The following is a 70,358-nucleotide window of genomic DNA, read 5'->3' on the forward strand; positions in this document are numbered from 1 at the left end:
TCTCGGGAAGGAAAAGGAGCAGGCATCAGAATTCTTCCAACTTCCTCTCTCCTCTCCTACACACTCGAGCGGTATACTGGCGTTCTCATCCAGCACGACACTACCCGTTCATCACCAAAAATGACACAATAAGAAAGATCTAAAACGCTCACAACACCAACCACAAGACTGACCAAAAACGCCAAAAGTTTCATTAGCGCAGAACCCAGACCCTCTCAAAGAGGCACCAGTGGCCATCCCACAAGGGCTCGAACAATCCCCCTCTCCGCCAAAGAAAGATGGCCCGCCCGACAACGAACCGATTGTAGCTAAGAAACGTCGAGAGGCTGCCGAGGCCTGGGGGAAAGCCCACGGCACGTTGACAGGAAACAGGGGGTGAAAGGTTACGGATGGAGTCGATGCTTGGGAGAAGGACACGATCACGCTTACTGCTCGGTCGTGTCTTTCGATAGCCAGTATGACAACCTCCTAGTTGAACCTATCCTCAATTGCCTTACTTCATCCAAGTTCATCACCGCCGGGTCCGGTCCTCATCCACGACATCGAGATAATGCCCCCCGCCAATACGCTCTAGAAAGTTGCGCCCAGAACCACATCCCTTTCGCCCCAAAAAAAACAACAACACATGGTACGATCGATAGCGCCTAGCGACATTGCTGGCTTCATTGGCACAGTCCTCAGCCCCGTCACACCCATTCAAGGTATTGGAAATGGAATACACTCGCAAGAAATACCCGGCACGGGAGGAGCTATGGATGGACAAAGTCTTCACTTCGTGTATACCGTCGGGGGATGTTGGTTTTACGACTAGGTAGAACTAGCTGCAGATCCACCGAATGACAAAACTGGCCGAGTCGATTCAGCACCAATGTTTTTCTTATTCCGCTTCCTTCCTTCTTCAGAATCCGGGGTGTCTCCTCGGTAGCTCTCGAGTGCAAATTTTGATATGCGTTTCTTATCCTGTTGTCGATAGGATGCTATCAAGAATCAAATGTTTTCAGTGGCCAGCAAATAGGACCCCTCCCAGTGTCTCGGCAGGCGTCTTCTCCATTCAGAGTACCTTGCCGAGACCCACTTGTGTTCACCATGTACGCTGATGTCGTGTCGATTTTATAACAAGTCCACCACACGCATAGAGTTCTCCAGGTGTGGATTCCAAGAGGCAGAAAGCCAAATTTCAAGGGCCCAGGATAACGGGCTTCTGCCAGTCGTGTCTGTCGAATTAACATCGATATCGCTTCTCTCCACAAAACGATCTTACGATTTCCTCATGCCCATTCCCAGCGGCATGAGGCAAAGGAGTGCGGCCGTTTGTGTCTCTGTGGTCTGCATTGCTACTTCGCTGGAGCAGTAGCTTCACTACCTCATAGTCGCCGTGGACAGAGACCCTGAACAGAGCGGCTGTCGACTGACTCTTTTTCGCATTCAAATCAACCCGTCTTTCAAGAAGGATTTCCACTGCTTTTCTGTGCCCATCTCGAGCGGCATCCGATGAGGGCGTGTTTCCCTGCACCCCCTTCGAGTCTACGTTGACGCCGCCCCAATCTACCGATCTCTCTCCTACAGCTTCGTGCCCTCCTCTCGCAGCAGCCGAATGCAACGAGGTATCACCGCCGAGGCCCGTCCGGTTCACGTCGACGTTGTTTCGATCCATCGGCAACTCTACCATAGCTTCGTGCCCTCCTTGCAGCGGCCCACAACAATGGCGTAGCCCGGCAGCAGTCCGTCGAGTTCGCGTCGACGTCGTCTCGGTTGACTGGCAACTCTACCGGTGCCTTGTGCCCTTCTTCGGCGGCAACGGACAAAGACGTCCGAGACCATCTGTCCGTCTGGTCCGCCCAGTAATTTTGAGCCGAGGTGGCATTCACAACACTGATGAGATTGTGTTTCGACGCGATGTGTAAAAAAGTGTCATCTCAAAGAAGCGATCTTTATCTACCCAAGCTTTGAGTCGTTCGTATCTCGCAACCCAAGAGTGCAGCATGTCATTTGTGTATTCAGAGTCCAAAGCCGCTAGATCATCCTGAGACATATCCGCATTCTCGACCTCTTTGGCATGCAGAAGCCATGATTCCAGCGAATACCTCAGCAAGGCAAACACCTCATCAAATTTGGGTTCAATCATATTCGAAAGAGAAATAGCGAAGCCTTGAACTTCTTCCATAGCGAGGTATTTGATACACGACCTCGAAAGCCAAAAATGGCCACGGCCGACCACTATGCCCGCAGACGAGTAGTCAAGAGTTCAAAACCCTTTCTGGAGAAAGAGATCCTTAACAGGTCGATGAATAAACTGTACAGTTGATGTGCCATTGCTTTTTAGAACCCCGGCGAAGCCTTTAGAGAGATCGCAAACTCTCCGTTCCATGTCATCGTCTGTTTCCACATAGAGCCCCGAACTCTGGCACTGGCGGATAGATGTGTGAGAGGTGTCCGCACTCACTGCCAAAGCGAAGCTTAGCTCCGTCATCCCGCCCAGCCATCTCATTCCCGCCGTTTATACCATAACACGTCCTGCTTCCTATCGACCCCCGGATCCAAACGATCCGTCCAGCCTAACTAATACAAACCAATATGTCCCGCCGAAACACCCCACCCAATACTCAAGCACAGACAAAAGCACCTAGACTCCAGCCGAATTACAAGCAGCCGAAAACGCCAAACACGCGAGTGCAGGCTCCCGTTCCAGTCCCGCCGCAGACGGGGGACTATGGCCAAGCAGCATCGCCCAATCCCCGCACGAACAGACACCCGAGCCAAAATCCCGACATCCCCACTACCGGCGCCACTGACCAAGACAAGCCGACCGACACCGGAACCTCGCTAGCGGTACGATCCTCGAGACCTTGGCCGTCGCCCCGCCACTGCCGTCGGTCCACGACAAAGCATCTCCGCCGAGACAACGAACGCGGCTCTGGATCCCGAAGCGATCAAACACCGATCGATCAAACCCGCACCTCACAAGCCAGCGGCGCCGACAATGGAAAGCGACGACGGTGAACCGGAGTGCGGAAAAGACGAGTCGAGCGAGCCAAGTAGTACCGCCGCTCGGCCAAGGCGGCCAAAACGCAAGCCGGGGGAACTCGTGCGTCGGATGCGGCAAGTCGAACATCCGAAGCAGCGGAGATGGTCCGGTGTGTTCCTCCGGTGTGAGGATGGGACGAGAGCGCGTGTACAATGGAGCGTTCCCGTGACGGAAGCTTGCTTACCGCCCGTGACTTGCAAGGGGTGGTGAAAGTCCGGGACGTCAGGCCGGCGGCGTCGGGGCGAGAAAACAGAGAGTGACGATCAGAGCGACGGAGAGAGAGCCGGGTCGGTGGTCTATCTCAGCGTAGAAAAGGATCAAAGACGACGAAGTTTGCGGGGTAAACTCGTACCTGAGATGCTACACCTGGATACAGTCCGCCGTTCCAGCGGTCGCAGGCGCGATAAAACCCAATCTTACTTTACCTCGATGTTGGCACGACCAAACAGATTAGTGTACGGAACCCCTGAGCCAGTAAGAAAAAACAAATCTTTTCTCCTCGAGCAGGAAAAACGGACCTACCTGGTTCCTACGCCTCTGCTCGAAAGACCTGGCCTGAAAGAGTTACCACGACATTCACCTCCTGTTCCACAAGGTTGGGGTTTTTAACCAACGGCCGAAAGCGACATGCACTTCTGCTGCTGCGTGCGTATCGAGGAGATATCTCAGTGTTCCGCGGGCAGGGTCCGGATTAGACGACCGCTGTTGATAGGGACGAGACATGATGATAAATGACAGGCTTAGCAGAGGATCCGGAGGATCTTGCAGTATCTCCTACCTGCTCTAAATATAGCTCTATTCCAATTGCTTCCTACCTGTCATCACATGCTGAGTCATCTCGCTCATTGCTTCATTTCCCAAAGACCTTCTCGTAGCCAGTCAGCGTGAATCGGTATCGCACATCATTGACCTTGACTCTCTCCACAGCCTCCTTGCATCCCTTTTCACTTATATCCAGCGTCTCGATCATAGGCTTAATGTTCTTCTCGCTGGCCAGCTTCAACATGGCCAACATCTCCGGCCTGTTACCAATATGGCTTCCGCCCATCTTGGCGCCATTTGGCGCGAAATCCTGCGCCATCATCTGTGGCAATGGCTTGTCTGGTAAACCGACATTGTGGAATTCGCCGTTGACGTTTAGAGTAGACATGTACTCTTGAATGTTGAACTCGTGAGTCATGTCGGCGCTGTTGAGGATGAAGTCGAAGGTGAAGGCCAGGGGTTTGGCCCAGTCCTTGTCCTTTGTACAGATGAATTCCTTGGCACCGAGCTTCAAGGCGTCATCCTTCTTGTTGGGGCTGTGCGAGAGGGCGTAGACCTCGGCACCGAGAGCAGATGCCCACAGTAGTCCGAAGTGACCAAGTCCACCACTAGAAACCATGTCAATTGCCGGGACAAGGCTGGCATGACTGAACATGAGTACTCACATTCCAAGGATGGCAACCTTCTTTCCTGGTCCGACCTTGGCGCGTACCAGCGGGCTCCACACAGTTAGACCCGCACACATCATGGGTCCGGCATCCTTTGACTCAATGTTGTCAGGGATTGGGAAGGTAAAGTATTCGTGTGCTCTGATGTGGCTGGAGTATCCGCCTTGTGCAATAGTTCCATCCTCGTAAGGTGCACCGTAGGTATCTGATTGCACATTAGCACGCAGGTGCGGGGCCCGTCAACACCTGTGGGGGCTGCATACCAACCATGTGAGGACAGTAGTTCTCGTTGTCCGCCTTGCAAAGTTTGCACTCCAAACAGGCACGGATCTGAGCGCCAACACCAACACGGTCTCCAACCTTGATGGTGGTCACTTTGTCGCCGACTTTGATCGCTTTACCGATGACTTCATGACCAACGCAAATTGGGAGCGGGCATTCGCCCCAACCGCCAGTGATGGTATGGACATCGGAGCCGCAGACACCGCAGCACTCAATCTTGATGTCGATGTCGCGGTCTTCGAACTTCTTCGGTTTGAACTGGAAGTACAGTCAGGCAGGTGTTAGAGTGAGGCAAGCGATTCAATGGCCGCTCACCTCTTTCTTCTCAAAATCAGTCCATTTGCTTTGATCCTTGATCATGTAACCCTCAAACATTTCTGGGTAAGGCATGTTGAAGGAGGAGGACGAGAATTGAGATTTGAATTGATTGAGAGTATCGATTGTATAGAACGAGGGATAGTGTAATTTGCAGGAGGTGAATGGGCGTTTGAAAGAGGTGGAAATGTTGTGAATGAATTAAATGATGGGATGTAGGGTAGGCGGAAGTATGAATGCCAAAGTTACCTCATCACCGGCGGATGGAAATGTTCGCGTCGCAATGAAGTCATCGTGGTCATGTCCCAGAGCCCCCGCTAAAGCCCCGCTCGTTCCTGACCCGGGCCATTTATTTTTCCGGGATCCTCAATTTAGCATGGCTCAAAGGAGTTAAGCGCATTTTGAAAGGATTGTCAAGGTACTTTTAAAATAAAGTATGTGGGGAAAGCCTGATCTTTTGCTGCAGCACTCTTTTGGCTCGTGCAGCCTGCAGCTGTCAGGCTCGCACTTGATCTTTTCCAACCCTTTTCAATTTTCAAAAATGCCCCACTGGCGCGCCATTAAGAAGCTGCCGTCAGATTAAACCACCAGCGGTGATCATCGGCTTTGCTACTTTGGTCTTCTTGCGTCTTTCGATCATCTCAAAACTGAAGCACTGTGCTCAGTAATGCGTGGTGGGCGAGGTGGTCCGCACTGAATCCGGTGAATTAGCATACCCCGCTTGTAAGGTTCGCACACACGGGATCGCGATGCTACTCCACGACAGAAGAAGATTCAGTGCCGAAATTGCTTTTGGTTGGAGAGGAAGTTGTACATAGTAGATAATAACGCAATGAATCCTTCTTCTTTTCGCACTGGATCAACGCTGCCTTGTATGAGGCCCAGTTCTATCGCACCGTCCGACAAAACATCCGTCTAGCCTCCGCCAAGATGATGAAAGCACTTCGATTTCATGGTCAAAGAGACATTCGACTCGATGATGTTCCCATTCCACAATGCGGAAGAGGCCAGGTGAAGGTGTGTCGGCACGGCTCCGGGACTGTGCTTGAGCAAGCCGACTGAGCAAAATCTCTAGGTCAAACCAGCCTATGTCGGCATCTGTGGGACAGGTATGATGGATGCAGGCCCACGACCATGGGGGAAACAGCGCTGACGAAGCTGGTCCAGATCTGCACGAGTACCTTGGAGGCGCCAACATCATGCCCACCGTCCCTCATCCCATTACCAATGAGAAGGTACCCCTGACACTCGGTCATGAGTTCAGCGGAGTAGTGGAGGAGGTTGGCGAAGGCGTGTATGATATCAAGGTCGGAGCAAAAGTCACCATCCAGCCCATCATATATGATGGAACGTGTGGTGCGTGCCGGGACGGGTATATCAACTGTTGTGACAATAACGGGTTCGTCGGTCTTAGTGGTGAGTTTGTTGATCCTCTTGTCTCGAACCCCGAGCTACTCACATATCGTAGGTTGGGGCGGTGGGCTTTCCGAGCACGTGGTCGTCCCTCGAAAAGCCGTATATGAAATTCCTGAAAACGTTTCTATGGAGGTCGCAGGTGAGTAATTCCTTGGCTTGCAAGTGGTTGACTGATGCTCGAGCTCAGCACTCGTGGAGCCATTGGCTGTAGCATGGCATGCCGTCAACATAAGCCCGTTCAAGAAGGGAGATTCGGTTTTGATCTTGGGTGGTGGTCCCATCGGACTCGCAGTGATTCAAACGTTGAAGGCCAGAGGAGCCGAGAAGATCATTGTGTCCGAGATGGCGCCGCGACGAATGGAGTTCGCGAAAAAGTTCGGGGCTCACTATGTGCTGGATCCTTCAAAAGACGACGTGGTTGCTCGCGTGAAGGAGATCTGTGACGGGCGAGGTGTCAACGTGGCTTTCGATGCAGCAGGCGTGCAAGCTGGGCTTGACCAGGCCATCCAGGCCATTCGTGCTAGAGGCACCCTCGTCAACATTGCAATCTGGGAGAAGACCGCAACCATCACGCCCAATTGGTTGTGTTTTCGAGAGAGGAAATACATGGGTGTTGCGACGTATCAGGAGGGAGACTTTCAAGACGTCTTGGATGCAATCTCCTCCGGTGAGTCAAGAAAGCAAGACACCGATCAAATGCAGTGTCTAATCTGGACCCCCTTAGGGAGGCTTCAACCAGCATCTATGATCACCCGGAAGATTCAGATGGACGAGGTTGAGGAAAAAGGGTTCAAGGCGCTTGTCAATGACAAAGACAATCATGTCAAAATCCTCGTCGAGGTTAGCCCTTGATGCCGAACGGCTGGGTCTCAGGAATGCGGCCAGAAGGAAGTCCGTTGCGGTGTTTTTACCATGCGAGATATACTCGTGTTGCTGAATAGCCAATAAACTGTCCTATGCCACACCTAGCAAGAAGTCCTCACAAATCGTGCTACCCATTACTTGAATGTTGTCCTTTTTGTCTGGTGAACAGGCCGTAGACTTGCTTTGGCAGTAGCCTTAGACTGCCTTCAGTGCTCTGAGTTTCAGATTTTAGGATAGCTCTGCCTGTGCCTCAAATGGCGCTGGTCTTGCCGAGTGCCGAATACCGTGTCTTATCAGTGATGATTCCTCTTGAGACCTTGAGATTTCTGGCATGGTGGGTCGTAAACATACGCCGTAATGAGCCATTTACCGTGAGTGGACGCGCTGTGTGAACGCAGAACAGCTGACAGCGGTGGATTGATAGAACCATATCATCACATACTAGGATGCATCGAAGCCATTCTTGTATGTGGTGTGTCCATCAACGCTTCTTGCGTTTTGGAATGCCGGCGCTTTCCATGTAACTCCTGAGCACAGTCTCTAGGCCCTCGTTCCGGCGAGATAGAAGCATCACGTCGTCCGTGGATATAGTAGACCGCCCAGCATGTCTTGTACATAGTATCAGCCTGTATCATTCTTTAAAAAGGTTGGAGAATCGCGTACTTGGCAAAGCTTTTCAAATCCATGCCGATATTCTCTGTCGTTGGGAAAGTACGTCAGCATGTGCACGAATTCTTGCTGTCAAAGGTAACTGTAGCTTACCAATCTGTGCCCAGACCATCTCCGTCAAGGCCCCAATGAATTGTGGTGTAGCATTGACACCAAGCTTGAGCGTTTCTTCGTCAACTATCTTGCCGATTGAGAACCAAAGAGCAGACTTGAGGCGCTGTATACAGACGTTAGCAAGTCTCAAATAACAAAGCTGTAGGGGAGAACATACCTGTTCCAACGCCTGCTCCTCGTTGTCCGCCATGGATTGGGATTCTTGTACTCAAAGCCGAGGTTTGGAAGGGGAAACAAGGGACTTCACTTTTGTAAACATCCGCCAAGCCTTCTCACAGGCGAAGCGAGCAAGCACCAGATTGATGGGCAAGAGCGTCATGCTCAGGAATTTGGACCTCAACTATGCTTTGGTAGTGCACTTGCATCGCTAGATACACTACGACTCCAAGACTACAGGGACTACGAGCAGCACATAGTACACTACCGCTATACTCATTGGTACGTGTACAAGCTTTTGAAGCTTGGCTGCCACATGCTGATGACGTTCGTTGCCTCCAGTAGCTACCATGGTAGCCTCCGTTGGGTCTCTCAACATTCCAGCATGGGTCCATGACCTCCAACGTTACGCCATCCAGACATTTTCTGGACTTCTCACGTCCAATAGCCTTCGACTCCTCACCATCATCGGAGGCTATCTTCTTCTAAGACCCCGTCTCTTTCGCCTTATCAGCAGACACCAGGCGTCCCAGCTTCAACGAGATCCCCAAAGTGCACCCGTACCCAATATCTCGAATACCGTCGGCAGTCAAGGATCCGCAAATGAGGATAAGGGCGAAGAAACTGGTTGGGGATGTCGTGCGCGCCGAAGACAGCGAAACGCCATTACGAAAAGCGTCGAAGCCCAAGAGTGGAATAGAAATCATGAGGGTGCATGCAGGGCGAAGACCTCAACAGATCCGTGAAACGAGGATACGCGGCGATCGTTGATGTTGGGTAGGTTCAGAGATGGAGCAGTCATCGCCTGGGCGGCCACTCTGAGTCAGTGAATCCAGCACAAGACCCTGATGCACAAGATGGAATCAACGCATTGCCAGTCATTTTGACCTTTGCTGTCATAGTGAAACAATCCGCCTCTTCATCAATGCATTGCCATATTTTTTTGGTGGTGTACTGTCACAGGAGCGTCGAATGCATGAAAAGATGTTTCCTAGCGCCAGGCACCGCCCCAATCAACACAATTTTATCCGCAACTTTATGCACAGCATCCCCACCACAACCACTATAAAGACTCCCTAAGGAGGATTCTAGCCATTCATTGCAAAGGGATCGCCGGGCAGTAACTCCTTCAACAGTGAACGTCCCCACCTGCTGCCACCGCCTTTTCTCAAGCTTCGTTCTCTGCGTATTATTGTGCGGCTGTGGAGACTGGAGAAGTGGGGAGGCAGAAGGGTTACACTCATTGATTCATTCAAGCCGGAAGGCAATGTTTTGCAGTTCAATGCGTTGGTCTACTCGTATTACCTAAAGCAGGTCTCACATACCTAGCCTTGCCAATTACGACTCTCTCTTCCCACTCTTGTTTTCGTGAAATACTCACTCTGTCTTCCGAGCAGCCCAATGTTAGCAATCAGCGAGAAGTGAGCCTCGGCACCATTTGCGAACAACAGTCTCTTCCTCTCTGCCAATTCTAGCTGGCAGTACATTTCTTCGGGCAGAACACAGTTTCGTATTTGCTTACGGACAGCAGCATGGCCTCTGCCCATAGCAATTACCATCGATCAACGTCGTACGAGACGTGGGACAACGAGTATGGACAACTTCAACTCCCTAGGTGTTATGCTCCTCTCGCTAATACCAACTTTTAGTCGCGGTGAGGACCCTTCGCCGCTGAGGCCCCAGGCATACCCTCAGGCACGCAGTCGCAGCGCTCGACCTCCACCTCCGAGAACACCCTCCAGAGTTCGTCCTCATCGTCCGAGATCACCTTCCAGGCTCCGCAAGCCATACACATCCAACTGTGCCAGACAAAGATGGCCACCGTCCCCAAGGGTAGAGGATGAATCTGCATCGTTGAAAAAGGAGTTATCAAAAGAAGGCAAGCCAATACCAGTCGGCGTTGAGGATGACGGAGTCCAAATGCGGGGAACCCCGGACCAACAACCAATAGTCAAGGATGCCGATGATGATACAGAGAGCTTGGCTTCCACCTCTTCCTCAGAGGGTTCTGGCCCTGCAACACCACTAAGCACGGTCAATGACAGTCAGGATAGTCACTGCATCCGGAAATCAGAGGATGTTGATCAGATCCCACTGACCTATGGCGGGCCAAGGAACCCTTCAACGACATCCCAAAGACATGCACCCGTGCCTCAGCAGAACGAGAGAGGAAGGAGGGATGTTCCCAAACTGGACACAGACTTCGCACGGGACAAGTCAAGAGGCGATGCTCCACCCCCTTTGGAGCGTGCGAGGTCACCTTATGCATCTGGACCGCGACCGTCAAGGCCACAGGAAGACCGCTTTTCCGCTGAACACATGCTCTCTCCCGAAATCATGAGTCCTAGAGTAAAGTACGCGGAGAACCAAAGATCTCATTCATATTACGATCCAAGGATTGCAAAGGATGACAGTTCTAGAGACTTAGACCAAATCAAACATGACCCTAAGAAATCCGGCCGCCCTGCATTGGCTTCATCAGGCAGGCATGCATCAGCCTATGATACTGGAAGCGTGACATATGAAAGCACCAGGGAAAGGTACAAAGATAGAGAGAGAGACCACAGGAACGATAGCTATCATCATCCTACACGCCCGCCATTGGCTCCGTTGGGCAGACATGCATCAGCGGCACCAGCATATCCAGGAGCGCCTTTCTCTTCCAGGACGGTACCGCTGCAGCCTGGGTATCGTCATGGATCCTCTGACGAATCCGACGCCAGCCGCGGCTCTGGCAGACACCATGAAGGACCTAACACGCTTTCGGCACAGGACTCGCCCAAGTCTTCGACTCCACACTTCAACGATTGCCCTCAACAGCGACATAGCTCTAGGCAGCCTACACCAACCCCGCCTGAATCAGCCGCAGAACACAAAGGACCTGCCACTAATCGCGCATCGCTTCTGAGTGGGGACTTCCTTCTGGGCATAAACGCCCGGCTCGAGCACGACATAGCTGGTGCACGAAAAGCTTCGCCTCGGCCTTCTCCACACCCTTCCCCAATGGCTTCACCCAGAGGTTCCCCCACAACGTCGCCTTACTCCTCTCCTCCTAGAACGCCACCAAATGAGGTCCACCATCGCCGAACGCACACCGTTACTGGCCTGAAAAACGAGATACAAAGATCAAGGCCGCCCTCGCCCTTGTCGAACAATTCAACGCCAAGGACTCCTAGGACTCCAGGTACAGGAGTCCATCCGGTTGAAGCAGATATGACTGAAAGGCCCCGACGCACTACCCCAAGATCACGGATGACGACGCCTTTACCTTCTCCGACCAATATGGTGGAGCCAGAACCCATCCTTGGGCCCGGGATAAGCATTCGATCACCATCCCCAGCGGTGCGTGCTGATTACCGCTCCAATGGAATCCATGAAGCGCGGTATGCAGCGAGTAGGCACACATCTATTGCACCCACAGCACCGGCTCCAGCTCCAGCTCCAGCTCCAGCCCCAGCTCCAGCTCCAGCCCCAGACCCAGCCTTGGCTCCGTCTTCGACGTTGAGACCCGGATTTTCAGGACGTCAGCGATCGGCCTCGTACACCGACGTTCGCCCGCAATTAACAGTAAGCACGCCATCATACTTGCAGCCAGCTGAGTCAACACGTTCTCCCGGAACACGATCGAGACCTTCGTCTCCAAGCATTTCGTCGCCCAGCGATAGGTACAAGCCAGCGAAGTTCGAACAATCGTCTCTCGGCGCGAGATCGAACACGCATGTCCCAAGCTCCCAACCTGATCAGATTCCCCAACGTCCGCAACGATCGAGAGCGAACTCTTATGTACCAGAGGCTTATGCTGCAGCGGCAAGTTCGAGGCCATCAGTTCTAGCTTCGGCTTCTAGTGCGTCCAATAGCAGATCAAGGCCGTCGGCACCATTTCCTTCAACCGTTGTAGCACAGCCACAACAGCCAGTCATACTACCTCTGTGCCCAAGGCCGCAGCCTGTTGCTGGCTACAAGGACTGGTACACTCTCCACGGATGCCCTCGCTTTGCGATCTGCCCGGACTGTCTTCATAATGTCTTTGGTGCTCGGTACAGTCATCATCTGATGCCGCGAGCTCCAGAACCACATGGCGAAAAGACAATCTGTGACCTCAACGACCCCTGGATCCGCCTAGCGACTCAAATGACCATGAATGAAAACCGTCCAAATCTAGAGCTCCTTACGGCCCTGGCTAAAACGACCGCAAAGCAGCGGCCGTGCATGGAAGGCAGACCAATTGCTCGCCACCATTGGTACCGGCTCGAAGACGATCAAACCAGTAAACATATTCCGGACTTCAACGTCTGCCAGCACTGCGTCTACAGCCTTGAGAGTATCTTCCCGGTCCTCGAAGAAGTCTTCTACGTATCTAGGGGCCACCACGGTGAAGCCAAAGAACGAGTCTGCTCTCTGCGATCTGACGGCCACAACTTTGTTCAATACATCGATGTACTCGACCAAGTAGCCGCTGAAGCCCGCAGATCCCACAAAGAGCCCAACACCGCTCCACTCGCACGACTGGTCAAAAAGCTCACACAGGAGCCCGAATCTCCCAAAACGCGAACGCCACCTAAATCCTCAAGTAACCAAATCGTTCCCAAATGTCCCCGCGATCAAATGCTCCGCAATCTCCCCTGGCACATCCACCCGCACATCCCGGAATTCACAATCTGCCCCTCTTGCTACACTGACGTCGTCCTCCCCGCCGTGACCGACGGCTCCTCCATTGCCCGCGCCATCGACCAGTCGCCACACAAAGTCGATCAAGGAGCCAGCTGCCACCTCTATTCATCCCGCATGCGAACTGTTTTCAATGAAGCGTGCGAGGATGACGATTTCGAGCATTTGCGACATACGGCGCATAAGCGGCATTTGTTGCAGCAAGATTTGCTGGATGTGTTTGAGGAGGGGAGGAGGCATCCGGATGATGAGGAGGTAAAGGAGAGGGGGAAGGCGTTGTACGAGGAGTGGACGCGGAAGGAATGATTGATGATGACTGGGAAGAGACGATGATGATATGATGAACATCATGAAGACGAAGACAATCTTACGAACTGTGATGATTATGACTAAAATAATGACAAAAAGTTTCTGCTTTCCCATCTCCCTGTCTCCGAAATCCGTTCGCCCATCATCTGCTTGAAAAAGCTCTCCGGTGCCAATGTAGAGTACTCGCCAGTTGGCTTACAATCTTCGTAACATCGGATCATATCCTTGTAGTGAAGTCGATATTTATTGGATTGGAAACGCAATAGACGAGTAAGAGCAGTGTCGGCTCCGCTACTCTACCACGCGACTGAGTAAGTATCAATCCCGTCCAGCCATCGCCAGCACCACCTACCTCTCTTTCCTTCCCTTCCACTTCAACCGGCTTCAAATCTTTCAAACAGTCAGAGCAATTGGTCTTTCCTTCACGGGTTCCTGTGATGGATATCAAGATTTTATTTACATTTACATGTACATTCTTTCTTCTTTTTCTATGAGACGCCAACGCTATTGTTATATGCCTTTTCCCTCGATCAAGAAGAGCAGACAGATAGAGACACGGACGCCGAGGACTATCGTTGCAGCGTACGCATCATATGTACATAGAAGCGTTCACCCCCGCTTCTCCATCTTCTTCCTCGCCCCCTCAACCAGCCTGACAGCCTCGTCCGCTACGTCCTCACCAACCCTCCACGCCCTCAACACAACGCCCTTCTCGTCAAAAATCTCCTTCGCCCTCGCCCACCTCCTCATCCACATTTCCTCTTTCTTGCTCAACACCTGCTCATTCCCATTCGCGTCATCCGAGCTCCCACCGCCACCGCCACTACTACCATCATTACTGTACCCGCTCCAGCCACCGCTGAGGCGGTTAGTGGCGTAGTGGGCTGCGGCTGCAGGATAGCTGGTTAAGTTTCTGCGGGGAGGGACTGGAGGGGGCGGGCGGGAGCTAGACTGTGGTTTTGCTGGGTCGGAGGTGGGTGGTTGTTGGGCGTAGGGGGAGGTGCTGTAGAGGGAGGGGAGGGCGTTGTAGGCGGAGGTGACTTTGTTGCGAACGGCGGAGCGGTAGGATTGGCGTTCGAGAGAAGAGGCTCTGCTGCCTGGAGGGGAGACATTTTGCGTCTGGGAAAGAGGTGAGGGCTCGTTTGGTTGACTGGGATTTTCTTGGGGGTTGGAATATTGGCGGGGTTTTGGGTTTGGTGGTGGTGGTGCTGGTTTTCGGGGTACGGACTGTGGAGGTGGAGTGGAGGATGATGGCTGTTCTGCGCCTGACGTTGAGCGTAGTGCTTTTGGCTTTGAGGGACGGGACGGTGGAAGCGATTTATTGGAGGTTGTTGACAGCTTCCTCTCTGCTTCTGATACTGCGGGGTCGGTCATTGAGTGATGAATTCCTGGGGTCGGTTCGTCGTCAAAATCAATCAGTGTACCCATGATAGGTCCGCCGCTGTTTTCTGATGAGTGGGTGTTTGTTGAATGACTTGCCTGTCTCGGTGGCAGCGCAGGCGGCTTCTCGCCCGACTGTTTTTTGAGTGGAATGCCGCTATCGTCTTTGCTTCTACCTCGCAAAGGTGATTGAGATCCACGTGATCTCATTGACTTCATCGAGGAATCGAAAAAGGCCGGAGGCTTGCTAGTGGTGACATCCCGAATGAAGACGCCCAGTACCCTGCCTGGGTTTGCTAGCACAATATCTGTATATAGCTCAAGATCTGCCTCTCCGCTGTCTCCTGCAAGAATGAAGCGCCTTTCCGGGAAGTCTGACAGGATCCTCTCTAGGGTGCCTTTCTTGCGCTCGGCAACAGGCTCAAAGATGCCTTGAAGCATACCAGTATATTGCTTCAAATGGAAGGAGCCTTTCGGCAATCCAGCCTGAGCGAAGTAGCTCACCAAGACAGGATAGAGCTGCCACGGGGAGTTCGACACGTAGTGGAATTTCACATCAAGGTCGGCCAGTGTGGAATACCATTCCTTAACTCCATCGATCGTAAGATCTTTGAGATCTCGGATGAAAGCGTTTCGAAAGATCTCCCTAGCTCCATTGCCAATTCCAGAGTGTTTGATGGTATCATCGATATCGCTTATCATGCTAATACCAGTAGGCTCTGAAATGTGGACTTCTTCGGTGGCTGACAGCTTGTCCGAGGCGAGGACTCGCACGTTGGTAGGAACAAAGTCCAAAGCAGCGCGCAGCGAAAAGTGTCCAGCCTCATTAGTCGTAATCGTATGAGACCTTGAATTCGAGTCGTTGTAGAAGAAGACGGTAAGGGTTGTGCTGACCAAGGGGGTACTCAGAAAGGGCTTTAGTCTGACCATCATGTGTGCGTTGGCAGCGTTAAGCTCGGCAGAGGTCATCTCTGACGGGTGACTCCAGGATGTTCGATTGGAAAAGGTCTTGGTTCCAGAATCGTACTGTTCGCCACGTAGAGAGCTGTTGGAGATAGGACGAGCCATTTCACTGGCTCGGGTATTTCGCTGTTCTGGTGAAGCTGGCCGGCTATGATCGGGCGAGCTAGATTTACTGGACTCTTTGGTATCGTCCTCATCACGACCTGGTGCTTCACTATATCCACCACGCCACGCGATATCTGCCTCCCCTTGGCCTTTCCGGGTTATCGATTCAGCTTCCTTCTCCGCCATTTCCTCCTCTTGCCTAGCTTTCCGAGCCTCCACCCTAGCATGATGGGAAGAGTTTGGACTCGACGCTCTGCTGCTTGAAGGAGCAGGTATTCCACTGAGCTGCCGTGCAATACCCACCAAAAGCCTGTTCTTTCTAGTCATCTGCCCTCGGTGAGGAGCGTAGACCCATCCTCTGACATCCACATCTACCACAGCATTTTGGTCTTCGTATTTCTCCCACTGCCTCTGCCAATACTCTGCGTCTCCGGTTCCCTTGTTGCTGCGGATATCCTGAGTAGCCCCAGGAACATCACGCTGTTGACCTTTGCGTACAGAGTGCCGTACCGTGTAGCTTGGGAAGAGCAGCATCTCCTCGTCTCCATTCCGAGAAACCGTAGCGTCTGGAAAGGCTCCAGGTATAGAGTTGCGGTCCTCGTCTGCACTCCCATCTCTTTGCGATCCCAATCCGTAGGATTGCTGATAGGATTGTCGAAGCTCGTTGGCAGCCTTGAGGTATCCTGCGAGCTTCCGCCGTCTGGCGCCCCTCTCGGGTGCCGATGTATATCCGCTTTCCATCGTAGAGTGACCTGAGCTGGTTATTGCGGGGATCGGTGAGGACCGCGCATCTTTCGTCCCAAATATACCAGAAATCCTTCTCCGGCCTCCAAGCCTCCAGAGGATACCCTTGCCTGCTGCCTTTCTCTGCCGACGACTCGCCTGACGTTTAAGGATGAACCGGTATATGCGTGACTGAGCCCGTAATTTGTAGGAAGGAAGAGTCTCGTATCTGAAAGCTTCAAGCCGCGCTCGTGCTCGCTGCCTGGTATTGGGAAAGAGAAATCTAAAGAGCGAGAATTTGTTGTTTGAGCGAGTCAAAGCCCGTGGCCGAGACACCGGAGGAGCCAGCTTAGTATTGGGCTTGCGGCGATTTGAAAGTAGTTCAATGGCTAGCTAGGTGGACATCATGGAGTGGAATGAAGCTCTGATCTCATATACCTAATTGAAGAGCCATATCAGCTTTGTCTTTCTGCCGACCACGCAATATGCCTAGAGGACATGGCTGCTACATTCACCGCCTGTAGACTAGTCTTTCCTAATGAAAGGAATGTCTCAGCTCGAACAACGTGCCGTCATAAGATAAATAATAGCATGAGACCAGTCATTGGTAGTGGCGGAGAACATCCATTTTGAGTCCCGCCGAGGCAACCAAGACTGAGACCTACGGACCTTCCAAATACTCTATGAATGTGAACCATTGGCAGCTTCGAGGTCCATTGCACGAACTGAAGGTACAATTTGCTAAGCAGCCACGCTTCAATGAGACACAGCAAAGTTACCGGCAAACGGCGTCTTTGAATAGCCTCAACATGGGCAGCCTTTGTCCCTCTTCGGGACACCTGCTTTCTGTCTCGGACAACTCCTCTTCATCTACATGCTCGCTGAAGTACATCTGCACCGCATGAAGGCAAGACCGCGAAAATCCTGCCACCTTCTTCCTCTCAAGGCTATTCGTTCACGTCTCTCTGGGCACACGAAAGGCTCGCAAATGTCTACCTCAGACAGCACGTTAGATTTCATCATTATTAGGCAGAATGTTCCTCTGATAATATTCGTATTCTCTTTGCCTCGAAGCCTTTCACCTTTATCGTCTTGAGGACCCCTCGTACGTCAATACCGCCTTGGTAGCAGACTGCTCCGGAACCCTCGATCGAACGATCAACGGCCACCTTTGCCTCGCCCTCTTCGACGATATAGATGAGGCTACCTTCGTCCGCTTCATTCGCTAGACCTACACTAAAGATTATCCTGCTCCCCATACACCTGGGCTGAAACAGGAGAGGGAAAGGACACGCTGGAAGGGTCAAAGACCGAGGAAGCACAGAAGGAGGCTTCGACACCAGATGACCCACTTGCTAGCTGGGGCCGTGATGTCAAGAAGAACAAGAAAAAAGAGCATCTCGACGTTGAATGTAAGCATCAAGTATTCATTCATCAGCCAATTCGATTGTTAGAGGACATATACGCAAAATCTACGCACTCCATCTGCTTTCTCGTTCTCTCAATGCTCTACGCCGCTGGTTTACTCAACACTCCACACATCCTCCGCCACCATCATCCCATATTCCTTCAATTACCCCAGCACATAGGAGACTCGCATTTCTCCCCTGGCGAACGTATGCAGGGACGCTACCAGCTGCTCCTTTGATAGGTCTGCAGCAAGATCATAATAAAGACGATGGTCTTCTGGTATGATGACAAGAGAAGGCGGCGTCGTGTTGACAGTCGCTTACCCTACCGTAGCAGCGAGCTCCGTCGTCTTTGGTAGCCGTATTGGGCTTAACGCTTCTTGGTAGCGATAGCTGTGGCAGCGATGGCTGTGGCGCGGTATTTGCCGAGCAGCGAGGAGTACTCAAAAGCGTAGGAGGTTGACAGTCCAGAAGATTTTTTTAGGGTTGACCGGACGACTGACGAGGCTTCTTTAAGTTCTTCTTTGGTCTCATCTTTGTTTCATCGTCGTTGAAGAGGAGCTCGCAGGGTTGCCGACTTTGTATATCTCAGTGTCGTGTTGGATTTTGAGCATTCTTGTTCTATTCGCTCAGCGCTCTGGCAGAGCTGTCCGGATATTGACGTACTGGCTGGCTTCTCGTTGTTTCGTCGTTGACGAGATTGGAGAAGCGTTGGGCGCTTCAATGTCTCACTCGACTTTGAGTTCCTTGTCCACTTTCGGTGTGTTCTGTTTCTCTTTAGCTGAGGTGTTCAGTCCGATTTCTTGGTTCTTGCAGAGAGAAAGGTTCGTGACTCCGAGGTGGATTGGAGGATATACAAAATCTCGGGTCCAGAGGTAATAACATTCATCTGTCAACCAACACCAGTGCACTCATTGTACTGTACGAGAACTAACATCTAGGTATCCGAAATACGATTCACGCCCCATCGGAGAACCCGGTCTTCGTGCCAAAGATTTCATTGCTAGTCTACTGCTCTATACAGGAGTTGTCTGTCTCTGAACCGAAGATTGCATGTGCAACACGTGGTTATGGGTGAAATGTTCAGATGGAAAGGCTCGAGGAGACCGCTTTTACTCCAGCCGTATTAGCTATTTGCCTGAGGACTGTCTAGGACGTTTCGAAGGTCCGATACCAGACCGACACATTAAACCCATCTCATTCAATTCTACCCATATCCTATCCCATAAATTCGTCTACTCTCTATACCCTACTGCCTCCCTACCCATAAATCTACCAACAACTACCTCACAGACCGCACCACAATCTCAACCACAGAGGCCTGTTTATTAACACAGGCGAACGGTTATTTGGTTCGTACCGTGGTAGCATAGCAGCAGTTGCCACCAAACATCATAGGAATCGGTGCTTGAGTGTTGAATGATTCATTTTCTATCAAATACTACTGCGAAAATATCTGCTTGCCAAGAATCCCTTACTAATTCAATGCTACTCCCATGACAACCCGATCCCAGTCTCTCGCCTGCTCCGACGACCAGCCAGCCGAGACTTTCTCGGATCTAGGAGGCCTGCTGGCTTCCCCTTCTTTCGTCCCGGATGAAGAGCTCTCTGCCTTGACGGCCTTGGAATCTTCAGTACCCTGCTTGGGTCGTGGTTCTGCTCCGTTCTGTCGGTCCGAGATACTCTTGCTGGAACAAAGGTCCTGGCTGGATCGTTTTTCTTCTTCTTCTTCTTCCTTCGGCACTGATGAAGAGCTCTCTGCTTTCGCGTTCTCGGTCGTTGCTGTATCACGCTCGTTTTCCTGCTGTGATCTCACGTATGGTACCGCCATCTTAGGCTTAAGCACGCGGCCTGCTCTCGTCATTTCGAGAGATAATTGACGGTCAGGTCGTGGTGATGATGAGGACAATGATGATGAGGTGTAAGTAACAGCAATGCAAAACATAAGCACAGGAACCGAAGTACCGAAGGGTTCATACCATTAAAGACCCAAAATATCTAGTTTCCTTCACGAGAAGTAGCCTCTTGCTCTCTAGCCTGAAATCTTCGTGAATTCGGAATGTTCGAACGCAGGACCAGTCTCGTCTCCGCACGTCTCGAGCTGCGAGGTCAGTAATTCGGCATTTATCGTGACGAAGATCATAGCTGGAGGTATACAGGCAAAGCCACCAATCCCTGAGTCGGACAGCGATTCATCACAGACTCCCCTCCCGAGGTGCCTGCTCACTTGCCCTCGGGCGGGCAGCTAGAGAGCTGGACCGAGTCAAAGCAATCGCAGACAACCCTTACCTGACGATAATGGCCCGATCTTCTCATGGCAACTCGAATACCAAATTCACAACGATTTCACCTCATTTCATACCAATATCCACCCTCCACTTCCCAATCCACCACCCACTCCCCTCAACCCCAACCCCCCTCACCACCGCAAACCTTCCCTCCCTCTCTCCCTCGCCCCCCAAAGACGCGTAACCCCTTCACCGCCACACAGTAGCCTCCTCAACCAGCTCATCGCTCCCCTCTCTTCGGCGCCGCGAGCCTGAGCCAGAACCAGACGTCCGCATACAACCGTGAACGGGTCCGCTGCTGCGTTAAAGCGGGCAAGTTGGGTATCGAGGGCGTCGCTTTCGGTTTTCACACAGAGGCGGGAAGTTGAGGAAGGCTTGGGGGGTTCACGAGGGTGAAAAGGGGAAGGATGGCGAGCGGATTGATGGGGTTGATCGGGGTGGCGACGGATGAGGGTGGCGGATTCCGGTATCGTTCGAGGTATTGCCGAAGCAGGAGGAAGGTCTACGTGAGGAAAGTGATGGCGAGTAGAGAAGTATTTACACCAGGAAGACAAGGACTGAAGCAGCCCCGCGTCGGAGGAAGTTGAAGATCGATCCCGCCAATACGGTATCGGCCTCGGTCGGAATGCTTTTTTGGCAGGTACAAAGAAGAAATCTGTACGAGTATCATCAACGCAACTCCCCCTCGCGGAAGCTGAAAGGCCAGAACAGCCCGCATGAAGAGATATAGAAGCGTTGGATGAGTAGAGCGCCTTATCAGATCACGACATACCCTCCAATCCACGGTGATGCTTCCATGCGTACTGGCGCGTTGGTAACAGGCGCATCCTGCTGGGACCATACCGCGTGGACCATGACGCTCGTTCGGTCCTTTAAACTACATAGCAGGAACGGATGCGCGCTGGTGTTGTAGAGAGTCTGGTTGCTGGATGCAGATATGGGGATGTAGGGCGAGGTGGAGCGGATGAATGGAAGAGTGGAAGATTGGGAGATGAGATTGCGCAAGTAGGAGAGGCGGGCGGGAAGGTGGATATTTGGTGTGTGGGTAGCAGGTACGAATGGCAGGAATGTGATACGGATAAAGGGGAAATGACTTGCTTTCTGGGCTTTGAGGGCCTTTTTAACATGTTGTAAATGTCTAGTGCTCGAGACGCTGAGGAAGGGGTAGAAGGTTGACAGGAGACTCTGCGGCTTCTTATCAATCAAGGTGATCGTCATTACAATGACTATCAGTACCCAGTAACAAACATTAGATCTTATAGAAGAGCGTATTCGTTATACTGAGCCCGTTTGTGTTCTACATTTCGTCACTGCTGTCACGCCTCAACGACTCATTAGCATTATCGCGCCATAAAGTCCCTTTCCCGTCACTGATTCGCGTCGAACGGCTTATAAAACTGCAACGCGGCCGCCTGCCCTGAAACAGCGACGTCCACACTACTCCCAAACGCCTGCTTCGCACTAACGCTATGCTTAGTCACGGCACTATAGAGCGCGAACCCCCCCGTCGTCTGCCCGATCAACGCCAGCGTAGCCGTCGTCGAAGTGTCGATATAGGGACTCACGCTTCCAGTCTGCGCCATCGGTATCGCAAACGTCGCCGTTAGCGATGTCGGAGGGGAGCTTGTGAGGTAAGCGACGGTCGTGTTGAGGGAGTACGTCGAGACGGTGTTGATGGAGGGACTTGCGGCGAAAGTTGGAAGCGTGGGAGAGACGGATGAGAGCGCGGTGACGGCGAACATGGTGTCTTGGAACGTGAAATTTTGGCCGGAGGCGGCGAGGCCGGAGAGACCGACGCTGGCTGGGAAAGAGAGGGTGAAGGGGTAGGAGTGGGTTGGGCCCCAGATGCCGGTTCCGGTGTCCGAGGAGGAGACCGAGGCTGTGACGGATGTTGTGGTTGTTTTCCCGGCACGGTTGATGAGGGTAATACTTTGTATTGGTCAGCACAGAGGGCTGATAGAAATGGGATAATGTGAAGAATTACGGTAAGGTACTCGGGGCAGCGGCGGCTCCAGAGATTTGGATGTACTGTTCAAATCAACATGAGGAAATCATAAATTTGGGCAGGAAAGGTGCGAACCCTAAAGTATCCAGTAAGGGTCATGGTGCCTTTCCAATTAACGCTGAGCGCGATACCGTATGGCCTCAGATTAGTAGTCGCCGTTGGATCCACCGCTGTCGTCAGACTGACTTCCTGCGGTACGGTCTCAATCATCCTCTGAAGAATGGCTGAACATTGGCCTGCAAAGTAACTAGCAGACGCTGAAAGTCTGGTCATGGTGTCGTTTGAATCCGAGTTATAAAGGCGGAAATCCGAATTCACTGTCTTATTGGCAGTCGTGACCAAAGGGCCGCCCTTATCGCCTGTGCCATGAACATAATCATTTACGGTATCAATGTCGAAGCCGGACACAGTTTCGTCGAATGCAATTCGACCATCTGTGTTAGTGGACGAGACTGCGCTGGCTGGCACGGCCTGAGGAAAGCTGCTGTGATGCACTCCGCCCATAGAATGCCCGCAGGCCGTGAGTGTAATGGTATCATCAGTATTAAAACCAGCATTCGAGAAATCATCCAATGTGTCCTGGAGATCAGTCTCGGGCTCAGGAACACCAGACGGTCCAGCAGCAGTGGCATCGATACGGCCACCTTTCATTTCGATGTGAGGGCCTCCACAAGCTCCAACCGCCATTACGGTCCCTAAGGCTATGAGATCGGACACTGTTGAACGATCAATATCTATTGCAAGCTAAAAGTAGGAAGGTGCTCAGGGCTGGGGCAGGACTTACTCGATACTTTGTCGTTAGTGAAGTAGCTGAAAAATGTAAGGGCATCGTTGAAGGCTGGGCCAACATTCTCGGCACGTGTGGTCTCGAAGCCAATGGAAGCATCGATGCCGCCTGTTTCGCTGTAGATGTTTGCTGTCACGAAATCATCTGCAACGCCTTAGTTCCTTTCATCTGGACCAAAGCACACGCATCAAATCTTGTGATATAAAAACAAATTTTCAATATTTGAGTCCAGAGCGATAATTGCTGTGGGAAGGGAGCGAGTCAAGGGATTCGCAATCGAATTTGTAAAATTCAAATATTATATGAGAACATGGTTACTTACGAAAAGCAATACGGATCCACTCGGCTGCAGTGTTTCTGCCAAGGCTGTTGTTGGAAGCACCAGTAGAAGGGTCATAGTAATTCGAGCAAGGTGTAATGGCAGACAACATGCCAGCGGGGGCAGCATCGAAGTAAAGATGTTCGATTTCCTTGATGATGAGAGCCTCCGTGTTGGCAACATATTGGGCCGTGACACTCCTGAGGGCCACAAAAGAAATGCAGATCGAGAGGAGGGTCTGCATGGCCATGGCCTTGGCAATGGCATTCAGCCTCATGGTGCTCGAAAAACTTTAATGATTGTGACACCGCAGAGATGAGGAGATGAGTATCTGTGGATGAAAAAACTCTCAAGATGGGGGAATGAGGGAATATCAGTCCCAAGAGAATTCGAGACCGCTGCCGACTCCGCTTGCGAGACCTGATTTGGTATTGCTTAAAAACGTCCTGCATGATATCCGCTTTTATTGAAAGACCTCTTATTTCTAATCGGTAGTCGCGATCCGAACGGTGAACCAAACAAGATGCTATTCTCCGCTGATCTTGCCATAAACGAGATAAGCCGTGGGGTGATTCTGAAGCTGATTTGAGGGGAGTACGGCAAGCCGCATGTAAGCTTATATGGGATGCATATGCAAGTCAGCAGCCATGGTTCTGGGATCAAGTGGTGAACAAGAACGTTTTAGCATCTTTAATGCATGTTGTTGCAAGCTGTACGAATGAAAAAGCCGCCTTGCCGAAGGACCGGATTTTAGCGTAAGCTGGAGGACCGAGGAAGGCCTGGTGGGCATGACCTGCAGGACAAGCCGCTATTTTTAGGCATGCCAATCGCGAGCGACTCCGAAAGATTTACCTTAGCCAAGGAATCCCCTCTGATCCGAGCCAGCTTACGTACTCTATTCTAGGGCCGCTTTCAGCGTCTCCTTCCTCTTTTCGATCACCGCCGATTTCTGCATATTTATTGGCTCAATCGAAGCACCACTGTTGCTCGTCCGCTGTTCTCGGACCCAGGCAGCCATACCCGCCCACAACCATCATACCGATCAGGGCCTGGAACAGCATCATGCCATTTGGCAAGTAGTCTTCGGCAGCAGCGGTCACATCCTGACTCGCATTTAGGACCGCGACTCGTTGTATCTCTTGCTTGAGACCTTCCAGAGTCAGACTGTGCTGGGGCCAGTCAACGTCATTGACTTGATTTTGTTCGCCATCAGACTTTGCTCCTAATCCTTTCGCGGATGAATTCCGGGAAATCTGACGAGCAGACTGGTAGGCTGCTTCGAGCAAGTTTCGCGTAGTTTTTCGTTCGACTCCAATTCTGACATGTAGCTTAATTTGGACATATTTGATGTCTTCTTCGTCAGATAGCAGCTGGACCAGAAGTCCATGTGTAACCTGTCGCTCATTCTTTGCTTCGGCTACGAGTTGAGGGTTATTGAAGGCCGACTCCACGTGCGTGATCCAAAGGTTGCTCTCCTCCTGAATGATCGCATTGAGCGATTTGGTGGAGAGGAAAGGATCGTGTTCCGCGGGAAGGCTACGAGTAATGTGGTACCATGTCCCATCAACGCCACGCGAGTAAACCGAACCTTGCTCAATCGTATTCCAATCGTTAGGTGGTATGCCCGGTGGGCAATGCGCCATCGAAAAGCTGTAGCCGGTAAAGCGAACTAAGAGGCCACGATTGGTAGGTACGCCCCAGCTTGCGTTCTCTGTTACTAAATTCGTACGCTTGAGAGTCCGTGATATCGCGGGTATCCACCAAAACGTCTCCAAGCGGGCTCGTATGCAGTAGAAGGAACGTGCGAGAGGATTCAAAAGATTCGACACGAGCACAGCGAATAGATGTAGTAGCGTAGAGAACATGACAGCCTGAGTCCCAAACATGGGACCACCAGTGGTAGATGTATCTTCGTTCCTGGTTATTGTCCGAGGATATAAGGCGTGGTTTCGAGGGCCATTGTACAACAGTGTCGATGGGGCCCATCTAAAGCCAGGTTCACTCAACCTGGGGCCCACGCGGAGGAGAACGTTCTTGGGTATACCTCGGAATGCGGTAGGCATTAACAACCACATGCGATGGGTTCGAGAATGGTCACAGCCAAAGTTCTCGCAATTCGCTAATGGACATGGGCCATTGAGTACATAGGCTACATCCAGGTCTAGAAGCTGTGCGATAAGTAGCGGCTCATCTGAAGGAACACTGACAGATCGGTGTTGGAGACCAGTCTCAACGGCCCCAAGATCCCATCGATTGCCGTCAACTTCATTAGGGATCCTCGCGAATTTCAATATTTGGGTGATAATGTTACTGGCAAGTCCTTTTCTGCCAACGCTTGATCCGAGGATCTGGTACATCTTATGTACGAGATAGTTTATGTTGATTGCTTCGTCTTTGAACAAGAACGAGAGTCGAAAACTCTTTGCTGGGAGTGCGCCTTCTTGTAAAGTCCAAAGTCGACGAGTCCACCCTGAGTTGAGGATCCTTATACAAGCCTCGTCGGCTTCCACTGAGTTGAAATCGTACATGCGCAATGATGCGTCGAGAACAAGGACGCGGGTTGCCTCTAGATAGGTCTTTTTCATCTGTGCTAAAGCTATGTTCTTCGCCTCTCCCGGTTCTACTGGGCAGCAAAGAGTGTCACACCAAAGCAAGATTTCCTCGACTGCCTGAGGGTACAATTTTGCATAGTATTTGTTGATGGTTTCATGCAAGAAACCTAATTGGCAGCGAGGTAGTGCGTTCTCGTAGGGATTTCCCAATCCATCTGCCCAGACATGGGATAAGGCAATGTAGCGAGTCGTTGACTGTGATGGCACTAATTCGACTGAAAGTTCGTTCAATATATGGCTTTCCTGGATGCGCAATAGAGGCAAAGATCCGCTTTCCAAGATTTCAGTTAAGCGCTTAGTGTCGATCGAGATATACTCGCAATTACAGCCAGTGAGATGTTTCGTCTGATATGTGGCCAGCTCATTCTGGTAGGCTAAGCATTGATCATTGCTGCACCTTCGATGAAACCCATCCGATGCTGGCTGGCCGAGGAACGTAAGAAAGTGCATAGTTTGTAGATACCAATGATTCTCGACATTTACTCTCACCTGACTTGGGCACCACCCAGATGATAGCATCGGAATCTTCCAATAGGCGTATTCCAGATCCATAAGTCGAGCAAACGCGCTCGGACATTTATTGGCCGTCACGTTGTAAGCTTCATTTGTAGCAAGCGTGAACAATTCTCCCAGCGAAGCAAGTGAAAACTTGATCCGCGGATCAAAGTCTGGACCGGCCCCATGGATCGTAGCAAAAGCCAGGCGCAGGCATTCTGCAATGTGCTCGTAGGTGTGACGAGGGTTGACGAAGCCGGCGTGGATGTCAGAAATCCAGTTATCAAGTGCTTCAACAAGTCCTAAGGTCGAGACAGTGGGGTTTTGGCCATCATCGGTTTCGATGGTAGATACGAGGTCCTCAGGCCGGTAGCGGTCGCCCAATATCTCGTTAATCAGTCCAAAAAACAGCCATCTCTGGAGGAAGTCCTCTTGCTCTTGCTTCGGTGTTGGATATACCCGTTCATGCTGCCTGTACGGGGAGCCACCAGGAACGTTCCCATCTGACGGCAATGCATGAGTGACGCCTTCTCTAATGGGATATGTCAGAAATGATCCACCATCGTAACCTTTTAGGCAGACGTAAGGTACAATTGTCCTCTCATTGGTAACGGCGTTTTTGGGGGTGGGAAGATGATCCATTGGCAGACAACGAACTTGTCAGGTCAAAGGATATTTGCACCTCGTGCGTGCTAGGAACTCTGGTCTGGAGGCGGGGTTTTGTGGCTTCAAGTTGGGCGTAATTTTGGAAACACTAGTGTAATGATTAGAGTACTACGGCTAGTACTAATGTAATATACGTTTCTTATCCTGACTCCTGAACGTATGCAGGCGATCAGCCTGATGAATTCTGTCTAAGAAAACGGTGCTCTTCGTTCGAACAAGCGAATCGCATCTTGCATCCTCTTTTGATCTTATTGAGCGTGTAGAGCCTCTCTAATGCCTCTTTCCTTGCTGCTCATGCAGGCACATTCCACGCAAGCTCGAAGTCAGTGATACTTGAAATTCGGGCTTGCTCCGACAGTCCCTCCGACGGTGTACATGTATAAGGAAAGAAGTGTAAATCTATCAGCGCCCCCTTAAGACACATCAGGCAGTGATTCATCTTGAAAAGGGATCCCATACGTGTACACACCTTTTCGATACATTTACACCACCGCAAAAAAAATCCCCGTCGTTGCCTTCAGAACCATCTCAAAATACAGCCACTTTGATCTGCAATGAAGACAAATACTTAGCAACTCATACTCTTGAAGTTTTCGGATCTGCTGCCGGTAGGATTAATCCAAAAAAGTGCAACTCTATCATGCATGAAAACAATATGCCTCAAGCCTCAACAAGTATCTAGAGATTGGTGTCCTTGAGAAATAATTTGCCAAAAAAAGAAGTGATATACGACAGATGAGATATAAACACAAGACTATTCTCCGGAGGAAGAAAGAGGTTCTTGAGCTCATTAAACCGGTATTTGATAGCCATCTCCTACCTCTTCCTCAAGGTGCTCATATTCCTCACCTACTCATTACTCCGGCACTACACCGATCTTAGGGGGTGTACATGTATCGAAAAAGGATACATGTATGAGCTACCTTCGGAAAAAGAAGAGCCGAGGTGTTTTTGATGTAGCATGTAGCAAAGAGGTCTTGAAACCGGCGGATCTATCAGTTTTCTCACTCCACAATTTCGTTCATCAGGTCCTGAGAGCAAGCGTTCCATCTATTTATGCATCATGGTACTGTAATCAGCTCCATAGCCTCGGCGCTGCGGTCGACGGCGAAGCCATTTGCATTGCAATGCTACACCCTAGTTTGTCTGCTGATCTGAACAGATGATGCCGCAAATATCTGTCGTGGTTCCTGCATCACCTAATCACCCTTTTGCATCTTTCGTCTCATGTTAGCTTCAACGCAGTATTATCCAATTCGATGCAATGCGTACTTCCCTACTCCTGCCAGTCTTTCCTTCACTTCAAATTGCTCTGCCCAACTAAAGCCTTGTTACGACGCTGATGGCAACCTTACACCCCTAATTCCTTGTGATCCCTTTGCCAACGTCAGCGCATGCTACTTTCTGGGAGTCATATGCGTGACGAACCTTCACTGTCATGGAGAAGCATTGGGGGATACATTTGAAAGTGTAGGAGGCTGTACCGATAAAACCGGAAATGATCCCGCTTATCCACTTCCTTTCCTTCCTGGTACTGTTTCCTCCTGCTATCTTTTGTCTTTGATGAAGACCGAACCCTCATTGCTTGTGGTATGGTAACACAGACCATTGTGTACGGAACTGGTTCTCTTATGCGGCCAACACTACCGGCTGCGGCGATGGGACATATTGTATAAACCCCGGCAACGAGAGATGCTTTTCCAATCATCATGGAGTCAAAGAGATCACCTATCATAATACTGCGACAACACCGACGGTAGCAGAGGCATGGCCCACAGACTACGCAGACGCGGGCTATTCGGAACCAACTAGGACAAGCCACCCTTCGACAAGCACGTTACTCGCTTCCAAAGGCACATCGAGCTCTTCCACGCTTACCACTATACCCTCACAATCTCAATCACTAGATCTACCTTCGCAGTCCAAACTGCCTACCCCGAAAGGTGCACCAACGCCAACACCGAACGCAACAACGGCTAGCAGTTCCAGCGAAAAAGCTATCATTGGGATCGCTGGCGCTATAGAAGCTTCGGGCGCTGTCGGCTCACTCTATGTATTCCGACGATCAAAAAGTAAGCGGGTAGAGCAACGAAGGCCAAAGCTCGCACCCGGGGTGGTCAGGGTTGAGAGAACGGAGTTGATGGGGCGTGATACGCGGATGGAACTGGAGGCTACGCGGGGTTGGCCTTTGGAGGAGGCGCGTTTTGGTGGGCTGCATGAGCTGACGTGACAAGATAAAAAGGGGGTGAGAATGAAGACAGTCAGTCAGGGTTAAGAGGCGTTAATCATTGATCTCATGAATCTGCAATCTATGATTGACTTCTCTTGCAGACAAAGTAGGATTGCGTGGCAAACACCGCCTACCCAGTGAACTCCATTGCCTCAAACCCGCCTAAGGTTGGAAGAAGACATTGTTCAGAATCAAATCCAAAGAGGGAAAGCGGTCCACAATTTTACCCCCTTTTCAGCCAAAGATCCACACAGCGCGACGGTTCCCATTCTTCGGTATACTGACGTACGCCCTTCCCGCCGTGCCTCTATCTTGCCTTCGAGATCGGCTCGGTGCATCTGTTGAGAAGGTGTTAGATTGTCCTTGACGACTAGCAAAATCGCGCTGCGGGCTATCCTCACTTTGTACCGTATCCTCCAGAATCGATCCCACATCCGGGTCGGGGCGTCGACCCCTTCCGATCTGATTCTCCGGCGCGCGATTTGTATCCTCGAATCGGTGCCTGATCTGCGTCTCCCGCGTCTCTTGTGCCCTGATATCGCTTTCGTGGCTGCACCGCTCCTCGTGCAATTGCCACTTCAACTCTCTGGCTTCTTGTCTGCAGATATCTAGTTCGCTTTCCAACTCTTTCTGCCTTTTGATCGAACCGTCGAGTAACTGGTCGAGGTTTGCTACTTGACTTCTCAACAGGCAGAGCTCGGCTTCTGCTCTCCGTTGCGCGTCTACTGCTTCGTGGCGCTCAGCTTGTAGGCGCCGTCTCTTGCCCTTCTCGACTTCAACCTCGGACTCAAGCCTTTTGATTCTGCTTTCCTTTTGTACAACCTCTCTTTGCAAGTATCTGATTTGCTCGTTGTTGTCCACTTCGGGAGCGTCCCCGTCGGAGGCCGGAGGAGTGAGTGAGGCTTGTTGCTGGTACTGGGGTGGGGGATCGTCTTGGGCTTCGAGCTCAGTCGCATCCTTTTGGCTTCTATAAAACCTCGATCCTCTGTCTTGGTAATACTGCGGCCTACCGACCGACAGAGTGGCGTTCCACGATGTCAAGCTAGGCAGACCTGCAACTTGGGCTCTCACTGCTTGGTTTGCTGCAGTCCTTCGCGCTTCTAGTTCCTCATTCTCCGCCTCCTGTCGCTTCCTGTTGAGATCTTCCCACTGCTTGCCAGCTGAGTATTTCCTCATATTTTCGGTTGAGTTCAACAAGCTCGGAATGGAAGGCTGAAATTTGGGTTTGCTGTATCACCTGCTCTCTTTACCATCAGTCCAATTCAGCCAGACACCTATAGCGACTAAGCCTACCTTGGCTCCTTCTCAAACCCCAAAAGACGAGTTCGAAGCATGGAAGCAATCCTCGTGTGCCCTTGCGCCAGAACTCGGAATCGAAGTCAAACCCCGCCAATATTATAAGGACTGCTAAATTATGCAGGGCATGTGGGGGTGCAGGGGTGCAGACCATGTGTGCGTCGCTGATTCGGTGGGCCCGTACCGCCCATGCAGGGCTTGCAGAATCAATGCAGCACTCCCAATGCGTGTCATTGGCTCGATCCTGGCAAACCTTTCTCCAAAACTTGCGTTCGAACGAGGATAAAAGTGAACTAGCGAATTAATTGGCATATAAGATACTACCATATAGCCGAAGCGTCCATCTGATCATCGTTTGGAACCGTATTTTATATGTAAAGGGGCCTTATAAGGGCCCCTTCTGCAACCACATATTTTGGAAATAACCCCTACATATTTCCACTAAATAACGCCACCACTTGGCTAATGAAAACAAGGCTTGAAAATAACGCTATGAATATTTCCAAAACAAGTAGAATATGTGTACGGTTCCGTTCTGTAACCCTGTTTCTGAGGCTGAGTCAGAATCGTCGCAAAAATTGTCTTCTCCGTAAAAAACCATTGAATTCCTACCATTCCACATCACCATGGCCGAGATACCTGCTGCTACTGCTGCACAGGCTTTGGCTATCATTGATACTCCTATTACTCCTATTATTACCTCAAACATACTTGATATTCTTAAGAAAAAGAGAATAATATATGTATATCGGTCATATAGATGTCCACTATTCTTGGCGTTCTTAGCCTTATTTTGACTGAAAACAACCCTCGAGGGTTGTTTTCAGATATTTTCAAGCCTGTTTTCGCTTACTAAGCGAAAATATGTCGAGGGTATTTTCAAGCCTGTTTTCGCTTAATAAGCGAAAATATGTGGAAATATGGTTACAGAACCACCAGGTGTGGACAGAAGTCTGAACACCGAGGTTTACCCGGCTACCTGGAGAAAGCTGAGAATCTAATATACATATTCCTTCATTACATCACCAGGGAGTCCATAGCCTCAAAGAATTTAGCCTTGCGACGCGTAGTAGCTTCATGAATGGCCAGGGGGAGGATTACGCGGAGGCGTGTGAGGTGTATTCATTGTGTGGTGTGGACCATTACGAAGAATATCTAATTGTTTTGGTGTGGTGGTGGTGGGAAGCCTCCAGTAGCCGGGTAGACCTCGGTGTTCAGACTTCTGTCGACACCTGGTGAACGATACCCTGTATATATTTGACGCTAAGCTGATAATTAGTGGAAATATCTAGGGGTTATTTTCAAAGTATGTGGTTGCAGAAGGGGCCCTAACACTGTGGTATCGTATGGCCTAAGGCGCTAGTCAATGGCCTTATTAAGCTCGCTGTCGCCAATCAGAGAGCTCGGAGAGACGCTCTTTTTAGACGGGAAAATAATACCTGATTTGGGGGCGTAGTGTACCGCAAATGGCCTGTACCTACTCCGACCACTCATTATTCTACTTGCCTTGCTACTGTGAGGGTACTTCTGATTTTACCCTGGGGGCCTAGTACAATAAAGTACTATTACTCAGCAGGCTACTAGGACCCCTATCTTACAGTCTAATTATGGCCTACGTCTGAAAACCGTTATTTTGAACGGTATTTTATATGCAAAGGGGCCTTATAATGATGTGGTTTTTTATATGCCAATTAATTCGGTAGGTAGTCAAAAGCTAATCACCAACTATTTTACGGAGTAATGACTGCGCGCACATATTATGATATTCATCATGATTGACCTCCATGATGTGTCTTGCGTATCGCGGCCCTCTCGGGCGCCACAATTCACGAGCTCATTTCTCAAGAGGAAGCAGCTCCGGCTCTGCAACCAGGGTAATGCCATCAAGTCTCTGATCAATCTAGGTTACTGTGAAAATCTTCTTTATCGGATGGTGCCCCGTCCGATGAGTGACAGTAACCTTCACGAGCCCTTTGGCTCTCTCTGTTCGTTTTTTTGTCCATTTTCGCCACTTGCCTTTGATGTCGCTTCAAGCTGTCTTGTCCCGTCCTTTGCAAGCACGGGCGATAGGTCTTCAGATATGGGTCTGTCGAATTTGAAGTTCTTTGAGAACTTCTTGAGTCCGTTCAATTCGATAGTTTTGTCATCGCAAGCGCGAAACAATTCCGTCTCCTCTTCAAGTTCTTCCTGAAGTTTGTCCTCTTCAACTTTGGCGGAGTGTCGTTCCTTCTTCTTTCGGTGGTCGACACCCTTGCCAGGATCCTTGACACTCTTTTCTCTGAAGGGAAGCCTTTCAGGTTTCTCCATACCTCATGCGCAGACGGTGACTTGACTACTATCGTATTCGGTTATTCGTCTTTGCGCCACCTGGACTATTAGAGAAGCGCGCTTAAAGACGCATCTCGCAATGCGGACATTACGTATTGCCTACGAGGATCGACGAAAATGACTCCGACCTCCTTCTCGTACATTTCAAGAAATGCCAGCAAGTGTGAATCGCGGCAACTGGAAGGCTTTAATTACTGACCGAGAGGGTGGACATAATTCCGACCACCGGAACTTGCTTGGACGAAGTGGGTCTTTTCTTTCCGTAAGCGATATGACGTTGAATTGAACAGAAACAGAAACAGCACCGAAGATATAAGAAAGAGAAACTAGATCTAAAGACGCTATGCCTCTGCTAGTCGTCCAGTGTTCCAAGCCTGAGTCAGTGTTTGTCTTCGCCAATTTGATACATAGTTTTTCCAGTTGAGCAGGAAGAATCCAACCTCCTTTTCTAAATCAGAATCTGTGCACAAATACAAAAACACGCATCAAACAAAAGAAGGAATGAACCCCAATAATTTTGCTCTAATTCCTAACGGGCTCGACTCGAAAATCCTAACTAAGTAAACTCAACTAACCTTCACAGATAATCATACCTGACTTCTCAGGCATGGTCAAAACACTGCTACTTCTTCCGTTTTCCACCCCGCCAGACCAAGGAATAATAGCGAGCAAGTACGCCACACTAGAGAAGGCTCAAGTCCAGCGCAAAGCCACGTCTCCTCCAGCGGAAGTGATGACTCGTCTGATGAATCTTCAGAGGTTACCTCAAGGCTCCCCTGGAAACCAGCGAACAATGACACAGCGATACTTACTGGAAAGGGGCATCATGACAGTCATGGAAACAAAGACGAGCAATCTGACTCCGAGGAGGCGAACGATTTCGGCAAACGGCGAAGAGCATGCGTGAGCTCCAGTGAATGCGGGATGGGCGCAGCCTCTACAAAGCCCAGAACCTTACCCAGGATAACACCACAGGATCCATCAGTGAAATGTCAATCGTGTTTAAAAGGGCGCAGAGCCTGTGATCAAACCAAACCAAAATGCACTGCATGTATCAAAAGGGGAAGTGCTTGTGTTCCTCGGGATGACCAGCCACCAGTTATAACGTACTGTCATTGCTGCATTCGAGATCGGCTGGTATGTGATCAGGGGCGGCCGAGGTGTGAGAGCTGTCAGGCCCGGAAGCATGCCTGCGAATACCAAGAGAAGGGATAGTTGCGCCGTGTCCAAGATCCCACTGACAAATATCATGCTTGTTTCAAAAGCGTTTACTGGTCCGATGGCAAAAGTCCACGCGAGAGCTGCATCAAGTCCAGAGTCAAATGGTGCTGCTCTCAGGGCTCTTAGCCAAAGTCCATGAAGCGTATTCCATTGGAAGATAGATGCTGACCCTGTAGCAGAAGATATTCCATGTGCAACGGTGAAGAGAAATGCAATGGATGCATCAACCGCAAACGCTTGTACTACAAGGACCAGCCCATGCAAGGCGGGAAAAAATGCATGAACTGCAGCTTTCAACGACTCATAGGTGGCGGAGCAGCGCCTTGCGGAAATTGCATGCTGGAGATTGTGACCAAATGCAAACATCAGGGCGACTATGGGCTCACAGAGCGCCACTATCATACCCCGTCAAAGCCCAAAGATGTGTTTGACGACTGCCTGGGTCGCGTGCGATACGGGCGTCGTCACGGTGTCAGCATTCCTTGCGACAGGCAACTACCCTGCAGAAATTGTCTCAGTAGCACAAGAGAGAAGAGTTGTCGCGGCCAGGCTGAAGAAGCCCTCAGGATATATAATGCCAAACCCACTTATTGTTCGACGAGACGGGAAGCCAAAAACGCAAGGACCCAGGATGGAAACTCAGTCGAGGAGACGCTTAAACCATCGCCATATTGTACCACACTCGCGTGTGAGATAAGATCATGCCCTGCCACGTTTTTTGATCTCATTTGAAGCAGAACAGTAGAGATCAGCTTTCCTTGAAGAGGTCGATACTCTAATAAAGGACCACACATGACCAGTCGCTAGCAAGCCAAAGGATTAGAGTGTGTTGACAGTCCGTTGGATATGCGAGAGGAAATGCGGACCAGATGGTACCGTCTCCAGATACAAAGCGTGGTGTGTCGTTTGAGAAATTGCTCAGTCGTGAAACCCTTATCCTACAAGTATTTCTTCGCTCTTGCATCTCATTATGGATGGTTTGTGCAACTTGAAGCTTTTAATTGGACATAACCACAAGGCTGAGTATGGCTTACAAATCTGTGAGCTTAGCAGCTACGACAAGCTCCTCCGTGAGTATTGTGTTATCCACAAGCTTCCAGTACCAGCTCTCCTCTCGCCCTCAGGCTAATCCACAGCGATTTCCTCGCTTCATCCTACCGCAAAATCATAAGGACGGCTCAATACTTGCATCTTTTATCACAATGGCCACTGCGAAGTTCGCTGTGGCCCTCCACGCTGGGACAAGCGATACCTGGAACAACGACGCAGTGCATCAGCAAGAGGTCGAAAAGATACTCAAGACTATCGCTGAGACAGCTGGGGCAAAGCTTTCCTCCGGTGCAAAAGCTATTGATGTTGTCCAAGCGGTCGTGACGTCTCTCGAAGATTGCCCTTTATTCAATGCCGGCAAAGGAGCCGTACTTAATAAGGATAGTGAACATGAGGTGCCTTCAGATTCTTCAGGTTCTTGCTGCCCTTCAAGTCATAGCAGTCGCTGATACTATCGCCCTACTAGCTGGAGGCCGCAATCGCGGATGGGACCTCGGGAGCCTACGGCGCCGTAGCGGCTACACGAAACATCAGGAATCCTATTGAGGCTGCTCGTGCAGTAATGGAACAAGGACGACATTCCTTTCTTGTAGGCCCTGCAGCAGATGAATTTGCTCGCAAGTCGGGAGTCACTATGGCATCGAATGACTACTTCACCACCGCTACGAAGAAGGCTCGCTGGGAAGCCCGAGCCCGCAAAACACTCGGCCCTCCTGAGGATCTTGAGACAGTCGGGGCCGTTGCACTTGATCTCCATGGGAACCTCGCAGCTGCTAGCTCTACTGGAGGACTGACTTGTAAGATGAAAGGAAGGGTCGGAGACACGGCTATCATCGGAGCAGGTCTGTCTGTGGACCAGAATGTAGCTGTTATTTGGTGAGTCCCCGGAACTTCTAGTCAATGTTCGTGGACTAAGCTTGCTGACATCTGTCTACAGCAGCGGTGCTGGAGAAGACATTCTGCGTCACTCTGTTGCTGGCAAGGTTGCCGCCTTGCCAGGCACCGAATCACTCAGTGAGACTATGGCCCAAGTCATCCTCAAGAAAGCTGAGAAAGCGCCTTCCGCATGCGCCATCCTTGCTCTCAATTCTATGGGTCATATTGTCGTCGAATCAAGTGGGCGCGTCTTTCCGACCGCGTCTTGTACCGCATCTTCTTTGAAGTCATCGATCCTGCCAACCACCCTCCATGTCCTTTCGCAACATGTTATTCATCAAGATGCCCTTATAATTGCTGGATTGACTCGCTATCCAATAACTCCTTCCCATGCTGTTGTCATTTGCCGTGGAGTTGGCGAACTAATGTCACTATCTCTACCCACATTCTTGAAGGTCATGCATACTGTGCGTCAGGTCTCTGCAACACTGAATTCTGGTTTGTCTACTCACCGCTGTGGCATGACTTGTGACGGTAGCGGTGCTCTCTCTCTAATCCCTCTACATGGCATTAGCAAAGACTGGACTGCAATCGTCCACAACCAAGAGGAATATAATGCCTTATATCCCGGCTACCTTACATCAAAGAATGGGCCAAAGATGGCAGACGCTTTTCTTGAGGAAATGCGCTTTCGTATTGCCGCTACCACGGGCATTGCAGAGCCTTTCAACAATTATTTCGATGGTGAAGCATCAAACCAGAACATCTTTGCCCGAATCATCCGGGGAGAGGTACGTCAATGGCGTATCTGGGAAAATGAAGCCTATGTTGCCTTCCTGACGCCATATGGCAATACCCCCGGATTCACAGTACTTGTTCCACGCAAGCATCTCGGCAGCGATATCTTTGGACTCGAAGATGAGGATTATAAAAACATTGTTAAAGTTGCTTACAAGGTCGCTCAGTACCTGAAGGAAGCCTTTGGCGTCAAGCGCTGCGGTATTTTCTTCGAAGGCTACGAGATTAACTATGCCCACGTAAAATTGATCCCAGTGCATGATCAATTCACATCCCAGGGGCACCTTTTCAACCCCATAGCTGCGCCTACATCTTTTGAAAACATTTACCAAGGATTCCTCACGACGCAGTTTGGCCCGCCTGCGTCTGACCTCAAATCGATCGGCGTCCACGCGAAGCAATTGCGTGAGCTTCACGTCCAACGAAATCGAATTGTGGCACCCAAAACATGGCAGCAACCTAGTACGCACTCCATGGAAGCTCTGCAGAGTCCTTGGTACACCGCTGTGTTCGCCCTCCAAGACACTCTTTTCCATGCGACAATAAATTTCTTCCAGAGTCAATTAGGATACAAGTACACCTTAGTCCCTGTAACCACAGATTCCATCAGCTCACCCATGGGTCTCGGATCGGACTCCCAGCCCGTGCATGTAGCCCTCTCTGGTCAGGACACTTTCCTTGCTGATTCCATGCAGTTCACTCTCGAATACGTTCTTCGGATTGAGGATGGGCTCAAAGGGGCCTACTATGTTGGTTGTTCATTTCGTGGTGAAGATACTGACCACATGCATCTGAATCAGTTCTATCACGCTGAGTGCGAGATGCTTGGAACCTTGAACGACGGTATCGAGGTGGCAGAACGCTACATCATCGCGGTCACTCGCGCTATCTTAGCGAAAAACGTCGACATTATCCGCGCCGTCGCCGGTAACACTTCTCATATCGATGATCTTCTCTCCCTAGCCACCAACAACGGTGGCCATCTTCCGCGCATCAGTCTTGCTGATGCCTTGTCGCTCCAAGAAATGGTCAATACCGCTCACGCGTGGGAATATGCTGTCCCGACCGATCACAGCAAAGGCCGCGCTCTTACACGCACGGGCGAGCGAATCTTGATTAAGCACTTCGGCGGCGCTGTCTGGCTTACCGAAATGGACCACCTCAGCGTACCTTTCTACCAGGCCTTTGTCCCCCACACTAACAATGCGAAAGCGCTTTGTGCGGATCTTTTGTTGGGGCCGGGTGAGATATTAGGACTTGGTCAACGTCATGCAGAAGCTACTGAAGTGAGGGAGGCTCTCACAATGCATCAAGTGCGCCAGGATAAATACGAGTGGTACTTGGATATTCGGGATGAGCAGAAGAGCGGCAAATACTTGCAAACAGCAGGGTGGGGGATGGGAATGGAGCGGTTTTTGGCTTGGATCATGAAGCATGATGATTTCCGCGACATGGCTATTATTCCATGCATGAAGCGTATGAAGTTTGCTCCTTGAGATTGCGGAGGTAGCTGCCTGACTTTGACAACTGGAGGTATCAAGTAGACGACGATGATGATAGTAATGATGATAGCAATGATCATAATACAGATAATGATGATGATGATGATGATGATGATGGCAGTGATAGTATGATTGTTGTTATGACGACGAGGATAGAGCAGAGGGAATGGACTTCCATCTCTGTGTCGCACCTACAACATAGCTTGCGTCACTCAATCTCTCAATTTTCATAGGGCTGAAAGTGTTACAATGCCTCCATCTTCCAAACAGTGAGAACAGCGAGTCGATCTGGCCATGATGGCTCTTCCAATAATATACATCAACAGCTGGCCTGGCGCAGGCAAATACACCGTTGCGAGAGAACTCGAAAAACAGATGGAGGGAAAAGTTCGCGTTGTGAGCCTTGTTTCGTTCTTTGTCACCCATTCCAGGTTTCTAGTCATTCACCAGAGGGATCTTATATCATAATGCTCAATATGCCCTCGTCTGCTGCTTGGGAGATTTTGCTTTCGTAGATAGAGATCCTCTTCTCTGGACGTCTCAATATGCACGCCCCAAATTTCTCACAGCCTACCACAGGTTCGCAACCACCTCCACATCGACCTTGCTGGGGCGATCCTTCCACGGACGAGTGCCGACTACCTTGAGCTGCGTCATCAACTGCGCTCCGCCCTCTTCAACACTCTCGCCACATCTCCGGATTCTTTCGACCATTTGTGTGTACTTACCCAACATTCTCCCTTATATAAAAGCTTGTCCCCCTCTTTAGCCGAATGATAAAACCTAACTCACCCTAGTTATGTCTTCACCGATTTCCAGACCGCCAACGAAGAAGGCATATCGGTAGCCTCAGAGTACGAGGCCGCGGCTAAGAAACGAGGCTGCGCTTTTATCCCTGTCATACTTACATGTCAAGTCGCGGAGAACGAACGAAGGTTGCGATCACTAGAGCGTCTAGGAGCGTTAGAGGGTGGCAACGGCATGCTGGTAGATACTGATGTGCTGAAACTGTTCCGGGAGCGTGGGGACGTTTACAGGTTCCAATGTTCCAAGCAGCTGGTCTTGGATGTTACGGAAATTACACCCGTGCAGGCGGCTGAGAAGATCATGCAGCATGTAAGAGCGGTATGTGGGGGAAGAGGGGAGGAGCGGAGGAAGGGGGGGGGTGGAGGAACAGGCAGTGTGATGAGGGGGGTGAACATGGACGTGAAAATTTCTGATGAGGTCATTTAGATGCTCGAAGAATAATCATTATCTCCCTTGCTGGTCTATTCCTTCTCTGGCCTTTTCTCCAACCACTTGTTGCATAGATTCTCACCTTACATTTGTACACTTTCGTGGGTATCATATAGGATGAGTTTGCTCTTCATATAGGGAACCTGGTTGAGGTAGTTTGCCCTTGTATGCATGACTTTTGCTCCACTGTTACGGCCAAATGGTTTATCTGATTAAAAAACACGCTATACTGTCGTGAGAACCATTACCTAGCTATATTCTACAGCCTAAAAATAGATAAAAACCAGTACTCGGCAAGCTTTTCAGTACTGAGAAGGACACGCCCCAGCATATATTTTTAAGTATAGCCTATTAATTTCATTGCATTAGTAGGATCAATTGCTAATGTCAGCGTGTCTAGTTCCTTCTATGTTCTATGCATGCGTCCCTTCTACATCCTTCCATACATATTCTATTATTGTTCCTTTCATGTAGCTAGCCATAGATAGCAGTGCTTTATTCTCCATCAGCTATATAATGGCTAATAACCCCACCACTAAATCTATACGCTTTCTATTATTACCACTACTGTGCTACGCTAAGAGGTTATAAGCCCTCGATTAATGCTAATAATATATTAACATTTTAATTATATTAAATTTTAAAAAAATTATATATATACGTTCTTCTAGTTATAATAGATAAATTAGAATAATAAGACGATAAAAGCTAATAGTCTATTATATCTATATTAGAGAAGTTATAGAAATTATACGATTTATAAATCTAGAAGATAAATTAGATAAAGTCTAAATAATTACGACTTAAGAAGATCTTTAAATTCGCTATACTCTTATTAATAGTTAATATTTCTATACTTAAGAAAGTATTTAATTAAGATCGCTAATATTAAATAATATATAATTACTATTAGATAGCTAAAATATACTTAATTCTCGCTAAAATACTAATTTAATTATAAGAGAATAAAGAGTATAATAAATAAGAGTTCGCTAACTTATAAATTAAAGATAATATACGTATATCTCTTAAGTTAGATAATTATACTTATATCGTAGATATTTATAATATATATAATATAATTAAAGCACTCGAAGGTATATATAAATCTAAAGAATATATCTTTTATAAAGTATTATAAAGAATTATTAGTCGTATAAGCTTAGCTAATTATATTAGACTCGAAGAGTCTTAGAGTTATATAGTAATGTGAAATTAGAAAGATAGATATATTCGTATATCAATCTAATAGTAAAACTAATTCTTAAGAAAGTAAAGGAAATTCGAAGGAGATCGCTTACTTAAGCTTATTCGCTAAGACTTTATTAAGATATCGCTAAGTGTATATTAGATGTATATAAATTAAGTAATTTAGAGTTCTCTTATTTAAGACTCTTAAGCCTCTTTTTTAATAATTATCTTTTTTCTTTAAAGATTTATTCTTAAATCTAAGTATAAAAAGAATATTTTCTTATTATTAGAAGATTTATTAAAACTCTTTAAATTTTATAAAAAAAGAAGAGAAAGAGTTTTTTATAATAGTATAGCGGAAATATAATATATTATAAATATATAATAAAAGTATATAACGTTAATAGATAATATTAGATATATTTTTATAGATTAGATATAGTTATAATAATATATAGAGTAACTATTAATATTATAATTTGAGTGCGTAACGCGTATAATTAATATACGATTATAATAATATTTACTTTTTCTTTAAAAAGTTTTTTATTTTATTAATACTTCTTTATTATTCTTAATAATTTACGCTCTCTATAATAAATATATAATAAATATATATTTAATTAATAGATTTTATAGACGTTATAACTATCGTTATAAATTTTCTAAAGACTCTATAATTATATATATATTTCTTATATATTAATAATCGCAATTTATAATACTCGCTCTTCATAGCGTTAGATTCCTTTTAATATTAAATAAGAATATCTATTATCGCTATACATAATAAGTCTTTAAGTATACTCCTCGCTTATATAATATTATATTTAATAATAGTAATAATATAATTATTAAGTATTATTATTACGCTCGCCTTTAAGGCGATTATATTATAATAAGTTTTCGTATAAATAACGCGTAATAGATATATCTATAGCGTCTACTAATTTGCTTAAAAGATCTCGACGAATAAACATACTATTATCGGCGTTAATGCTGTGATTCGCGTTCGCTTATAATATACTTATATCATTTATCATCTTTTTATTTCTAGCGCCCTCGATTTTATATTTACTACGCGATTTAAAATTATTTATAAATACTTTAATATAATCTTAATAACTATTTAATATATTAAAAATTAATTAAAAATAAAAAAGAAGTTAAATATAAAAGCGGCTTCGCTTAATAAAGCGAAGACTCTTCGAAAAATCCTCGATATTTTTATAGATATTTACGACGTAATACGCTTTACTATATATATCTATACTTTTTATATTTATTTTTTATTCTTTATATTTATATTAACTATACTTTAAATTAACTTTCTATTAATAAATATATTTTTCGCGCTTTTTAAATTAAGCTTAAACTTTAAAAGTAATAATAATAGAAATAAGATAAATAATAGTAAAGATAAAGAGAAAGAGAAGAATAAAGAGAAAGAAGAAGAGGAGAAAGATAAGGAGAATAATAAGATAAATAATAAAATGGGGTTCGCTTATAAGAGCGGTTTAAGGGGTAATTTTAGTAATAACGACGCTAATAATAATAGCTTTAATAAAAATTTTAAGAGGTTTAACTAGCCCGCCATTTTATCTATATATATCTTATACTACGATATCTATTATTTCTAATAATATAGTCTTTTCTTTATTATCTTCGAATATTAATACTTTTTATTAGCTCTTTTAATATTATTTTTTATTATAATATTCGAAATTCGACTTCTTATAGCTAAGTTCTTTATTTATAAATTTTTTTTTGAAATCGTTGATCTTTAAGCCCTTTTTCGATATTTGTGTCTTATACTTTTTATATCTATAAGTTCTACTTATTAAACTCGTTAATTAAATCTTATATATTTTCTATAGCTTCTTTACTAAGTTATTTATTATACTCTTTAAAATAATCTTTTTATCGAATAAGATATTTTATCTTACTCTTTCTTATATACTTTTTATATATAAATTCTATTAAATACTCTTTATTATCTTTTATTAATTTAGAAATAGAATATTTAAAGATATCTAGATTTTCTAGCCTTTATTTATATAGTTCTAATAATAATATATAAAAAATAGAATAAATTCGATAGATAAGTAATAGTTATAGCCGATACGCTTATATTTTAATATATTTCTAAGTATAAAATAAACTAATTAGCTTATTAGAAAGCTTTTTACTTAATCTCTTTTACTTTAAATTCTTTATAAAAAGTATAATAAGATTATCGTAATTAAATCTTTACGATTTATAATTCTTATTATAAGACTTTAACTACGTTTTTTATATACTTTACTAGCGTCTTATAAGCTCTTATTAAATTATATTAATTTTTTTAATACATTTTTTCGCTATAGATATTTCTCTCTCGATAATACTACCCTTAGCGGCTAATTTAAGTTTAAATTAATATCTATATATAGCGAAGAATAGATTATAATTAATTATTTTATACTCGCTTTAATAATACATAAATTTCACGATTAATAGAAGCTCTATCTAATTGTCTTATCGCTTTAAATAATATATTCTTAAATAATATTTTAGAGTCTAATTTTATCGCTTCGTCTATTTATTAATTTATAAATAAAAGATAATATTTAATCTACATTTTATATATAATTAATAATAGATTTTTAATTAAAACGTATTTATAAAAATAAATTCTCGATTTATAACGATATCTTCTAATACTTTATATTAGAGAATAATTTTCTTTATAAATAACTCTTTTAGTTATATAGCGTTAATTGTCTTATTAATAAATATATATCTTAATATTTTAATATATCGATTAATTATTATAAGAATTAAGTTATAAATATAATCTTTATATTTACTAGAAAAAAGATTTATAATAAAGTCTATTATAATTTTCTTTTATAATTTCGTTAGTAAAGGGAGCGTATCTAGTTTATTATAGAAATAATAGCATTTTATCTTTATACGCTAATAGATATTATATATATTAATATACTTTTTAATATCTACGCGAATACTATTTTAGTAATATTTTTTACTTATTAGCTTAAATATCTTATTAATATTAAAATATCTAGCTATAAAATCATTATAATAGCGTTTTAATAGCTCTTCTTAAATTAAGCTTTCTTCGAAAATATATAATTTATTATTATATTTTAATAGTCTCTAGCTATCTCAAATTTAATTATTAGCGCTTCGCGTTCGCTTATTTAATATCTTATTAACTTTATACTATTTAATAAGAGCGTTCTCTTATTAAAATACCTTTATAAATTTATAAATAGACTTATTACTTATATTATATATTATTTCGCTAATTATTAATACTTCGATAATTAGATATAAAACGAGTTATTTATAATTAGTAGTTTTAGTAATAGAATTAAGTCGCTTATTAGCTACGTTATAAGTATATTAAATAAGTATCTCGCTTAAACTCCCTCTTATTAAAGGTTAAGATTCTTTAAATCTCGAAGAATATATTATATTTAAGTGAGTTTCTTATATTGCGATAGTTATTAAATTTTTAAATATTGCTTTTTTTGTAGATACTTCTTTTCGAGAATTAGTATTTAAGAAACTCTTATTTATACTTAGATTATTTAATATAATAGAGTATTTACTATTAGGATTATATTTTCTATATATATAATCTATATTATCTTTATAAGCTATCTTAATAGTAGTTAGAATAGAATTTAAAAGACTTTTAATTCTAGCTAGTTTTTATTATAACGTAGAGAGAAGCCTATTAATTAATTCGTTTTTGTTTTTATAATTAAAGCGTCTTAAAGACGTATTAATAAGATTTATTTTATTTAATCTATACGAAATTAAGAAATTATATAAAGAGAGTTTTATTATTTAGCAGGCTTATTTACTATTTAATATTAGTTACATCTGCAAATCTAAAAAATTAATTTCTATACGATTTCCGCCGAGTCCGCACGATTAGCACGATTTAGCCTATTTAGTAGACTTTATCTATATTTAAATTCTTTTCGCCAATTCTATTAGTTTAGCAACTTCAAAAATTTTTAATAACTTTAAAATTTTTACGTAATGCACTCTAATACACTCTAAGTACTATTCTATATATATATAATATTAATATATATCATTATTAATATACGTATTATTATACGCTATACTAGAGTATTATCTACGCGATTAATTTTATTAAATCGTTTAATTCCGTAGTTAAATTTAAATTAACGTTAATACTTATCGCTATAAAACCTTATCGTCACAACGTCGATTATTAGAACTTTTCTTTTTTTATATATATTATTACTAAACTAATAGAACTAATAAAAAAGATTAGAATAGTTATTAAATCGGCGGAATTTAGGCGAATTCTAATTAGATTTACTAATTCGACGGATTTTATAATTTCCGCGACATACGCGCGATTAGCAATTTTAAATTTTATAGAAACTTTTTAGATTTGCAGATATAGTCTATAAAGTATTTTAAATTATTATAATTAATAAGAATCTTAATAGAGTAGAAATTTCTCTTTAGATAGTAATATTAGTACTTAAATATTATAATAATCGCGAGGAGTTTTTAATTATATATTTTATAATTATACTTCGCGTTAATTATCTTTTTTAAATAAAAAGCGATTAGATATTATTATCTATTTATATATAGCTAAATTAATATATCTACTATAGCGAATAATAAGATATTAATTTTAATTTGAATTAGAAGTTAAAAGTCGAAATATTTAAGAAGAGATACGATTATAAAGGCGCCCTTTAGCTTTTTAAATATATACTCTATAACGTCGAGCTATAGAAATAATTCTAACTTAATATCTTTTTCGCTTCTCTTAAAAAGCTTTATTAAAGAATCTGTAATTTAAGAATAGTAATAAATAAATCTTTAATAGAAATTTATAAATTCTAAAAAGACTTATACGTTATAATAGTCTTTTAATTTTAATTACTCTTAGATTATAGTTATCTTATATTTATTTATAATAATATTAATAATAGATATTATAAAGTCGAGAAATTCCACTTCGATAATAAAAAACTCGTATTTTTTTAGATTTATATAAAGACTATATTATCTAAATCGATTAAGCACTTACTTTATATAATCTAAATACTTCTTCTTCATTTTAAAGTATATAAAAATATTATTTAAATATATTATATAAAATTAATTAACTAGCTTAATTAAAGTTTTATTAATATAAGCTTAAAAGGTTATTAAGACGTTAATTAAGTTAAATAATATTATTAGATACTTAAAGTACCTATAATATATACAAAACGCTATTTTTCACTTATCGTCCTTACGAATTCGTATACGATAATAAGTATTCTTTAAATTAAATTTAATATATCGCTTAGAATTATTTAGGCGATTAAGCGTCTCGCTAATTAAGAATAATAAATATCGATTTTTAATAATTATCTTATTTAGTTTATAATAGTTAATATATAGACGTAAATCTCTATTCTTTTTTAAAATAAATAAAATTAAAGCTTCTATTAAACTCGTAAAGTATCTTATTTAACTTTTCGCTAGAGCTTCGTCGAGGTAAGTTCTTAATATTACTAACTTTATATTAAATAAGTTATATAGCGAGTTAAATAATAACTTCGCTATAGTTTCGATAATATAATTACGATTCTTATATAATAGTAGTTAACTTACTTCTTTCGATAAGAATATATCTTTATATTCTTTTAACTTATTAGAAAGTTTAGAAATAATCTCTACGCTATCGATATAAATACTATATATTTTAATCTTATTAGTTTTATATTCTCTATCTATAATTATTATTTCGACTATAACTAATATATAGATAATCTTATATTCTTTTAAAATATCCGCGAATTATTATAATATTAAGATCTTAAGTAACTACTTTTTAACTTTAAAACGCTAGATTTAATCTTTTATATCTATCTTAATCCGCTTATTAGTTAAAATTAAAAGATTTAAAATTATCAAGGAATCTTTCTTATCGATAGTATAGAAAATATATTTATAGCGCTTAATACGCTTTTAACTATCTTATAAGCGATAGATTATCGAGTAGATATTATAATAATAAGTTAATTTTCTATTTATCTATATAGATTTTAATAAAAATTATTAATCTTAATTAGATTTTATTTAATTATAAAACGTTAACTTATTATATTTATCTTAACGCTATTATCGAAATGAATTTCGATAGAAGTTTATAACTTATCTTAATTATTTAAAAATACTTTATCTTCGTAAATTAACGATAAGACGAATATTACTTCTATTTTTAGTCTTATCGTTATAAAGTCTTCGATGAGAGTTTCTTTTTTTCCGCTAAGTCGACTGCGTAAAGCTTATAATTATCGATTAAATCGACTAATATATTATTAAGATTTTTTATTTTTTATTTTTTATTTTTTTAATTTAATGTAAGTAGTAGCGTAATATCCTTTTTCTCTATAATTATAGCATTTCACACTATTTAGATAAAACTTATTATTTTTAAATTTATTTTTAGACTTATAATCTTAAGATCGTTTATCTCTTAAATCGAAATCGTTTTATCTTCGCGATAATTGCGGTCTCTTAAATTAAGAATTTTAATTTTCTCGCTATTAGCTCTCTTATAAATTAGAAATACTACTTACTTCGTATTCTTAAAAAGATTCTTACTTTTTATTATTATTCTCTAAGCGTATTATAAACGTTAAAAGCTTATCTCGCTTAATTAGTATAATTTAAATATTAACTAACTAATAACGAAGGTTTATATAGAGCTTTATAAATAAGTAGTATATTTGTTAATTCTTAATATAGAGATTTATTTAGGCTTTTAATAATCGAAGATAATTATCGAATTAACGTATAATTTGATTTTAATTTTAATTAATATTCGTATACGCTTAGATAATATCAAGCTCGCGATTTATTAGATTTTCAATTTAATTTAATAGAAAGTTAATAAACTTCTATTATATATAATTATAATTTGAAAATCTATTCTTCTTATTAGTCTATAGTTCTTTTTAATTATTATTAAAAGATTAATAAGCTTAAAGAATCTTATTCTTTTTAATAAGAAAGTTTTTCGAGATTAGGCGAAACGCCTCGTTTATCTTTTATACTAAAGCTTAATACTCTTAAATACTCTTTTTATAATAGATTAATAATTTCTTTAATCGAATTATTTTTTAAGATCGCTAAATAATATTATTATATTTAAAATTAAAATTATTTATAATTCTCTTCGTTTCTAAAGTCGCTAATAATCTTAATCTATTATCGCCGCTATTACGATTATAATTCGTAGATATTTTATCTTATTTAAGCGAAATAATCTCCGCTTTTAGAGATTAAAGGCGATATTCTTATATAAATATATCTCGACGACGAGTAATATACTCTACTCTATTATTTAGAGTATAAGTAAATTCATTAATCTATTCGTTAATATCTCGCTTATTATTAAAAATACTTTCTTAACTATTAATAGTAATATCGTTATTATTACTACTACTCGATTTCTTTATTAGATTATTATCTACGATTAATAAAAAGATCTCTTTATTAAAGTCTATAATATACTCTAATATATCTAATTATACTATAATAATATTTTAATTTAATATTATATCGATCGATAACGATCTATTTTATAAATATTAAGATTATACTTTAGTAATAATTACTATATTAATTTTAAATCGCTATCTCTTAGAAGAATAAAAGAATTAGAATTATTAGACTCGAAGAGTTTTAGAGTTATATAATAATGTGAAATTAAAAAGATAGATATATTTATATATCGATTTAATAGTAAAACTAATTCTTAAGAAAGTAAAGAAAATTCGAGAAAGATCGCTTACTTAAGCTTATTCGCTAAGACTTCGCTAAGACTTCGCTAAGCGTATATTAGGCGTATATAAGCTAAGTAATCTAGAATTCTCTCACTTAGAATTTTTAAGCCTCTTTTCTAATAAATTATAAAGAAGTTATTAAATATATTAAGATAATTAAAAAGATTAAAATAAAACTCGCTAAATTAAGCTATTAATATATATAAAAGATTATAATATTCTTTCTTTATAGACTTTTCTTCTCTTATGAATTATTTATAGAAATCGTCTTAAATAGTTGAGATAAAGATATTAATAAAAGGCTATTGAAATTAGATTTCGATTATATTATTAAATAATTTTTTAATAAAGAATATTATAAGAAATTAACTAGTATTAATAACTTTAATAGTAAGATTATATTTATAAATAATAAGAATAAAAGAAATAATAGTAAGAATCGTAATAATAATAATAATTATAAAATTATTTTTAAGCTTAAGTGTAACGACTATAGTCTTTATTATAATAGAACTTACTAACTATTTAATTTTAATTAGACCTTTATTAAGTAGATTAAAAAGAATAAGAATTATATTAAGAAATTTAAGAAGAAAAAGAAGACTAGTAAGTCTATCTTTATTAAATCTATTAAAAAATTAAAAATAGTAAGAGCGATCTATACGAAGGCTATTACGATATTATATAACGACGGCTAATATTTCGATAATGCAGCTTTATTTCACATAATATATTCCGAAGTCTATTTTGTTAAGAAATTAATATTTCTCGAAAATCTTATCTTAGTTGAGACTGCTAACGAAAGAATATTAAAGGCTACTATCGTGAATAATATCTTATTAAAGATCTTTATTAAGAATAATAATAGCGAGAATAAAGAATATATGCTTACACTTATAAACGTCTACTATATCGAAAGTCTATTTATAAATCTATTATCTCTAGATATATTTTAATATAACGACCTTACTTATATTAAAAAGAAGAATCGTTTAAGAGTCTATAATAATAATAATAATATCGTCTTTAAGAGAGAATTAATAAATATACTTTATAAGCTAAGATTTATATTATTTAAAGTTATAATAATTAAAGAGATCGCTATAATCGCGATTATTAAGAAAGCTAACTATTAAAAGATAATAGCTATTAAATAATATTAAGTATTAAATTATTTAAATTTCGATAATATTATTAAATTATCGACTATAATAAAGAGAATAAAAATTATAGATAATATTAAAAGATAATTTTATAAGTTATATATCTACGAAAAATAGAAGAAGACCTTAGATTATAAATTAATAATTAAGATAGAAAATGCTTTTAATAGTATTTATATAGATCTCTTTAATAATGAATTAATATTATCTCGCTTTAAAGAAGGCTACTATTATTACTCTATAAAGATTAATTAAAAAACTCGATTTCGATAGATAGACTTCTTGAAAATTAAGGATTAGATACTTAAGTTACTATAGAACTTTATTATCATAATTAAAATATAGTTCTATATTACTTTTAAGTGTATTCGTTTTAATAACGATAGTAAGTATAATAACGAAGAAACCCGAGATTGGCTAGTCTTTTAAGATATACGATAAGAGTTAATTATATCCAATTCACTTAAATAAAATAATATTAATAAGCGTATTAATGATATTCTTATTTAGAAGATATATATTTAGTTAATAGCTATAGATCTATTATTAAGTCTATAAGCTAAGATAATTAGAATAGCTATTCTAAATATAAATTACTTACTTACGGCCCTATTAAGAAAGATAGCTATAATATCATATAAGGTTCTTACTGAAAAGAAGCTAAATATAGCTTATCTAAGGCTATTTGGAATGACGGTTTACGCCTATAACTATAAGTATAAATAAATAAAAAATAGTTAAATAAGAGTTTAAATGTATCTTATTTAACTATAAGGAATTTAATTAATATCGATTATAAGATTAAAATAAATCTCGTTTAATATAATAACGTAATATCTTATAAAGACCTCTTTAGACTTTTATCTCGTCTTTTAATAATATTAAAAACGAGCTAGATAAGATATTAGAGGATAAGAATATTATAAATACTATTATTATCGCTAAAAGAATTTTATTATTTTTAAAAGCTTCTTCTTTATTAGTTATAAATAGTAAGATAATAGTAAATATATCTAGAGAAGACTCTAGGGTTACAGTCTAAAATCCGTCTATAGGTCTAGGAAATCCCGAGGCTGGCTATATTTCGGATTCATCTGAACTAAGTGATTAGGAGAGTGTTACTTCCAATATATTAAACCCACCTATATCTAATCTACCAAGACGCTTATAGCGAATTAAGAATAAATTAAAGAATTATTATATTATTTAAGACGATAAATAGATTAACTTCGATACTCTAAAGAAGGGATTTACTAAGTTAATATAAGCTATATCGCTTATATCTAATATTAAGTCTTATACTTATAAAGAAGTAATTAATAAATCTAAAGTATTTTAATAAATAATCGCTATATAGAAGTAATAGAACTTATTATAGAAGATAAAGATATAAAAGCTAATATTAAGATTAATATATCGTATTATTCTTAAGAAAAGATAGATTTATAAGAAGAAGCTAAGGGTAGATAATGAAATTCTACGCTATAAAGCTAGATATGTTATTAAGAGTTTTCTTTAATAAGAAGATATCGACTATAATGAAATCTTTTTAGATATTATTAAGTTAATTATATAAAAGATTCTCTTAGCTTTAGCTATATATTACGATTAGAAAATAGATCTAGTTAATATTATAATAATATTTCTATATATAAAACTTAAGTATAAGATCTATATAAAATAGTTAGAAGACTTTATCGAATTAGATTAAGATCGAGTTTATTTATTATTTAGGATACTATATAGATTAAAACAGTCTAATCATAAATAATATAAGACGCTAGTAGAGTTTTTATTTAAAATTAGATTTATATACTTATAATTCGATTTATATCTATTTCTCTATTAATTAGATAAAAAAATTATCTTTCTAATTATCTATATTAATAATATTAAAATCGTTAGTAATCGATTATTAGTTAATTGAATTAAGAGACTTCTATATGAATAATTTAATATCGTAAATCTCGGCCTATGTGTATACTATCTAGATATAAAGATCGAAAGAAATCGTTTAATAAGAATACTTAAAATAAATTAACTTATATTTATTAATAAGATCCTCGTAATTCATAATATAGAGGAGTGTTATATTTCGCTTATTCTAATGAAATTAAATGTAAATAATTATTTTATTCTTATATTTAATATATATATAGCTAATCTAGAAGATATTATCGTATTTAAGAGTGACTTAGAGAAAATTAATTATTTAGTTACTTAGATATAGTCGAATATAGCGTTTACTATTAGCAAACTAATTATATTCTCTTTTAATTTAAACTATTAATATTAATAAGCATATAAAAAGATATTACGATATTTAGCTAGAATTAGAATACGTGAAATAGTCTTTAAGATTATAAAAATAGTAATTTTATAACTATTCGAATATTTAGATATTAATTAGATTGATAAGATATCTATAATATAATTAATAGTTAGAATAATTATAATACTAAATAATAGATTAATTAATTAGAGATTTACTAAGTAGAAGACTATAGTATAATTTATATATAAAATCGAATATATAATTACTTCTAATACTACTTAGAATATAATATAAATATACTATATTCTATTAGAGCTTAAATAATAATTAAATAAATTATCTATAATATAGTATAATAATAAGAGAGTTATAGATCTAATAAAGAACTCTATAGATTATAAAAGATTATATTATATTAATATTAGTTATTATTTTATACGCGAATTAATAGTTAATTAGACGCTAAGATATAAATATATATCTATAAAGAATATAAAGGTCGACGACCTTATTAAAGTATTAATTACTACGAAATTTAGTAACTTTATAAATATAATAAGATTAGTAGATAAAGACCTAAACTAATAAATTAGAATAATATATGATTTTGGCGTTAGAATAGAGGTATTTAGATGTTACTAGATAGGGGGAGTATTAGCGTATCTAATTCCTTCTATATTCTATGTATACGTCCCTTCTATATCCTTTTATATATATTTTATTATTGTTCCTTTCATATAGCTAGCTATAGATAGTAATACTTTGTTCTCCATCAGCTACATAATGGCTGATGGCCCCACCACTGAATCTACACGCTTTCTATCATCACCACTGCTGTGCTACGCTGAGAGCTAATAATAAGCTTCTTCGTAAGTACTATGAAGAAGTAACACAAACGCAACATACACATACAAGGGAACTCGACTGGACTCTCCTCTTGGAACGGACGTGATCAGACCGAACAAGTACAGTCGCAAGGCTGAGACAATTCGCCACAGTGGGACAGGGGGTTAGTAAGTCACATGATGTGCCCCTGTTCCAGGGTCTTGTTGGTACCTCTGCAATGAGTAGGAGAGAGGTTTCCAGTACGAGCTATATAGCCACCTGTTTTGCACTTGTGAATGCCTCTTCATTCGATTTCGTTTCTTTCAGAGCCATTATATGCTCTTTTTTTATTCCACCCACCCACATCTATATATAACTGGCTATCATTTTACTCCAGGTCTATACCATAGGCATAAAAGTTTTCTTGCGCTGGGGTACGAGAAATATGCCTGTTCAGGCCTCTATTGAGGTCTATTCAGGCTTGCTATCCCCGGCGTGAGACGGCCCAACCACTATATACACTCTATGTAGGCCCCTATGTGTGCATGTGATACGTATTTTTCATGGATAGGACAACTAATCAAGCACAGCTTGCATGCATGCATTACCTAAGCTGTCCCACCATGAGCAGTTCCCTCCGAGTCAGCCTCATCTGGGTGCCTTGACGGCGGGGTAGCGTTACCGCACATTTTGAGCACCTTTCTGCACCTTCTTAGTCGACGCTGGCTTTGTCCTTCCTTTGAAGCATATTCGCCCCAGATGGCGGATCCTTTCTCCGTGGCAGCCAGCGCTATAAGCGTCGTCTCTCTTGGTATTCAAGTCTGTCAAGGTCTGCTGTCGTACTACGGTGACTACAAATCCTACGATGACACCGTTGGCTCGCTTTGCAGAAAGATTGAAGGCCTCCGGTCGACGCTCGAAATCTGTGAAGAAGCGCTACAGAAGCCCGGATTGACCACATCAAGAGCGAGCGTGAACGTGACGAAAAGTATAGGAATATGCAAAGATGGTCTTGACTCGCTGCAGACATCGCTTGATTCATGCAAAAAGGTTCCAAAACCTCAGGGACTCAAAGCTAGCATTCATAATCACAGACAGCAGGCTTTGTATCCATTCAAGCAATCGAACGTTCTACGGCTACAAGGTACAGTGACAGAACTACAATATAATGTTCACACAGCGCTTCTCGCCCTGCAAATGTAATATAAAACTCGAAAACCATCTTACTCGGCTATTCTGACTGAGCCTTGGTGCGTAGGGAAGGACTTATCAACCAAAGCTCAACCCTGGCTGAGATCAGTACAATTTCAGCAAGCAGTACGAAGCAAGGCAAAGATATATATGATGGAGTTGAACGCATTGAGCGATCCGTCCAAAGCGCATGCGTAGTATTGCCAGTCCTTCAGCGACAACGGGAAGCGTCGTCCTTGAACTTACATGCTCTGCACGATGGTGTGCACTCCATTCATCGCGACATGAAAGAGCACCATACATCGTTCTCAGGTTCTTTTGCAACGCTGAAAACGCAGTTCGAACAAACATCCTCTGCGACGGAATCAGCTATTTTAGCCAGGATCGATGGTTTGGCTCGACAGAATTTGGGTTTGATGAAGGCTTTGGAGCAGCATTCGGAATCAAATCAGACTCGAGCAGCGACACTCGTAAGCTCCGACCTCTCTACGGACCCCAACCTTCTGCTACTGACAAGTGTGCAGGAAAGCGATGTAAGGAGCATTCAGTTGAGCCTCATGCAGAGCCCGAGCTTCTTTAGGAAGACTTGTGACGAATTCAAAGACCTTGAGCTTGATGATGCGGCAAAGAATATAGCCCACAGAACATCCATGAGTCCCTCAACTATTCGAAAGACGAGGATGGGAAAGGTCTGCACTTGCCGATTTCGGGCCAGCAGCCAACGATACTCGAGCTCGCAGAACAGTAACTTGAGAGAATCTTCATGGACTGTCTCCCTACGCACGGCGAATGTATGTCATCATCATGACTGCCCCCATTCTGCTTGGACAGAATCATCCTGGAGCTTGAGCTTTCGTCTAGCCTATTGCAACAGGCTACTGGCAAGCGCGCTGCAAGCTACCGTATCCTTCACAAATGGAGCTGGAGGCATGTCTTTGAGCCCGACCATGAGTCTCACAAATTTAGTATCCTCTGATTCTCCTGCGTTTGCCTTGATTAGAGACCCTATCCTGAAGGGGATGCCTGCAAATGACATAGAGGCTGCCGTCAATCAGCGAGTGCAGAGCTTACGGCAGTTGTTCCAAGACCGTAAGGCATCTCCTTACGATGTTGATGTACATGGAAATACTTTACTTCATGTAGGTAATCCTAGGTGAGGTATTGAAGTAGAAGACTATGTCCTAAGGATTAACTGCATGGGCACAGGTAGCAGCGTATCATGCGGGTGATTACTGGTTTCATACGAACCTATGTTCAGAAGATCAAACGGACCTCACTGTCTGTCTGATCAGGCAAATTCTGACACTTGGCGTCCCGTTGAATGAGGTCAATGAGCAAGGACAGTAAGTGCTTTAACTCTACGAGGTACTTGATGTGTCTTCATTAACGACAGTAGGACCTTTTTGAATTGCTTCCTTAATTTTCCGGTCGGCCCTTGGTACGACCAAGGCATCTGCGAAAGCTTTGCATCCTCGGTGACGCAGCTCATAGATGTGGGTGCTGAGCTTGTAACCATTAATCGACCAGGCCAAATAATTCGCGCGGATGCAGTCCTCAGCGTGCCGCCACCTATATACCTTCGTCATACTTTGACTAGTATCATTGATATCGCAGAAGGTAGCCCCAAATCCTTAAGGAGAAATGAAATAACAATCAAGTACTTATACTATACAGCGTTATTATGCAATGATATTTGTCTGGCGGTAGCAAGAAAGTCTGAAGTCGACCTACAACGAGCACTCGCAGTATCGCCACGTGCAATCAACGAGACCAACAACATGTCACAAACGGCACTTCATCTTGCTGTGGAGTGGCCCGCTGGGATGCGTTTACTACTGGAGGCGGGTGCTGATGTTGACTGCCTTGACTGCGTCATGTTGTCACCACTAAATTACGCAATTAACAGATCACTGATTGAGCCTATACATGTACTCGGTAATGCGGATTGTTCCCTACTCGACTATTCTCACAGTCCCATTTTAAAGGACGCAATACGCATCGGAGAGAATTGCCGAGGGAAACAAACGCTGATTGCAGAGGGGAAGATGGTAACTGATCTTGTGGTGGACCTGGTAATTGATAGAAGGCAGAGACTGCGCGACTTAGCAACTCGTCTACTTCCAGTTTCAGCTTTAACTCATTTCTATCCGCTTGGGGACCATGATTTCTTTCTACCTGACGAGAAAGCATCACGATTGTTCTCGGCATTGGTACATCATGGCATTCCAGTTCTCTCGGCTCTAGACCCGGGTAGAGATCGAACAACAGTCTATCATCAAATAGAGGTTTACCCCCGGATTGCAGAGAGGCTTTGGAAAGCAGGGTTTCGCGATATCGACGGTAGGGATTGTTTTGGGCTCACACCATTGATGTATATGCGCAGTGACGCTCACTCTAAACACTCAATAAATATCAGGCTGGAGTGTGTGGCGTGGTTCCTAAACAAAGGTGCCGACTTGTACGCGAAACAGGACCTGGGTTTGTATTTCGAACGAGAGGAACGAAACATGCGATCCGGATCACGGCAGCTGTTGAGCGCGACCTCTTTGCAATTTTTGGCGCACGAATTGGGATTCGCCTTGGGGGAAAACCTCCTATACGTCAGCATGTGGGACAAGCACGACATGCCGCTGGGAATGATACTTTCCGAAATTTCGCGGCGCGTGTTTGAACAAGTACTCATGGACAACGTATCTGACGATTGCGAATGTGCATGTTCAAATGGTGGATGCAAAGCATTGACGCTGATAACAAAAAGCTACATATTGAGTCTGGGGAAGAATTACAGATCCCAACAGCTGGCCAACCTTTGGGCCGATATAATGGATATCTGCAATCCGTTGAAATGTTCCGAATTTATGCGTCTCATAACATTCGAGGAGCTGGGGCTCACACACACCTGTTGTCACCATGAGCACCGCAGAGACCGTGAGTGGGAGTTTTCTGTATTTTCAAGAATTGGAGACCAGGCTGAGATCGATGAGATTCAGGACGTGGAAGTAGCGGACCTGAGAAAGCTGGAAGAACTCCTGGAAGAATTCGAAGTGAAGAGGATCGAATTCGATGTCCCGTTTGAAGACTTCCTTCAAGAGTACTGGCACCCTCGAATGAAGGAAGTACTCGACAAGGGGGACTTGGATAAGGAGGCTTTGAGAGAGATTGGGGTCACGGTGTATGAGTCTGATTAGGATTTCCGCATAGATTCTGGGGACTGGAACGTTGCTATGAGGAGCTATTCGACAATGAAGAATGCAGAAGGTAGTCAACAGATTTACGAAATAGACTTCTCTACATGTCCCTTGTTCTAACCTAGCGAAGTACCAAATGTCGTCCAACTCTCTGAAGATAGCTAAATTCCTATCCTCGTTCGCATCCGCTGCAGTTCAAAGTTTCTCTGGCCTGAGCAGACTCTTCATCTAGTAGATATGACCTGTCTCTAAGTACGAGGGTAGTTACGCTCTCTACGGCGGCAACGCAACCATTTAATATGTAGAGTACACCTCACGCGCCAAACGGAATTTTTGATCGCGCCAAATGTTCAATAGTAATCTCTCTTGATCATAAGCAAAAAAGAAAACTCCAGCTTCAAATACGCTGCCAACGCTCCTACGTACCTCAAACCACCATCTCCTCAGCTCTCAACACCACCATCCCCCGTCACCTGGGACAACTCGACCTTCCGTAGACTGCCTCCGACTGACCAGCGGCCGTCTCGACACCGTCCCCAACAAGGCCTCCTACACCAGATGTATCAGCAGCCACCTCAACTGCGCCTGGTACGTACGTATCTGCCGGATCCTTTTCCTCCCCAATCGCACCACTCATATTCATCGCTCTTGACATATGTATTCCGCTTTGGTGGTTCTGAAATTCAGTCCCACTGAGGCGAATTGAATGAGATTCCATCAGTGCTGTTCAACTTCATTAAGCTGTCTTCAAACGATACACGTTCGTGTTGACCTCGTCAGACTCGTTTGAGCTAGATTTCACCAAATACTCACAGAAAAGATTGGGGGGCCAGTTCGGTCAAGGCAATGTCCACGAGTGGAAGCATGTTGCGTTTCCCTGAATATGAAGACTTCTGAGCAAGACACGGTAGCACCAAATAGATAGCAGTAAATTTGCTTGAGGGCATGTTGTCTTTACTATTCGTCCCATGATGCTATCTCCAACCACATCTTGTCCACACTCAATCCAATTTATCACTTTACCAAAGGCCCAAACACGTGCTTGCATGCATCCCCATCATCGCCATCCTTAGAGATGTACCACTTGCAATCCGTACCCTTCGAACCTTCCGAGGCATCTATCGGCCTCTCCTTCCGATTCTCCATATACGCCGCGGAGCTTTCGCCCATATTCCCCTTCTATGCCTGCCTCTTGAAAAGAGGCGTTTGCCTTGCCTTGCCGGTATCTGCTTAACATTACCGAAGATGCGAGCCCAGCTTCAAGTGCAAGCAGCCACGCAGCGAAAGAGCCTATTCCGCAGCTTTGCGCCCGGTGTAGGAGCGATAGTAGGGGTGCAGGAATAGGGACAATTGCGGGACGTAGTAGGGTGCATGTATTGTGTGTCTACTCTACAAGTATGTATAAGTGCTATGGAACTTCTTCCATGTCTAATGACTACCATGTAGGTACTACGAGTAGTGTGATTTCCATGCCGACACCGAAGAATTCTGTAGGGCTGAGAGAGCCCCTAGGTATTCTGGCGATCCATGACGTCGAGATCTTGGTCGCGTTTCTCGCGTTTTGGAGGCGCCGCTTCTAGAGATTTATACCTGAATACCTAATTCTTCCGAGCCACGACTGCATGTCCATATATGCTCTCCGGAAGTGTGCCTCGAAGTGCCAATCATCGAGTGCTTTTAAGACGTCTGCGCAATTCCTGACGATTCCAAAGCCCAGCGCGAGTCACGCCGTTTGCGCCCTATGTGTGTCAGGTCCTTGTCGAGCTCGCCATTACATCCCGATCACCATGGCGAAGAGGAAAAGTCTTTCTACGGCAACACAAGGCCCTGCCACCACCACAGTACCAATCCTCCCTCCTCCGTTCGACGACGACCCAAATCCACCTCCGAAGCGAAGAGCAAGTCAGCGCAAAGTGTCACGGCCAAAAGCCGATACTGGGTCTACGAATCCAGACAAGAATGCAAATGTTCTTGACGCCCCGGAAGCGCTGCGCGCTTCACCTGACGGAGATGAGACGATGAATCTCGAGGAAGCAGGCATGGATGTTGAGAAGCAGGTCAAAGAGGAGGATAGCGATTCGCCATTGTCTGAGATGCAGGAGGTTGAAGAGCCGGTGGAGAAGAGGAACAATGGGAGGGAGAATGGCAAGTCAGCTGCGGTTGCAAAGAAAGGGATCAAAGAGGAGTCGAGGAAGCCTGCGTTGGCCGCGAAGAAAAAGAACGAGCCTGCAAAGGAACCACAATTTCTGGATCCTGAGGCCGAGGGTGACGAGGAAGCGGACGAGGAGGAGATTCAGGCTGCGTTATCGAGACCGCCTCCTGTCAATAGCGACTACCTTCCTTTACCATGGAAGGGGAGAATAGGATACGTGAGCTTTGCCTATGCCACTGACAATTCCAGGCCGCCACTAAACGTTCATAGGCTTGTTTATGTACATATCTGCGCTTCTCGAATCCTCCTGTATTCAGCTCTCGAACCTGTCGTATTGCATCTATACTAGAGAACCGCCATCCGCTTCGAGACCCGAATGAGCCACCCCATGCAACGAAGAACAGGCCAGATCGAGAAAAGCCGGCTAATATTAAGAGGGGACAAGCATTTGTGGAGAGCCTTGGGATAGCAAACGCAAAAGACATTGTGAAGATGCTACGATGGAACGACAAGTATGGTATTAAGTTTTTAAGGCTGAGCAGCGAGATGTTCCCCTTCGCAAGCCACCCGGAATATGGGTACAAATTGGCACCCTTCGTCTCGAAAGAACTGGCAGAGGCTGGAAAAGTTGCAGCAAGGCTTGGTCACAGATTGACCACTCACCCTGGCCAATACACCCAGCTCGGATCTCCCCGCAAGCCAGTCATTGACAATGCCATCCGAGATCTCGACTATCATGCTGAGCTCCTGAGCCTTCTCAAACTTCCTCCACAGCAAGACCGCGATGCAGTAATGATCCTACACTTGGGCGGCGTCTTTGGCGATAAAGCCGCGACCCTCCAACGCTTCCGCGAAAACTACAAGAAGCTCCCTCAAGGCGTCAAAGATCGCCTAGTCCTTGAAAATGACGATGTCAGCTGGTCTGTACATGAACTGCTTCCGCTTTGCGAAGAGCTCAATATACCCATGGTTCTCGATTTCCATCACCACAACATCATCTTCGATCCTGATCAGATACGCGAAGGCACAAAAGGTATCGTTGAACTCTTTCCACGCATACTGGCCACCTGGAAGAGGAAGAACATTACGCCCAAGATGCACTATTCTGAGCCCGAACCTTCGGCTATTACAGGACGGCAGCGCAGAAAGCACAACCCACGTGTCGCAACACTTCCACCGTGTCCACCAGATATGGACCTCATGATCGAAGCCAAGGACAAGGAGCAAGCTGTCTTCGAGCTCATGAGGACATTCAAGCTGCCCGGTTATGACAGCTTCAACGACATTCTTCCCCACGTCCGCAAAGATGACAATAAGCCGATCAGATTACCCAAGAAAAAAACACCGAAGAAGAAGAAGGCGCCCAAGAATGAGGATGACGACCTTGGAGCAGCAGAAGAAGCAATGGACGCAGAAGCGGATCCGGTCCAGGAGACTATCACAGACGATGAAGTGGGTATGGGCGGACCCGAGGGTCGCGTCTACTGGCCGCCGGGTATGGAACATTGGCTCCGACCCGTGAAAAAGGTCATTAAACCTAAGGAGCCCAAAGAGCCTAAAGATGACACCAAGATGACACCTGCTCAAAAGAAGAAAGCTGCCGCAGACGTAATTAAGGAAGAAGCGAAAGTTGAAAACAACGGCGTCAAAGAAGGAGATGAGGCAGTGCCGGCTACGCCTACACCGGCCATCAAGAAGGCAAGGGCCGCTCCGAGAGTCGCACCAAAAGCAGGTGTGAAAAAGGCAGTCAATGGGGAAAAGAAGAGTGCGAAGAGTGTGCCGACGCCTTCCACATCTGATGAGGATGCTGATGAGGCGATGTCGGAGTTCGACGATGAGAAAGAAGAGATGGAGCTTCTGAGAAAAGGGAAGGTGAATGGCACTAAAGCACCGAAGAGGCAGAGTGCAAGGGCGAAAAAGATCAGCTACGCTGAGACTGACGGAGAGGAGTTGCAGTGATTCCCTGGTAGTCTTTGGTTCCATATATCCTGAAAACACTTATATTGAAGACTCTTCTCAACCATGTGGCAGTTACACATACACTAGGTCTTGTGCTCCTTCATCCATCATCCACAAATCCGACTTGCTTCATCCATTGCCTCGCTCTGCTGCAAGTCATTGATGGTGTATACTTCTCCATGAATGATATGTATCATCTATGGATAGTATGGTTATTCCTGGGCAGTGTACTTGCTTATAGGGGTGTATCGCCCATCTCATGGGCAATTACCCATCAATCGCATATACCTTTTCATGACCCTCGCCATCCCCTATGGGTAAATCATCTTGTTTATGGGAATCGAAGATCGATTGCTACTACTGCTATTCATTCGACTTCTTTTACCGCCTACACTACCACCTTTGCTACCTTTCTTGCTACCTCCCTTACTACCCTCGTCAACTAAGTTATTGTTCTTACCGACGGCCATTGTCCTTTAGTATCACGTTGCTATCGCTTAGTACTAGTTATTTAGACCGTAACTTGAGAGGTTGACATCTTATAGAAGAAGACTAGTAGGGCAACCCATTTCGATTAAGGGGTTAACCCCGCAATTTCGAATTTTTGAAAATCGTAAAATCGTAAAATCGCAAAACTATTTTTTATAGCCACCGCTTAAATAATATATTAATTTATTAAAATATATACGATAACTCTATAACGCTTAGATATAATTAATTAAATAATATTCTATTATTAAAAAAAGTCTTAAAGTTATTATATCTACTCTTATCGATTTAGATTTCTTTAAATATAAGATTATATAAATATAAAATATAAGATTTTTTAAATTTTAGATACTTATTTAAATTAGTAAATAGAGTAATTTATATATTATCTACTTTCTTTCTACTCTTAAATATAATTTTATAAAATAGAATATAAAATAAGAGAATTTCTAACTATATAATAATATATTTAAAATAATTAATAATAAGTTTTTTATAACTTTCTTCTATTAAGAAATAATATTAAATATATAAATTTTACGTAATTTATATAAAGTAGAATTTAATATTATAAAATATTAGTTTAAATATTTTTAAATTATTTATAATATAAAGTATAGATGTAAACTAAGTAATTTAGTAATTTAGAATTAAGAGCTATAAGAGAAGTTTAAAGCTATTATAAAAAACTTAATAATTATAAACTTCGATATTAAATTAATATATATATATATATATATTAAAATTAAAAAGATCTTATTAATAGAAATTATATCGCGATAGCTTTAAAGAAAATAGACTTCGAGAGAGTTATTTAACGAGATAAGTAGGCGAATTATTATTAAAGAAAATAAAGGTTATTAGAGTTTAATTTTATCTAATTTATTAATAGTTATTTAAAGTTTAACGATTATAATATTTAGATCTACGTCTATATTAATATCTACTTATACTTTATTATTTAAATCTATATTAAGATCTTAGCTTATATCGCTATTAATATTAGTATATATAATAGAGTAAGATAGAACTAAGCTTGAAAACCTTGAATTTGTATATGCAGCTAATTATTAATTTAGGGTTACTACGCTCTTTGATTAGATCGGCTGAGTCATCGCGGGTAAATAAATTAGCGTCCGTAACCATCAAAAAAATATTCTTATTAAAGTTCGCTCGATAGCCGGACAGTTAAAAAACAGATACACATTATTTAATTTTAGAATAACTTTTTTATTTTCTATTAAAATTTTAAGATTTTTTTTTTAAATTATAGAACGAAATATAGGCTTTTAGATAAAAAAAAGAATTTCTAAATTTAATCTTATAATTATTAAAGCGCAAGGAATTCAAATATCGCTCACCAAAGTTCGCTTACCAAAGATCGCTCAATAGCCGGACAGCCTTAATCAAAAAACAGGTACTATCAAAATATGAAGGTAGGACACTTAGTTGTATTGACTAAAGAGTTCTATGGAAGGAAAGAGCGACCTGACACGGGCGCGCTAAGGCGTGTCACGTGACGTAGTCACGTGACCGCCAAGACGCCAAGAGTCACGTGATCCGAATTTCAACACTCCCCTTCGCACGTATCCTTTCATAAGCGAAACCCATTGGCTACGAAGTTCAATGCTGACGGTGTCAAAACCGGGTAGGTAAGGTGAAGTTAGCGCCGGGTAGCTAATGTGAAACCACACCCCCCACACCCCTACCCCCCATGCGGACGAAATTAAAAAACGCGAGATTTAAAGTTCGCGACGTCCAAAACAGGGTAGGTAAAGTGAAAAGTCGAAATCTGAAAACGACTATATCAAACTATGGCCCCCACCCTGTTGAAATTCGGATCACGTGACTCTTGGCGTCTTGGCGGTCACGTGATATGGTTATGTGACACGCCTTAGCGTATCTATATCTAGTCGCTCTTTTCTTTATAGTAACTCTATAGTTAATAACTAAGTATCTTACCTTATATTTCCATAGGTTATGAGCTCAGGCTTTACCCGGCAACTATTATATTATAACTACTATTCGCCTCTATAACTACAGCTACCCTTAGGCTTTCAGTATCTATCTTACGATATCTAAAGCCTATTATATAGAGGTAACAATAGCTATAAAGGTATTCTTTTAACCTTCTCGATAAAGGCATTTCCCTCTCTTAAAATGATCGTAAGCCTAAGCGAATATAATTCGCTAATAATGTGAGGGGCTAGAAGCCGCTTTCGCCTCTACTCTAAGCGAGCCAAGACATATCACCTCTAGTCAAAATATCGAACTCGCTAAATATACTAAGCATATAATCATATCGCCGTACGACCGAGTTACACCGCTAAGGCCCCTAAATCTTACCAGCTTTCGCTAAATTAGAACACTTAACTCTATTAAAAGTGGAGTTATTTTATACTAATATCAAGTTCAAAACTATATATTAACTATCGAATTAATGACTATTAACTAAAAGTGGCTGGATATTAGCACTAACAGTCTAATCGTAGTCTAGAGTATTTCAGAGCTGGCACTACTATCTCTTAGTGCGCTTATAAGCTTACTAAGATTAAAATAATAAGAATATCTTATTAATATTAGCTTCTAGATCTTTAGAAGCCTCTTAAAAAAGAGGGCTAAGGCCTTACTATCGAATTCTTTTTCCGCGATTATCTATATTTTATTATCGTAATTATAAAGCTAGAATAATCTTCGAAGTCTTACGATAGTAGCTAGCGATATAAATATTTTGGGTCTAAATCTCTAAATAAGTAATATAAGAAGGGTGCTAATTCCTCTCTAAGAAGAAGATTCGTATATCTATAATAACTATATTCTATATAGTTCCATTAGAAATTAGCCTATATTTATAAGTTATTCTTATTACTAAGTACCTTTTATTTTAATTAAATTATCTATATCTATCGTAACTCTATATATAAGCACTTCTTATTTTTTATATAAGAACTTAAAGTCTAAAGGCGATAGTTGGCTAGTATTAATAAGATCTTCAAGAACTCTAACGACGATTAGAGTATTTATTCTACTTTTACTACTTCACTAGACGATAGCTTTATCGACCTCGAATTCGAAGTTAGCAAAGATACCCTTAGCTCTATAAGCGATATTAAGCTATTCGGCTTTTATACTAAGGAGCTTATTTTATCTACTTTAAAGCTATTCTTAGAATCTTTCTCTAACTCTACTATCTCGCCTAAAATAATAGCTAAATTATTATTATTATCGCCGCCATCGCTCTCTCTATTAGTATTCTATATATTATCATCTAGACTATTCTCTAGCGATAATAAATTTAAATAATTAGTTATAGCGCGCTATAGCTAATATCTCTAATTAATTCTAATCTAGCGAGAATAGTTTCTCTTTAACCTCTATTGTTATTCTAGAATCTAGCGTAGAATATATTAGATGAAGACAAGATATTAAAAACTAATTAATGCTTAATAATCTTTTATTCTTTATCGAGACTACTAAGCTTAAGACTTATATAGCTATTTTTCAACGCCTCAAATATAGTAATTATTAGCTCACCGAGATCGATTATAATAACGAGAATTCTTAGATAATACTAAACGCTATCGTTAAATATTATAAGTCTAAGAGCTTCGGGCTCTATACGAAGCTAATTCGCCAACTACTCGATATTACTCTTACTTTCAAAGAAGGCGTTCGCTAATATAAAAAGAACTTTTATAAGATTACTATCGAAATCGCTAGCCTATATAAATCGCTCGCTCTATTAGAGCCTTTCCTAATTTAGCTCTTTCTTATAAGACTCGAGGACTCTTTTAATATCTTCGTAATAACTTATATCTAGACCTATAAGCTATATAACGATAAGGTTATTAAATTCGATAAGATTATCTATATCGCGGTAAATAAAGAGACTCGCCTACTATTATTTAAAGACGATAATATTATTATATATACTATTTATAATAATAGCGATAAGAATAAAGGCAAGTAATTCGCTAGATACTATAAAGCCGGCGGCTTAGAAACTAATCGTAAAACTTACCTCTTATACAAGGCCGCTAAATACAAATTTAGGTATCCCCCGGCTAAATACTAAACCAAGTTCTCTCACCTAAAGCCCGAAAAGTTTATATCGAATAAGAAAAAGAAGAAGAAGGCTTAAATCGTCGCGATTAACTTTAATAATATAGAAGAGGGCCCTAGTATCAAGCGTAAGCGCATCGAAGAGGCGCCCTTTAACGCCTCTACTCTAGGGGAGAATAAATATCTTAATATTAACTATATCTTTCTAGAAGAACTAAATTCGACTATATACCATATAGATCCCAGCCTCGACAATTTCAATATCCTCGATATGACTAATAATAAGAAAGTTATTAACTTAATAGTTGTCGATTCTAGTCTAAAGTATAACTTGATAGTAGCTAACTTTATTAATCTATACTCTCATATAATAGTAGACTCTAACTACTCTCGCTATTCCTTCGCCAATTATTCGATATTTATCACCTATAAAAAGACCTACTCTCGCTCTATCCGCGGCATTAAGAGTAATTAAGTTTAGCTTCTCGATCGTAATATTATTAGCTTAAATTACTTTATTTAAGATAAGCGTATAAGTATTATCTTACTTAACGTCTTATATATACCTAATATAGACGTTAACCTTCTTTTCATCAGCAAACTCTTAAATATCGATATCGTAATCGGCTTTTATAAGACTAACTACGCTCTAACTAAAGACGATTTAAAGCTTACAAGCACTCATAATCGAGATCTATTCTTTCTCAACCTCTAGAATAATTTAAATAGTGCTTTAACGATATATAGTATTTCTTTAAACTCGATTTATTAACTCTAATATACTTATATAGATTATTTAGATTAGTAGAATCTAAATAAACTCCCCGCTATAGCGATAGATATAGATTTCACCAAGAATATCGCGGATAAGTATACTTACGAGTACTATATTATAAGGCGCTAAAAGGCTATTTCTTATACTAGTTCTACTACGCTTAATATATAATTAAGCAAATTCATTTATAATAATCTTATAAAGTCTCTATTTTCTATAGATTTTAATAGCTATAGATACTTTATAATATTTAAGAATAATTTTATCTTCTATTTTAAAGTTTACTATATTCGCTATAAGAGTAAGATCTTCGCTATATTTTTATGATTTAAGGTTTATCTTAAGTCGTATAGCTATAAGATCTCTTATATTCGCCTCGATAATAGAGGCGAATATATATCTAAAGCCTTTCTTAACTATCTCGCTCTATCGAGTATTAAATAGAAACCTATTATATCTAGTAACCTTTAGATAAATAGTACAATTAAGCGTTTTAGATAGATCTTATTATATAAGATATATTCTATTCTTTTAAGCTTTAATCTTAATAAATCTTTTTAGTCTAAAATCGTTATCACCGCTAATTATTTAACGATGCGATCGTCTAACGTTAGAATTATCGTAACTTCTTTCGAGGTCTTCTATTAATAAAAGCCTATTCTTTCTCACTTATATATAATCGGTTTTATCGCTTACGCGATAAAACGAATCTAGAAGAAGCTTATAAATTGAAGCGAAAAGTATATACTACTAGAATATAAGGGGGAGCATATCTTTCGATTATATAATCTTATTAAGAAGATAGTTATTCGCGCTAATAGCGCGCACTTTATGGAAAAACGGCCCTTAGTCGTAAACCCGAAAGAAGAAACCAAGGTTTACAAGCTCTTAAATAAGCGGCAACGTTTAATAATATTAGTATTCGCTATAGGGGAGGTATTAAATAGATAGCGTATTACTAATATTTCGAAAGACGTTAAATTTAAAGAAGTATTAGAAGACGTTATATCTGTAACTAAAATAGTTATTAAATCTTTAGCGGCTTTAAGACCTCTAGCATTTATAAGATTAAGGCTAAATTTCCTCTAACTAGCTAATAAGCTAGCGCCTTCGCGGAGACCTATATAAGAGTCTTTAGTATAGCGTACTTAATTAACTACGCGAGAGCCCTTAGCTTAAGCGCTCTTAATACAGGCTACTCGATTAAATGCTATATCTATACCATTATCGATAATTCGATCTACATTATCTATACGGGAAATTTCCTTAGGCTTAGATTCACTATTTACTATTATCGAAGTTATATAAGCTATCCGCGAAGACTGTGAGTTAAGCGCTATTTAAAGGGTGCTATACGATTACTCGAATCTTATAGTTCTAAATCTACGGGATCTATTCTCTAACCCTCTTTCGAAGACCTTTACGATATTCGCTCTACTTGCGAATTATACCAATAAGCCGAATATTTTCAAGCTTATTACTTACGAGTAGGCTATATCTAACCAGCTATTTTAAATGAATTAAAAACTTTTCATAAAGAATAAATATAAATCTCTTATAGATAATAATACTTAGTGTCTTATTTAAACGTCTTTTAAGGCTTATGTTCTAAGAGATAAATAGATCTATATCTTAAAACGAGATCTCGATAGAAAAATTACCCGCTATAAGATATATTAGATTATTTAAGGATTCAAATAGTAGGAGGACTATAATTATTATAACACTTTCGCGTTAATAGTAAAGCTTATAAGCTATAAGGCGATTTTCGCACTTGCGATCACTCTAGATTAGAATCTAAAGTAAATAAACGTTAAAACTGCCTTTCTATACGGCAATATAAAGGAAGAGATTTATATGCGCTAACTCGATGGCTTTAGTAAAGACGGTATTAAGGTCTGTAAGCTAAATAAGACACTTTATAATCTAAAGTAGTCCCCTCGAGTCTGATATTAGCATTTCTCGAAGTATATAAAGAAGCTAGACCTTCTTTCTATCGAATTAAATAATAGCGTATTTATAGATCTTAAGAAGAATACTATTATAGCGCTCTATATCGATAATATCTTAATTATTAATTTAAGTAAAGTTAGAATTTAGCGGATTAAGAAGAGACTTAACGCGAAGTTTCACATATCGAACTTAGAATTATATACCTACTACTTAGATATAACTGTTAAGAGGGACTATTATAGCGATATCCTTCGTCTAGAATAAGAGACTTACATTACTCGATTCTTAAATTATTTTAACTGTTAAAACCTTATCCCGGTATCAACGCCTCTCGAAATCAGCCATAAACTAGCTTCCGCCGAAGAGGGCTATATCGCCCTAAGAAAATTACAAAAGAACTATTAATCCGCGATAGGATCTCTTATATATGCTATACTCGATACCCATCCCGATATCGCCTACGCGGTATTATTAATAAGTCGCTATTTAATTAATCTAACTCTAGCGTATTAGAATACGATTATTTAAATCTTTTAGTATTTAAGAGATATAGTGTACTACGAACTCGTATATAAAGGCTTTCTTTAAGAATTTATCGATTATATTGATTCTAATTAGACTAGTAATATAACCTAAAGATCTATATCTAGCTATCTCTTTAATATAGAAAGTAGCGTAATTAATTAATTATCTAAGCGTTAAGTCACCGTAGTATTATTCACTTATAAGATAGAGTATATCGATTAGACGTAGGCTATTAAAGAAGCGATCTAGCTAAAGAACCTACTTAATCAACTCCTTCGCCCTAACGATATAAACCTCAAAGCCATCGTTATTTTCGATAACAATTAGAGCATAATTGCCCTCATAAAGAATACTTAGTTTCATACTCACATCAAGCATATTAATATTATTTATTATTTTATACGGGAAAAGATCAATGATAACACTATAAATATACGGTATGTTCTCACTAATAAATAGATAACTAATAAGCTTATTAAGGCCCTTTACTTAAATAAATTCGTTACTTTTCGAAATACCCTTAGAGTGAAAGCTATATCTACTTACCCCTCGATAGTTAATAATCTTACTACTATTTTAATATAGCCTTAGTTTAATAATATCTAGCAGAGAAGCTATTCTATTACATCTATACCTAGATTTAGAGAAACCGCCTACTATCGACTACTCCAGAGGAGCCATTTCATTAATCCCCGTACTACGAGTAATCTATTTAAGTCGCCTGTCGAGCCGCTATATTAGACTTAACACTTAGCGGACTCGCCATTTTATACCGAAATAGCTATTTCTTTAGCGCTATTATTACTATCGCTATTAAACTTCTAGAGCTCTTTCGAGGAATTTATATCTATTTATTATTAATGTCTTAGGTATTATACCTCGAATTTGCTATCGCTAGCTACTATTGCTAAGGATTAATTATCTAAAACGATCTAGAATTTCTTTTAATTATTTTATTCAGCTACTCTCACATATATTCTTTAATCTTAAATCGATCGATTTTTAATATATATTAGATGGCCTAAAAATAAAATTTCCAAAAAATCGCTTTTTAATAAAAAGTAGAATTTAGATTAAATTTTGATAGGGGACTAGTCTAATATAGTCGTTTTCAGATTTCGACTTTTCACTTTACCTACCCCATTTTAAACGTTATAAACTTTAAATCTCGTATTTTTTAATTTCGTTTATATAGAGAGAGAATAGAGATATAGGGGGTATAGGGG

At 42.3% G+C, this 70,358-nt stretch overlaps 16 protein-coding genes across 16 annotated transcripts; 7 read left to right on the forward strand and 9 right to left on the reverse strand.

The window, feature by feature from the left end:
• Window positions 1–1,222: 1,222 nt before the first annotated feature.
• Window positions 1,223–1,669, reverse strand: HO133_007001 (uncharacterized protein; the record flags this gene model as incomplete). Its single annotated transcript, XM_037297896.1, has 1 exon — window positions 1,223–1,669. One exon carries the CDS (start codon window positions 1,667–1,669, stop codon window positions 1,223–1,225), a length of 447 nt encoding a protein of 148 aa, XP_037156531.1.
• Window positions 1,670–2,574: 905 nt separating this feature from the next.
• On the forward strand, window positions 2,575–3,235 carry HO133_007002 (uncharacterized protein; the record flags this gene model as incomplete). Its single annotated transcript, XM_037297897.1, has 2 exons — window positions 2,575–2,829; window positions 2,900–3,235. 2 exons carry the CDS (start codon window positions 2,575–2,577, stop codon window positions 3,233–3,235), a joined length of 591 nt encoding a protein of 196 aa, XP_037156532.1.
• Window positions 3,236–3,875: 640 nt separating this feature from the next.
• HO133_007003 (uncharacterized protein) lies at window positions 3,876–5,127 on the reverse strand (the record flags this gene model as incomplete). Its single annotated transcript, XM_037297898.1, has 4 exons — window positions 3,876–4,395; window positions 4,453–4,660; window positions 4,719–4,995; window positions 5,053–5,127. The coding sequence occupies 4 exons, from the start codon at window positions 5,125–5,127 to the stop codon at window positions 3,876–3,878; spliced, it is 1,080 nt and encodes a 359-aa protein (XP_037156533.1).
• An 855-nt stretch (window positions 5,128–5,982) lies between these two features.
• On the forward strand, window positions 5,983–7,320 carry HO133_007004 (uncharacterized protein; the record flags this gene model as incomplete). The annotated part of the gene is made up of 6 exons (XM_037297899.1): window positions 5,983–6,069; window positions 6,128–6,161; window positions 6,220–6,468; window positions 6,521–6,607; window positions 6,656–7,135; window positions 7,193–7,320. 6 exons carry the CDS (start codon window positions 5,983–5,985, stop codon window positions 7,318–7,320), a joined length of 1,065 nt encoding a protein of 354 aa, XP_037156534.1.
• Window positions 7,321–7,813: 493 nt separating this feature from the next.
• On the reverse strand, window positions 7,814–8,305 carry HO133_007005 (uncharacterized protein; the record flags this gene model as incomplete). Its single annotated transcript, XM_037297900.1, has 4 exons — window positions 7,814–7,940; window positions 7,996–8,029; window positions 8,095–8,218; window positions 8,273–8,305. The coding sequence occupies 4 exons, from the start codon at window positions 8,303–8,305 to the stop codon at window positions 7,814–7,816; spliced, it is 318 nt and encodes a 105-aa protein (XP_037156535.1).
• Window positions 8,306–9,864: 1,559 nt separating this feature from the next.
• On the forward strand, window positions 9,865–13,245 carry HO133_007006 (uncharacterized protein; the record flags this gene model as incomplete). The annotated part of the gene is made up of 1 exon (XM_037297901.1): window positions 9,865–13,245. The coding sequence occupies one exon, from the start codon at window positions 9,865–9,867 to the stop codon at window positions 13,243–13,245; it is 3,381 nt and encodes a 1,126-aa protein (XP_037156536.1).
• A 612-nt stretch (window positions 13,246–13,857) lies between these two features.
• HO133_007007 (uncharacterized protein) lies at window positions 13,858–16,437 on the reverse strand (the record flags this gene model as incomplete). Its single annotated transcript, XM_037297902.1, has 1 exon — window positions 13,858–16,437. The coding sequence occupies one exon, from the start codon at window positions 16,435–16,437 to the stop codon at window positions 13,858–13,860; it is 2,580 nt and encodes an 859-aa protein (XP_037156537.1).
• A 2,868-nt stretch (window positions 16,438–19,305) lies between these two features.
• On the reverse strand, window positions 19,306–19,692 carry HO133_007008 (uncharacterized protein; the record flags this gene model as incomplete). The annotated part of the gene is made up of 1 exon (XM_037297903.1): window positions 19,306–19,692. The coding sequence occupies one exon, from the start codon at window positions 19,690–19,692 to the stop codon at window positions 19,306–19,308; it is 387 nt and encodes a 128-aa protein (XP_037156538.1).
• A 1,791-nt stretch (window positions 19,693–21,483) lies between these two features.
• Window positions 21,484–23,504, reverse strand: HO133_007009 (uncharacterized protein; the record flags this gene model as incomplete). The annotated part of the gene is made up of 5 exons (XM_037297904.1): window positions 21,484–22,045; window positions 22,101–22,144; window positions 22,197–22,837; window positions 22,906–23,052; window positions 23,231–23,504. The coding sequence occupies 5 exons, from the start codon at window positions 23,502–23,504 to the stop codon at window positions 21,484–21,486; spliced, it is 1,668 nt and encodes a 555-aa protein (XP_037156539.1).
• Window positions 23,505–24,192: 688 nt separating this feature from the next.
• On the reverse strand, window positions 24,193–26,976 carry HO133_007010 (uncharacterized protein; the record flags this gene model as incomplete). Its single annotated transcript, XM_037297905.1, has 1 exon — window positions 24,193–26,976. The coding sequence occupies one exon, from the start codon at window positions 26,974–26,976 to the stop codon at window positions 24,193–24,195; it is 2,784 nt and encodes a 927-aa protein (XP_037156540.1).
• Window positions 26,977–29,464: 2,488 nt separating this feature from the next.
• On the reverse strand, window positions 29,465–30,406 carry HO133_007011 (uncharacterized protein; the record flags this gene model as incomplete). The annotated part of the gene is made up of 2 exons (XM_037297906.1): window positions 29,465–29,568; window positions 29,632–30,406. The coding sequence occupies 2 exons, from the start codon at window positions 30,404–30,406 to the stop codon at window positions 29,465–29,467; spliced, it is 879 nt and encodes a 292-aa protein (XP_037156541.1).
• Window positions 30,407–32,488: 2,082 nt separating this feature from the next.
• HO133_007012 (uncharacterized protein) lies at window positions 32,489–32,833 on the reverse strand (the record flags this gene model as incomplete). Its single annotated transcript, XM_037297907.1, has 1 exon — window positions 32,489–32,833. The coding sequence occupies one exon, from the start codon at window positions 32,831–32,833 to the stop codon at window positions 32,489–32,491; it is 345 nt and encodes a 114-aa protein (XP_037156542.1).
• A 2,444-nt stretch (window positions 32,834–35,277) lies between these two features.
• HO133_007013 (uncharacterized protein) lies at window positions 35,278–38,295 on the forward strand (the record flags this gene model as incomplete). The annotated part of the gene is made up of 3 exons (XM_037297908.1): window positions 35,278–35,520; window positions 35,592–36,001; window positions 36,063–38,295. The coding sequence occupies 3 exons, from the start codon at window positions 35,278–35,280 to the stop codon at window positions 38,293–38,295; spliced, it is 2,886 nt and encodes a 961-aa protein (XP_037156543.1).
• Window positions 38,296–38,598: 303 nt separating this feature from the next.
• On the forward strand, window positions 38,599–39,534 carry HO133_007014 (uncharacterized protein; the record flags this gene model as incomplete). Its single annotated transcript, XM_037297909.1, has 3 exons — window positions 38,599–38,697; window positions 38,821–39,017; window positions 39,099–39,534. 3 exons carry the CDS (start codon window positions 38,599–38,601, stop codon window positions 39,532–39,534), a joined length of 732 nt encoding a protein of 243 aa, XP_037156544.1.
• Window positions 39,535–54,313: 14,779 nt separating this feature from the next.
• On the forward strand, window positions 54,314–57,217 carry HO133_007015 (uncharacterized protein; the record flags this gene model as incomplete). The annotated part of the gene is made up of 5 exons (XM_037297910.1): window positions 54,314–54,499; window positions 54,554–55,168; window positions 55,236–55,372; window positions 55,426–55,646; window positions 55,704–57,217. The coding sequence occupies 5 exons, from the start codon at window positions 54,314–54,316 to the stop codon at window positions 57,215–57,217; spliced, it is 2,673 nt and encodes an 890-aa protein (XP_037156545.1).
• Window positions 57,218–59,004: 1,787 nt separating this feature from the next.
• HO133_007016 (uncharacterized protein) lies at window positions 59,005–61,328 on the forward strand (the record flags this gene model as incomplete). Its single annotated transcript, XM_037297911.1, has 2 exons — window positions 59,005–59,586; window positions 59,640–61,328. The coding sequence occupies 2 exons, from the start codon at window positions 59,005–59,007 to the stop codon at window positions 61,326–61,328; spliced, it is 2,271 nt and encodes a 756-aa protein (XP_037156546.1).
• Window positions 61,329–70,358: the final 9,030 nt, after the last annotated feature.

This window comes from Letharia lupina, assembly GCF_014066315.1.
Source record: "Letharia lupina isolate WasteWater1 chromosome Unknown contig_3, whole genome shotgun sequence".
NCBI classification, from domain to species: Eukaryota; Fungi; Ascomycota; class Lecanoromycetes; order Lecanorales; family Parmeliaceae; genus Letharia; species Letharia lupina.